Here is a 72,089-nt window from a genome sequence, read left to right on the forward strand (position 1 = left end):
GATATATGTTTTCTGTGGGTGTAAAAATAAAGAATATACACTGCAATTACACACTGCTTTATTTGTTGTAAAGTATATTCTTATTGTGGTGTGTATTTCACACTATACTAAATCTTTCTTTACTTACACGTAAATATTTTATTAATGCGATCATTTGGTTGCAAACAAATATTTTAAATGTCTTTCTCGTATTCATTCAAATCCGGTGGATAGGAACCGGTTCTCATCCATACGAAAAAACTATGTCTAGCATCGTATTATATCCAGCTTTCTTCGAATATAAAAATGTACAATCATAAGATTAAAACCAGTTTTTTAGCCGGTGCCTTCGGCACCTCGGGGCTAAAAAAACTAGTTTTAATCTCATAATTGTACATTCTATATCCGCGGAAAGCCGTTAATAATACGATGCAAGAAATAACTATTCTTTAATGGGGGGTAGTAACACCAATACTTATGAATGTAAGGCATATTAGAATTTGGCGCAACTCATTACCATGCACATTACAATCATAACTTATAAACAAAATCGTACAATAAAATGATTTTTTAATTATCAATAAAATTGTAAACAATCATATACTGACACTCCAATATATTGTAGAGTCTTGTAGAGCAGCTTCGCAACCCATAAATGACCTACCTGTAAAACTCCCTGCCATTTTTATACCATCTAACAGAGTAGATACTGTGGGCAGGTGTAAATAGACAAGATAAGGCCGCGTTTCCTCCAATTACTCCGTACTCCGGCACTAATACCTCCTACAGAAGTTAGATTTCATTTAAAAATACATCAAAGATTTTTGTTTTAAAAGCGAAGATTTTCAATAATTAGGGTCGGTCCGTCCGTCCTGGAGATTTAGCGCTTTTCTTTAATTTAATTAGGTTAGAATTATCCTTTTGATTTCAAACCTTGCATGATGACTCCTATAACAATTAGGTACAATTTAGGAAACGTATCAACTCTATAATCGTTACAAAAAAGTCCGTACGTTCATTTTAAACATGCTGATTTTTACTATTTTGACAAAAAGATTTTTAATGTTATAATAATCCTAATCATCTGTTTTTGAAATACTGATTCTTATTTTAACCAGGTACTATATCTAAGAAATTTTGCAACAAATTTACTTACAATTTTGTTTAGACTTCTGCAATAATATTCTGCTTATTCAGTTCTGACACTCTACGAGTATTAATAATCATTTGTCCTCCCGTTTCAGAGCTATGCATTCTTAAGATGTTGTCATCCTTTTTATGTCATGTATTTGCCACCTCATTTTTCAACAGCATACCGCATTTGTGTTCGTTTGATATTTGCGTTCAAAGATTTAATGTTAACTACTTTATTTTTCATTTAAATATATTAAAATGCAAGAGGTTAAGCCCTTTAATATATAGTCAGTCACACACACAAAGAAAAACATCCTATTACTTTAATTACTTTCACCTATATGTACTTGCCTATTCAAATACAAAACACGACAAAATTAACCTTATATTGTACTTAAATACCAGTAAAGTGCATATTATTCCTTTATAATTATAACAAACTTTTTTTTATAATCTCCTACATTTCCAAAGTTTTGATATATGTAATTAAGTTATTAATTTCTAAAACTAATTTCTTCTTATTCAATACATATTCTAACATTCTAGACATCTTTGTTAAAATATAATAAGATTAGGATTTCCCGAAACGTTTTGTTTATTCGTAGGTCTCACTGATCGCTAAACTTTTGCTAACCAAATAACCTGTTAAGTTGTCCTTTACAGGAAAGTTTCATATAGACTTTGAGCATGATATTTTTCATCCTGCTTTAAGGAGGAGGGAGGGAAGATGTAGAATATAAGTCTAAAAAGTCATTTTTAAACTAATCTTTTGCCAACCAAAGAACCTGTTAAGTTGTCCTTTACAGGAAAGTTTCATATATGCTTTGTGCAGGATATTTTTCATCTTTTTTTAAGGAGGAAGGGGAGGCCGGAGGGAATGTAGGATAAAAGTCTAAAATATCTTATTTTTTTTTCATTTCTACTATATGAATCTTAGTTTCTGGGGTTATTCAACGCTACCCCCTCACCCCCAATCCTTTCTATAAGATGCAACTAGACAAAGTCGTTTGCTTTTGTGATTATCCAGGAAAGAGGGGACTATTTTACACTTGAAAACGAACTTGTACCCGAAATTTGTAAAAACAAGGATGACAACATCCATAAAATCGAAGCTCTGAAACGGTAAGACAAACAAACATTAATACTTGAAGAGTATCAGAACTGAATAATCAGAATGTAATGTATAAAAGTAGAACAAAATTGTAAGTAAATTTGTTGAAAAACTACGTAAATACAGGATATTGTTTAAGGACATACTTACATTTTGAGGACTTGATTATAGACATGCTTCGCTTATAACATTGTACTTTGTTGTCCTGGGAATCAGTATTCCAAAAATCAGATCAATCGAATAATTTTATCACATAACTATTTGTTGTTAAAAAGTTAAAATCAACATGTTTAAAATGGACGTACGGACATTCTGGTAACGTTTATAGAGTCATGTGCTTTCTAAATCGTACCTAAGTACTACAGGAATCACCATACAAAGTTTGGAATCGATAGGACAATTCTAACCTATTTAAATTGACGAAAAGAGCTATCTGTCTGTGACCCTACTAATAGAAAAGCTTCGCTTTAAAAAAACACATTATCTTATTCGTCCATTTGAAATAGTTGGGTACTTTATTGGTTGGTTCCAAAGTCTAATCGTTTCACTCAAACTTTTGATCTACTGAAGGGGTAATTTTGTTTTTCATGATTGGGTAAGTTCATTATTGCATTGTCTGGTATTATTATTATTATTATCGTGGTATTACCTGAATTCTAACATGGGCTGCTTCATCATTCACAAAATACAATTCTAAACAAAATATTACGTTTTAATTATAAAAGCTTTTAGTGACGAATCTACTCAATAATTAATTTTGTCTTTCCGTTCATCAATCGTAAAAGCATGAGGACAATATGATTTGATCGGCTTCTGTTTAAGATTCAGACGACAGGAAATTTTTGTGAGAGTTCCATAATATATGCCAAACCATTATATATTTTACTTGTTCCTTCAGTCTGTCAATTGCCTTAAAAATGCAAAGATCGTATGCTAAGATTTATTTGTGATGTATGATCACTGAACTGACCTTTAAATAATTATGTCCGTATTTCTATCCATGAACATTTTTAACTCTGCTTCTTATGGATGTCGTTTTGTTAAAAAAAGCATTAGCTACATATTCTAACACTAGCGGCTTCGCCCCTAGCATCTAGGGGCTTTGCCCTAAGAGACAATTTAAAAAAAAAATAAATAAAGTACTACTGGTGCTTGGTCTAATGTGTTCCCAAGAAAATTATTTTTTGGGGGGAGGGGGGGAATTTTCATTTTTTGGGGGGGTTGGGGGTTCCCCCCCCCCCCTTCAAGAAAATAGCTTAAAACCACCACAGGACCAATAGGTATATACCCTGAGGAGTAGAATCTGATCGGTTCAGTGGTTACCGAGATCTTAAGGGACGGACAGACAGACATCATTCTACTTTGTATTATAGATATAGGTAACACATTGGCTGCTTTACTTTAAATATTTTTTTTATTTTTACAACCCAATTTTTTTTGAAATTACAATATTCTGAGACATGAAAATATATTTCAATTTTAGATATTAATTTCATTTTGTCTCTTGTGCTATGATTTTAAAAGTATATATAATACAAAATTAAATAAATTATATACATTTCCTTTAGAATTAAACCTAATACATCCAGCAAAATAATTGTAAAAGAATTTGTTCAAATTCGTCTATCCAACTGAAAAATATTTTTGTCCGCCTGTCAGGGATTAATGGATAAATAAGTCCAGTGTATTGTCAATGAACTATTTTTTGTGAAGATTCCACTGTTCAATCTATCCTGTTTATATCTACGTCTGCCCCTAGATTACGCAAGGGGAATGTCTTACCTCTATCTTACCTACAAAAATGACATTGAAAAACTCTGATCTGTAAGGATTAACATCATGTCATAAATGAAATTATCATAGCATAACACCACCAATGTAAAATTTTTACAACGTCTATCTTTTAAAGAAACCGAGTAAATTATATTTAAACTCTTTTCTCGTATTCATTCGAATCTGGTGGATAGGAACCGGTTCTCATCCATAAGAAAAAACTATGTCTAGCATCTTATTATATCCAGCTTTCTACGAATATAGAAATGTACAATCATAAGATTAAAACCAGTTTTTTTAGCCGGTGCCTACGGCACCTCGGGGCTAAAAAAACTAGTTTTAATCTCATAATTTTACTTTCTATATCCGCGGAAAGCCGTTTATAATACGATGCGAGAAATAACTATTATCCAATAGTGTTGTGAACTCATAGACGATGGTGTATTAGTTATAGAGTAAGGGGCTTATTGTTCTCTAAAATAAATAGTTTAATGTTACTACTTAAGCAATGAAATAAAGTTTTTGAATTTAATTTAATTAGAATCTATGGTGGTTATTTATCAATTTTGTGTCCATAATATTATCCATTTACTCTAGACATGTGAAGCAAAATACAAATGAAGGCAATACAATACACCAAAGATAAAACTTTGTTTTACTAGATTCTTCCCCTGTCAAGTCCTGTCTAGAAAAAATCTTTAATCCGGGACTATTAACTATTAACATTAAAAGAATTACAGCAGAGTTCAAGTATTAAAAAGGTAAATAAACCGCTGTGATATTAAGTATAAAAAACGAACAACCACTTTTTATAGTAGTATTGATCTGAATTGTATAAAGAATGTGTATGTTAGTGGCTTAAAGAATTCCAACGGCAATAAAAACATTGATCTATGAAGTAGATTTGCGAGTTGGTTGCCAAGACAAGAAGAACATAAACTTAAGATTTTGTTACAAGCATAGGAACACACGAAATTTTATATTTTTTGTAGCGAAGCATGTATAGATTTATTACCCTAGATATATACAATATATACATTCCTCAAATAATATTTAATTTAATCACGTTAAATCTTGTCATATAAGAAATTCAGGAAATCGAAGCTGACTTATCACGTGAGTAAATAAAATATTTCTTACGAATATATCAGGCCAATAATTTGGTCGGATTGTTCACAAACTCTTTATATTGGTCCAATTAAGTTATGGGAATCTAGAATTTTATACTTATTTCTACAAATTTTATCCATTTTAGATATGATAATGTAGTCTGTCCGTTTTTAAAACAATTGCACCTTACCAATAGTCTATTAAAGATAGTAAGTAATTCAATTGACTTGAGTTATTTCTATATTTTAGCTTATTACAGTGTCAATTTCATTGGTATACTGAGATTATCCTATTTAAAAATATGCCTTGGTTTTTGCAAAAAGATGCGCCAAACGCTTTGTTGCGTCCTTGTTTCTATCACAGATTAAGATGTTATTGAACCTCTCATAGACTTACACTCTTTTAAGCAAAAGATAGAAAAATATTACATTGAAAAATATACAACCAAAAGGAACATTAACCACCCAGCGCCAGACGTAAACATGCTGCTATGTCAGGTGAGCGAAATTAAAAGTTAGAGAATGGGGAATGTCTCGGTCCAAAACAGGTGCGTCTCCTTACAATGCACAGTTAGGACTTGCATAGTTCGTGTAAACAAAGGGTTGATTATATAGATGTTAAGATTTGGTTCAGAAATGTACCAAAAAAGACCTAGAGATTATCCCGCAGGGAAAAAAATCTCTTTTAATTAGAGCCCTTAAAGGTCGGGGTAATTTAAAGATCCACTTATAGTTATGATTGATTCTACCGAATCATTTTCTAAATTTCATCACATTTTAAAATTTTAATTAGAAATATGAGAGCATATATGCATTTATTTTCTAAAATAAAATAAGAATAGTAAGTTTTTGATAATCTAATTTTTTAATAAGTTTGCGAATTTTTATCAAATTTCTTATTTTCAAATTCATTTGACTTTTTCATTAAATGTACAAATTTGATTCAAAATAAGTTGGGCCAATTTAAACAATTTAGACTTCAAATAGTGTTTTTATATTATGTATCAATTAATGAAAAACATTTATTATATAATGTGATATTAAAAGACGAAGATACAAAACCAAAAGCCTTTGAGGGGGAGTTTAAATTGTCGCTCGATGATTGTTAAAAAACTGTTAGTCAAACCGGGTATAGTCCCTTTCGTGGATTCTTCGTTTTTTTTCAAAGTAGCTTTTTTACCTATTTCTAGCCCCTGCGGGGCTAATTGCCTAACCCAATAAAACCTAACCTAAAATAACCTATAAAAAGCCATTTTAAAAATACAATGAATCGCCCCTTAAGGTGCGTTGCCTCAAAAGGGACTATTCCCAAAACATGTATTATATAATGTTATATCTTTTATATAAACTCCTTTAAGGGGGAGTTTAAATTGTCGCTCCATGAAGTCAAAATATTTTTTTTTAAACTGATAGTCACACCCACTTGAACATCTTTTTTACGCACTAAAAAAATTTACCTGAAGTGCCAACAAAACTAAAGCAGGTTATTAAAACTAAACCAGTCACTCCAAACATTTTTCACATTTCCTTTAATAAATCTATAAAAAAAAATATTACTAATTATAATATTCAGCAGCATTCCTGTTACATTAAATATATAGTATATTTATCCTGATAATTTAAAAATTGCAAATCCAAACAAAAAGAAAATGACTAAAAAAAATAAAAAACCTTCCGTGACTTACAAAATGCTTCACTGAAAGGAATTTCTTTCGGACAAACAGAAAGACATTCTCTTACTTTAGTATTTAAGATTTCTACCCTTGTATCTTCCAAAGATATATCAGTGCAACATTAAGCTTAAATTACACTGGTAACCAAAGTTTATAACCACGTTATCTCATTCCTTGGATCAAAAACTTTGGGTACCCTATTGCATTTTGATTGTTAAGTTTCATTCTAGTAGTGTCCAAACTTTTCAACTAACAACCTAAATCTGTGCAAGGCATAATTTTGTTTATATCCTCATTGGGAATAATTTTATTGTTCATTGTCTCATCCCTGTGTGTGTGTAGCCATAGTTTCTTAGCGTTTGGACCTAAGTAGTCATGGAGCAGGACAAGACACTTTTGTATGTTAGCAACAGGGCCAGCTCAAGGTCCACGCTCAAGTAAAAGTACTTAACAAGCTGTCTCAAGGGACCTACTCTTTATTACCTCACCCTAGCCGAGTATGGCAGGTGTCCCAAATTAAGTCACCGTAATGAATGACGCTCTCCACAGAGGAGCTTGGGTAAGGGTTGCACTGATATTATGTACTTGATTATTGAGTTTCCAAACTACCCAATTATCACCCTTCTTACACAACCAAGGGGAAGTTGCGTGAATGAATTTCGACTGAGAAATTCGAGTTGCCACATGGGGACTTGAACTCGAACTCTCACCACCGTAACTTAGTGCGTTACCACTGAGCTACGACGCCCTTTTATTGTCTTTTCCCTTAAGATCCCTAGTATCTGTGATTTCTGCAGAAGTATTAATTGAAAGTGTGGGAATGTTGATTTTATCTGAAAGTTGATTTCTTGGTGACACCTTAAATTCTTGGATCAACAAGTTACAAAATTAGATAGTCCTATAAAACTGCAGAAAGGAGATAAATAACAGCCTAACATGTTATATTCAGCAACCATATAAAACTGTAGAAAAGGCCCAAATTGGATTATTAAGAGCCAAACAAGTTAATTAGAATCCACTTAGTAAACTAGAAACTTGATCTAATTTATAGAAACGGAGATTGGTCAAATAAGGATGAATTAATAAAAAATGACTTAAAGGTTATTTTGTGTTTATCAAAGATTATTTTTAAATGAAGTAAAATAAAAGATTTAAAGTGGAAAATACTGAGTATAACAAAAAAAACTTGATAGTTTTTTTTAACATATTAAAAACATACTTATATTTGAAATTGCCTGAAAACTTATCTATTATTAGTGGTATTGTTTGACTAACAAAAGTTTGTAACTAGATACAGCGTTTATACGTTTTAACAAAAATAATTATTAATTAAAAAAAATATCACTTTTACAAATAAGTATATAGTTACATAGTTAAAACCAAATTGATGTCAATTGTCTATACCCTGTTTTATTTTGTACTTAGCCATTAAACTTTTAAAGAATTGTCTTAAAAGGAACATTTTTGGATCATTCCTATCCATATCTAAATTATAAAAGCTGAAAAGAATTTCTGTATTAGTTTCTCCTATATTTTAAAAGCTTTTTTAAAAGCGAAGCTTTTCTATAATTAGGGTCTGTCCGTCCGTCCGTCCGTAACAGATAGCTTTTTTCGTTAATTTAGGCATGTTAGAATTGTCCTATCGATTTCAAATTTTGCATGGTGATTCCTTTAATAGTTAGGTACGATTTAGAAAGCGTAGCAACTCTATAATCATCACCAAAATGTCCGTACGTCCATTTTAAACATGTTGATTTTTTACTTTTTTAACAACAAATTTTTATGTGATCTAATCATCCGATTGATCTGATTTTTGATATATTGATTCCTGGGACAACAAAGTATAATGTAATAAGCGAAGCCACTCTATAATCAAGTCCTAAAAATGTAAGTAAGTCCATAAACCTTATCCTGAATCAAGCAGTTTTTCAACAAATTTACTTACAATTTTGCTTTGACTCTTATATATTTATATTATGATTATTCAGTTCTGACACTATAAAAGTGTTAATGTCCGTTTGTCCTACCGTTTCAGTGCTTCGCTTTTATGGATGTTGTCATCCTTGTTTTAACCAATAAACAGGGATGCCTTTTCTATCCGTAACACCAAAAGGTCGGATCATAAATTAAAGCTTGCTAGAATTGAGTTTAAGTTGGTTTTGAAGCACAGTTTTTACATTAGAGATATATACTCTTAACTTAATTGTTTAAATTGTGATTCCTCGGAAGAATAGGCACAATATTATAAACGAGCGTAAGTCCTGTATTTCAAGCAATTTTACGACAGATCTAAATTGAACGTTTCTATCTTTATTATCTAAACAACTCTTCATTTACGCGACTATGTTAAGCGTTGCTTTAATTGATGTGTTGACATTTTTCTGTTATAAAACTTGTATGTTATACCTTTTTTAGACCATCGAACCCTAGACATAAACCTTCCTTCAGGAGCTCAAGACAACTTATGATACATTCTCACAAAAAAAGATCTTAAAGTCTCATTTTAATATTTGTACTGCATGGCAATCTTAGAAACAATCTTTAAACTTTGGACTGGACATTTTTGTTGAAAAAAAACATTAAAAGGCAAAAATTTTGTATGATACAATAAAGTTACACAAAAAGCTGTACAAATGTCAAAGATAATATTGGCGGTCAAACTTGAAGAATTTGCATCCTATATGAAATATTTTGCATACTTATCTGAAAAATTTGATTGAGAAACCCTGTTTTTGCCTTTTGAATAACCACATTCCTCAATACATTTAGGCGTAGAGTTTCTATACTATGTATTTTTCAGGGGTAATGAATAGGTATACAGGCTACAACAAACGCCGATAAAGAGATAAGACTCTATTTTATAGTGAAGCTTCTTAAACATTATAGGTCATACAAAGGTTTTTATCCTCTATCCTAACATAAAGTAGTAAGGTTTTTATTAAAAAAAAAACTCGAAAAATACTAGTCAATTGTGACTTGCTTTCCAGGAAAGCCTAATAAATGTATTAAGCCATAGTCCCACCAATTTCTTTTTGAGCAAAGCCCCTTAGAAAGTCTGTATTTTATTTATAATCTTAACCTTTTGATTATTGCCACTTTAAAGCATTGTGACTGTTTTAGGAACACAGTAATAGTGTCTGACTTATTATGACGTAACAAAAAAAAATTAGCCAATGAGAGGCCGTTATTGACCAATGGTAAAATTTATAGTGGCCTCTCATTGGCTAATTTTTTTGTTACGTCATAATCAGTCAGACACTATTACTGTGTTCCTGTTTTAGTTATTTATAGGGATTGGCAGCCGCCCCTTAGCCGTAAATAAGCCCTAGTAAAATCAACGTTTTATAATCCAAGAAATCCTCTGGATGTCCCCTGGTTCTTCTGGCAAGCTGCCTATTCAATGATAACCTATAAGCACAAGTTAGGTTTTAAAGTTGAGGTGTACGCGCGGCTGAGGCGCGGCTGGCGAGCTCTGGTTATTTTGACGAGATAGTTTTTATATTTACAATATGTTTTGGATCTACTGCAGTTCACGGTAAAATATTGCTGGTAAGCAATATTTCCAAGAATCTAAGAATTTTAAAGGCTGCTAGCTGCCAAATGGCTGAACGTACAGATCATACCCGCACGCCATTTTAAGCAACATAAGAAGGTCTACAAATAATATGGAATAGCCAAGATCCAATTATGCACAGGGAAAGCTTCACTGAAGAAAAAACGCGTAAAATAGGTCTTTTTCGCGCATTTCTCTGCACTGTGAGATAATTATGCATTATGTATTTATGGCTATTCCAGATAATTTGTAGGCCTTCTTATGCCGCTTAAAACAGTGTGCGGGCATGATCTGTACGTTCAGCCGTTTGGCAGCTAGCAGCCTTTAAAATTCTTAGATTTTTGGAAATATTGCTTACTAGCAATATTTTACCGTGAACTGCAGTAGATCCTATGTTTTTTTAAATCTTTATATTAAAAGCATTTTTTTAGCAAAAAATTAGAATAACTACATTGACTTAACCTAAAACAATTTCAAGAATCACTATTACAAAAAGCGAAAATACACTTAATAAAACTATATTTCAAAAATATTTAAATCTAAAGTTTTATATAACAATGGTTATCAAGTTTCAGAATCCAAACTTTGTGATATTTTTGGACGGATTAGAGTGTATTAGGGATAGATCATCAGAGATTATAATAGATTGGAAAATATTATTTGTTAAAAATATTATTATTTTAAGTTATTAGTATCATCTTTCTCTGGTTTAGGGAGATAATGAAATGATATTTAGATAGAGCAGAGTAATTTCTTTTAAATATTTTTATAAAATTATTTCTTTCCTGTGATTTTTAGATAAAATTTTCAAAAGGAAAATGTAAAATAATAATGTCTTAGAGTTTGAATACTTCTTTTTTGCAATTGGCTCAAAAATTCAGTTAGTTTAATTAATCTTAAATCTTCAGTTTATTTTGATTGGGGAAAAATTATTTTAGTTATCATTTTTAAAATGAACTAGAAATTCAAGAGGGGGGTACAGCAATTTATTAATTTTTTCTTTAATTTTTTTTATGGGTAGATTCTCTTTGGAAGCTAGCCTCCCTCAAATAGAAAAAAATCTAATAAGCCTCACTGGAAAAATCAGCCTTATAAGTCGAGAGTTTAGCAAGATCTTTCTGTAAAACAAGCAGACACATCTTGTTATTTATATATGTATATGAATGAAAAGTAATATCTCTTCATTTTAAGTTTTTAAAGAAAAAGAAATATGTAAAGAGAGTTTTCGTTTTTAAATTAAAAGAAAATCAGCAAATCAATAATCATAATTAAATATCTCTCTCACCCTTATTTTCAAAAGTAATTTGATGATTATAAAATTGTTTTGAAAATATTGTTCACTGAACATTTATTCCCTAAAGATAAAATTTATAGCATTCATTCAATATATCATTTCATATAATTTACAGGGTGCCAAAGTTAAAGATCTTCCAGTTTGGCTTCGAAACCGATTGATATCCACTGGATTTGGTACGGTATTTAGCTTAACTGAAAAATCATGTCGGTATAGCATTGTATTACTGCTTTTTATTGCGAACATTAAAATAAAAATTATAATGGAAAAATACAAATATAACCTAATAAATATTTTACATCTAAAAAAAATTATACTGAAAATAAAAATTCGTGGTTACTTTCGCCCATTGAAAGTGTTAATTATTTAAAAATACCCCCCCAATATCGAAAAGATTCTAACAAGCAAAGAAAACATCGATAATTGACACTAGATAAAAACACCAAGTATAGTTTTGTATACAAACCAGAGAAGGACAGAGAAGGGCTAGAAAAATAGTTTAACACCATCCCAAGACTTAAATTTAAAAAATTAGCCTAAAACCATCACATGACCTATAAGAAGCCTATCTAAAATAGAGAACCCAGTCGGTTCAGTAGTTATTGAAATCTTAAGCTACAGACAAAAAAAAACCTTACCACTTTTAATAATAGAGAATCCTTATTGCTATTGAATAACAGATAATATTCCATAGTATAGACAACACCCAGTACAAATATAGATAATATACCCTAGCTAGCCCATGGAAACCAGGGAACTTAAGGGATAAGACAATGGAGGACAAATTGATGTACTATCCCCAACAAAGATCGAAATTATTGATTGAAAAGTTTGGACACTACTTGTTTGGAACCAACGATCCACAATTTAATGAAATAAGTTTTTGAGTCAATAAATGTTGTTATAAAATTTTTGACACCAGTGAAATTTGCAGTCCATTATCCCCACCCTCCCTGATGGAAATATTATATGATTCAGACTAGATACACATCTTCTTACCAAATTCATTGACCAAGCCGCAATTTAAGCCAAGATTTTATCACAAATTTTGGTTTCTAGATATTGAAGAATAATATAAAAACTTAGGAGTATGAATAGTTATTCAATCGAATGCACTATATTTTAAAACACTAGCGAATACACCCCTAAAGGCCTCTTATGGCACTTGAGGAATTGAGGGGTGGGGTGAAGTCGACCCATCACTTCAAATTTTATTTTTATAGGAAGAAGAAAAGATGCTGTGAGTATTGGTGCAAAAAATATGACGTAACAAAAAAAATTAGCCAATGAGAGGCCGTTATTGACCAATGGTAAAATTTATAGTGGACTCTCATTGGCTAATTTTTTTTGTTACGTCATATTTTTTGCACCAATACTCACAGCATCAGAAGAAAAGTTTTTGGATGAAATTTTTTCTTCTATGGGCGCTTTCTCTTGAGGGTTGGAGATATTCCTCCCCAAAATAGCTATAAATATCCCTTGGACCTATAAGAAGCTTCACTGTGAAGGGAAATTATATTGGTTTAGTGTTTGGCAAGATCCCTCGCTACAGACAAAATAGCAAAAAGCATAGCACTTTTTAAAATAGGATAGTATTAAAATTTTAAAGACAAAATATCTTATATACTTACACCTAGGAAAACTTAATAAATTTCCTAATAAGTAAACAAGATTATTTCGCTAGGTGCTGGACGACTCCTCCCTTATGGGGAAGCATTTAAAAGTTCTTTTAAATCTGTTTTGAAAGATGGCACCTCAACCCTTACATTAGAATACACCCATTTGAAAAATACCCCCCAAAAATGTTTCTTATAATTTCTACATATCCAAACCTAAACTTTGAGGTTGAAGGTTACCCTGTCACTTTTATTCTCTTACATTTGTCCCTGGAACTTTTAGGGGCGTAGCCGCAAGAGATTATAAAACCTGATCATAACACTACTTGATAATCTTTTTCATAATTAGTCTTTTTTTAATATCCAAAATTATTGTACTCAAACGTTTAATGCTAGAGGTGTTTCATAATCTTATACTGCAGTCGGTGCGCCTCTACCATCTAGGGGCTCTGTATACGAATAATAAGAAAAAGACAAAAAAAAGCCTAAAACCATCTTTACACCTATATGAAGCTTCCTAAAATGGAGAACTCAATCGGTCCACAAGGTTATTAGGATCTTAAGCTACAGACAAAATACCTTGCGACCATATAAAATAGGATATCTTATTCTCCATATCACCTTTAACTTTTAATTGTGAAAGTCAATTATCCGTAAACACACATACACAAACATTAAATATGTTGTGTTGATAAGTATAATTGTTAAAGTTTGTAAGTTGACTCACTGTTTAGTTAAGTTCTCACCCCTGTTCGTATATATATCTATCTATCTATGTATCGGATAGAAGGGCGCCAAGTAACCATAATATCTACTCCGTGAAGCCCACACAGATTTTCTCTCGGAGAAGATTTTGCCTCCGCGACGTTCATATGCTTATATTGCCCTTTGTAACCCTCTTTAAACGGGCATTGAGAATGGTTTCCGAGTAGAGTATAGTGGGGGGGGGGGGATGAGAAAAGGGGGAAAAGAGAAGGGTGCCCAAAATCTGGGATTGTGCTAGATATTATCCCCCAAAATAGCTGCCCATATACCCATCATTTTACAAATACTTCCATAAATACAATAGATATATCAAAATATAGAAGTATACACATGTTTTCTAGACATGATGTTAAGAAATATTTTTGTTCTTTTTTAAATCCAATGATTGCTTGACAGAATATAATGTACTTCCAAAGCAAACTTAATTTTATTCTTATTTTTTTTGTTTTTAAAGTAAGTCTTCTTATTATGTAAAGTTAGAAGTTTCTGATTGTTTGTTCCCTAAGACAGCTTATACCAACAACGAAATTAATTCGAGAAAAAAAACGAAACCTATACGTTATTTCAACTGTCGTTGGGGGTCAACGCATCGTAGAATTGACGACCTATACATGTGCCCCACTTATATTATTTTAGATTTATTTCGCTTGTTGGTCATACCATATTCCTACCTTAAGATAACGTTATTCAATGAACCGATTGAGTTTTCCATTTTAGGTAGATTCAAATAGATCTAAGGTTTGTTACAGGATTTTTTAACTTTGATATTCAATTCTCGGGTTGCAGTGCGGAATGAATTTTATTCACCTACTTATTTAGAATACAGAAATTGACTTTTATTGACTTTTTTTAGGTTCTTTTATTAATAATATTAAATAGTTATCTCTTTAAATTATTATGTTTTGTATTTAGCTTTCTATCTCTCTATCACCGTATATTTCTATGATTTGCATCTATATATTTTGTGTGGTCATTTCAACCATCGCAGCAGCGCCTCTCCACTCAGGGCTGCTAGAACATAGCCGGCTATAAATATAATTCTCGTGGAAACAGGGAATATTAAACTAGAGAGAGAGAGAGAGCTATGGTGGTTGCATTGAGAGAAGCCTAATCTTATGGGAGTGTAAGATAATGGTGGGGACAACGGGGGGGGGGGAGGAAGCGACTGTTATGGGTTTTGGTTTTAGTGCTTGGAACGGAAGACCGACTGATGTCGAAATAGTTATGCTAACAAAACAACTGATTTTCTTTCAGTTTTAATATTGCTCTTAAAACTCAATTATTATTTAATATTTTCCTCACTAGAATAGTACCTTCGCCCCTAGATGCATAAAAGCCCAAAAGTACTGGGTGTGTAGTGTATTCGACCCACCTTCAAAAGAACTTATATAAAGCTCCTGCACTGTAAGCAATCATCATGTCGATAAAGCAGATACGAGATCATTATATACAAAACACACACACGCACAAAGACAGCGAGACATCCGATTACTCAAATGTGAGGGAAAACAACCTCTAATTGTAAAAATTTTTTGGTGGTTGAATACCTAGATTTTTAATAATTATTACTACATACGAAGTTATCCTTTCCAAACGTTACTGTTTCATTCTCAATAAAAGATTTTTTCAAATCTATATTATTTTATTGAACAATTCTAACTCCAACTCATAAAAATCTTTTTGTCATATTTAGAAAACACCGAAAAGATGTAAAACCCTATCAACCCTCTTTTCCCGTAAAACCCCTTTTACATCCCATTTTCTATGCAATCCTCTCTCTCACACCCTCTAGACAACCAGCCCGACTATTTTACGTTAATATTTGCTAGGGGACGGGGGCGATGAAATTTGGCCCAAAACAAAGGGGCTATTGCATGAGGGTGGGTGTCTTAACCCTCTCCTCCCCGGAAGGAAGGAAGCTGTGTAATGGTGAACCAATCTTTGGTATAGAATGAAAATGGGCACCCTACTTACTACCCATATTATGGCACAGTGTCATTTAGTGGGAATTTAGAAAATATCCCTGTCAAATCTTGTAGATTTCTTAAAGTTTTGTGTTGAATATATGTTGTTAAGATAAAGGAGGTAATGGCTGATATAACATAGACACAAAGTTATTTACTTAGAAGCATTTGCTTACACCTCCTATTATATACAGAAAGCTTTTATGTCTGTAGTGAAGGATCTCCCATATGGTTCTCCTTTACGGTGAAGCTTCTTATATGTTCAGGTAAGGTTTTTACCTTTTTTGGAGGGATGGTATCTCCACCCTCCCAATAAAAATTACCCCCGCAATAAAATCGAAAATGGGGGGTCGACTTTTCCCCTCTTACTTCAGGTGCAGCTAGAGGCTAATAGAGGCGTAGCCACTTTTATACTAAAATGTATCATTGATTAATAAACATTGATAAATATGTATATATTGATAATCAACTTTTATTTGCACTTCTTAAAAATTAAATTGTAGTTTTATATCGTATGTTCTAAAGTTTCAAATATTTTTCACTGTGTTTTCTCTTTTGATATTCCAGATACGACCCCAGAGGTGTCGGAAGAAAGAGAGAGAAAGGGGAGAAAATACGATAAAGCCCAAAAATTGTACGGGTTGGAAGGAATATTTTCTTAGAAAAACAGAGAAAAATGGGGTTTCACAAAGGAATCATCGTATTTTCAGAAAGACAAGGATAAACTACATTACAGTTTGGAAATAAGTAGTTTTAGGTAATAAGAAAAAAAATTTAAAAAGGCATCTAATAGTGTATATCAAGTTATGAGAAAGATAATTCCTAATATAATCGCATGTTACTGATTGTTATACTGTCTGTCTGTTTGTGCCGAGGGATATGGCTAACCGCTGAACCGATATGGTTCCCATTTACAATGTAGCTTCTCGTAGATCCTGGGAAGGTTTATAACTATTTTCGGAAAGGGTACCAGCAGTATTAAGTGAATAAAAAAAGAAAAGAAAAAAAATCCTGGAAAATTATTGACGATTAAAAAGGCAAAACGATTCCACTTATTATTTTTATATTATGTTGTTTATTTATCCTTCTTTAAGTGATTCATCTTCTAAGAAAGAAAAGATACGTACCGAGGAGATAGAAGAGTATTGGAAGGAGGATATAAAACGGGTATCAATATCTGGAATTTATAAATTACTTGGTGCAAACAATTTTGAGCGCACTAGGAATTGGGGAATTTACCATTACTATTATTTTATAGGGAAAACGTGAAAAAGCTTAGATCTGAATATCTGATAAAAAAAGTCAGATTTTTGTTTGTTAGAAGCTTAAGATCTCGGAAATTGCTGGTTCAAGCTTTATAAATGACTTGGTGTGTTAACTTATCGTACCTTCTCTTAACCATTTGATATATCTGCATATTTATTTAGCCTTTTATCCACATTACATATTATTAAAGCTTCAGGGAGAGAGGGGACATTGGGCTGTTTGTTATACTGGTCCCCAAAATATTATGAAACGTTTTTTTTCGTTGGTTTAACAACTTTATGAACTTTAATTGAATATTATTGGTTGGTTCAGATTAAGTTGGGTGTCCAAATGATTCAACCTCTAATTGAGTATCATCATTGGGGATGTACATAAATTTATCGGCAATCTTCTTATCCCTTCAGATCCCTGGAAAAGCTTACTAGAAGAAATTTGGGCCAAATATATCACTTTAAACTTTACGAGTCCAAACAATGGAAGACAAAGCTTTGAAAAACAGAGAAAAAGGAAGGATTTAAACATAGATAAACTAAATAAAAATCTGTATGAAACTAAATTATAAATTTCCTCAAAAAAGAAAACCTGGGTCAAAACAGAAGTTATCGTATTTTTTTTTTTAGGCGAAACACATAATTTCTTTTTTTCAGTCATACATCCTGTTTGAGAACTCCATTTACAACTAGCGGCTGGAAAGAACCCTCCCCATAAAATAGATGAAACCCTGACATATAAGATGTTTCACAGAAAATATAAGTCATATCGGTCAAGCGGATAGCAAGATACTTTGGTACAAAGACTGACAACAATCCTGCCTCTTTTTATATACAACTACTAGTTGCTTCGCCCCTAGCCTCTAAGGGGGTGAATAAGAGGAAAAGTACAACTTATTCGGACCAGCAATTTCCGAGATCTTATTCTTCAGACAACAAACCACCTTTCTTCTTTATATAATAGGATATTATTTGTAAAATTTTTACGGCAGACTATACTATAAACTAGAGCATGCTATGTCGTAAAACTCATTGGCGTGAAATGTGTATAAAATCTGTCAAAATATATTTATATTTTATCATATTTATCTTTTTGCTTTCTTAAAGTAATGCATTTTTTGATGCCAAGATAATGCATAGTTCTATAAGATCTAAATGAAATTATATTTGGAGATTGCACAAGTTTAACATAAACCATGCTAAAAAAATTTCAATGATCTGACTCTTAGATATTTTTTTTATGCCTGGATTTTATATGAAACTCTATGTAACTCTGTCCACAAGGTGGGGACCTTGTTAGGACCGAATTAGCTAATAGCGTCGGAAATATCAACAAGTTTCTAAAAACACAAATCAATTTGATAGCAGACACGAAAAGGGTCTCCAACACTTCGGCCAGGTAGTTGTCTGGATTATATGTCTGTACTATACATTTATTGGTTAGGTTAAAGCCCGTTAAGGGATCTCTGCAAGGGCCAGGAAAATGGTTTTACCAAGATAAAAGAGGTAGATAATATGTTTTCACACTGTTACTGCCTAATTTCAATTGTTTCTTTCAAAAGAAATATGTTTCATTTCCTCTGAATGAAATTTTTAAACGCTTTGTTAATATCAAACTGTCATAAATATACAACAATTTAGAAATAGCAATTTTATTTATCTAATAGTGAAGCCACTCTACGATTTTTTTTACATGTAACATTTTTTTATAAAGATAAGAGCCTAATTACAAAGCATACAAGTTTGTAAACAAAGGAAAGGGTGGAGTTTCAATAAAGAATTTATTTCATAACAATAGACAATGTAGAAATTAGACAAATGACTTAATAACATCTGCCTAAACTTGTTATAAAAAGAAGTTCACATAAGGAAATGAAGTCAGCGATTTAATGTTTTTTTTTAAGTTTTAAAATATCATATTCAACTAATAAGAACCTTTAATAGTCGGGTTACCTTATCTAATCTATTTCTATTACTAAAGCCCAACCTAAATCTTGGGATAAAGAAGTTGTTGTATTACCCCCCTCCCCCTGTTAAAATTCCCTTAATTTAACCCCTTCTAGTCCCATACTTCATTAGTGTGATACATATTAAGTTGTATGCATGGATGTGGACATTTGTTATCCAACTTGTTTTTTTTTTATTTTGAAAGTTAACTGTAAAAACTGTTCATTCATAAGATTGATCAAATCTCATAGAATTGTTTAAATATATATTACAGTTCTCCGCTGAACGGTAAATAAAATAAAAAAAAAACAAGGATGACAACATCCATAAAAGCGAAGCACTAAAACGGTAGGACAAACGGACATTAACACTTGTATGGTATCTGAACTGAATAATCAGAATTTAAAAGTATTAGAGACGAAGCAAAATTGTAAGTAAATTTGTTGAAAAAACTGCTTGAAGCAGGATAATGTTTATGGACATACTTACATTTTTAGGACTTGATTATAGAGTTGCTTCGCTTATAAAATTGTTCGTTGTTGTCCCAGGAATCAATATACCAAAAATCAGATCAAACGGATAATTAGAACACTTGAAAATTTGTTGTTAAAAAAGTAGAAAAGTCAACATTTTAAAATGGACGTACGGACATTCTGGTAATGATTATAGAGTTGCTACGCTTTCTAAATCGTGCCCAACTACTACAGGAATCATCATGCAAAGTTTGAAATTGATAGGACAATTCTAACATGCCTAAATTAACGAATAAAAGCTATCTATCTCGGACGGACGGACGTACGGACGGACGGACGGACCGACCCTAATTATAGAAAAGCTTCGCTTTTAAAAATGTAGAGAATAGGTTTTTGTGTTGTTGGCTGAAAGCACCGACAAACAAGAAGCATTAATATTAAGATTTTTTTGTGTGGAAAATTTGAAAGAAAGCTATTTAACTTTACAACAATTAATAGACCATTAAAACAGATGCCTAAAAAATCTATGCTTGAAGATATATATATGATATTTTTTTCCTATTCATGTCTTACTTCTTAGTTTTCTTGTTAACAATAATTTTTTGGTTCAGTATTATTCTTTGTCTGTTCTGTACTTATACTATGGATTATAGAAAGAAAACAAAGTAGCGGGTTTTGTCTTTTTTTCTCAGTAACTTTTGATAGGTTAGGTTAGGTAAAGGTTAATGATTGCCCCGCAGTGGGTAGTAATAGGAGAAAAATACTGTGAAAATACGACAAAACCCTCTACTTCGTTTTCTTTCCATGATCGAAACATTTAAAGGTTTTTTATTATGTTTTTATTCCTAGAATTATCATTTCTTTTAATAGATAAACATATTTTATATTATTTATTACTTTTATTTATTAACAGTCAACATTACTGTGTATATCTACTTTAAATCATAATCTGTTCTGTTCTAGTCAACCAATCCCTTTCCTAGATAAAGTGTTATATGCTTCTAAACTGTCTGTGTACACCTGACAATTTCCCGGATTTAATAAACTTTAAATCCGTTTAGATGCATCAAAAGTAAATCTAGAAACTTTTTACAACAAATTATAGCTTCCACTTTAGCCGAGCTATTCAAATTTATGAAAAATTAAGTTTTTCATAGCTGTGTGTGTGTGTGGGTTGTAAATGTGTGTGTGTGTTTTTGGTGGGGAAAAAGTTATTTGATTTTGCAACAGTATACATAAACATATATATAAAGTTTAATATTTTAACATTATGATGAAATGACGATGAGTTATTAAACACTTTATTCTAAAACTTTCAAATTTTAAAAGTTTTGGTATTTTAACCTAGAAAGTAGATATCTTTTTATATATTTTTATTTTAAAGATATTTTTAACTTTATTTCACAGTTTTAAAAAGCGAGGCATTTATATAATTAGGGTTGGTTCGTACGTACGTCTGGAACAGATAGCTTTTTTCGTTAATTTAGGCATGTTAAAATTGACCCATCGATTTTAAACTTTCCATGGTGATTCCTATAGTAGTAAGGTACAATTTAGAAAGCGTAGCAACTCTATAATCGTTACCAGAATGTCCGTATGTCCATTTTAAACATGTTGATTTTTTACTTTTTTAAAAGAAATTTTTATTTGATATGTATAATTATCCGATTGATCTAATTTTTGGAATACTAATCCTGGGGCAACAAAGTACAATTTTATAAGCGAAGCATCTCTATCTCAATCATGTTCTAAAAATGTAAATATGTCCTTTAACATTATTCTTTATGAAGCAGTTATTCAACAAATTTACTAAAAATTTTAAAACGACTGTTATGCATTTCATGTATTCCGATTATTCAGTTCTTATATATTCAGTGTTAAACGTTCGTTTGTCCTAGGGGTAAAATTAGAATATTGTTTTCTAACTATCTATATCTTTATTTGGCTGAAATTTTTATTTTTTTTTTGGATTAAAAATGTAATGGATTTAAAATTTATGAATTTGATTTTGCTTCTGATTCTGTAAAAACTAATCAAATTATCTATCTCAAAATTATTTCAAACAAAAGACATATCATGCAAAGCGAGTTCTATTAAGCTTAGGATATCTAACTGTCTTATTTGTTATCAGACGGATTGTTAGGATTTTTATAGTGAATCTAAATCTTAGGTTCATCAAAAAAATCAAATGTGCGTGTAAGGTTCGAAATCAGTAAAATTGTAAAAACCTGGAGTGTTTCTGACAAATATACTTTACATATACTATAAACTTTCCATATTAACCCTTTTTTAAAACCCCCTTTCTGTCCTTACTCTAGATATAAAACATTTTAATTTATGTGTGCTACGACTGTTTTCGCTCGTTTTACTTTATTATTCAACCAAAATACGTAATAATTAATGTTATATCTTTATCAAAATAAAGAGTATTTCGATAGAAAATTATTTACTGAACTAAAATTTAGTTGTAGTTTTAATTCTAAAAAAATATTATATTTAAAATGTACAATTTTGTTTTTAGATTTATAAATAGATCATACATGTCTTAAGACAGTTTTTCTTTTCTTGTAATTTTTGAAAGTTAATCAAAATATTGAAAAGAAAAGAGAGAGAAAATGAAAACTGTGTGTTTAGTGAATAACAAGCATAAATATTTCCATTAAAAGCCTAACTTCATAACAAATATTATAAAGATTAAACTTAAAATTTAGCATCAAAGAAATAGCATTTTCTCTATTTAATTTTTAATCTGCTATTTTTATTCCTTTATGATTGACATAGTATATAAAATAAAACCTTGCATTAGATGCAATGATAGGCCAATTGTATTTTTAAAAAAATTCTTTTGCAGTTTAAAAATGATTAACTTCTGTCTTTTTTTGGGGAGGTTATCGATCCTAACCAATCATCCGTCAAAACGACCTTGTAAAATATGTTGGCATTTTGTAGATTGGCAATTTCAAGGGTTTTGTAGACTAGGCTAGGTTTTTGAAATTATTTTAGAGACTATTTATGACTCTAATAATTGGATGATATAATATCGTAGTCTAATGTCATTATAACCTATACTTGTGTTGACATAAAAACTACAAAATATTTTGACAATTGTAGAGCAGCTACTCTATTATAAATGTGAAAGCTCATCTCTTCCTTTGTTCTATACGCGCAGCTTAAACCATATTTACATAAAAATCAAAAGAAAATCGTGTCTCTCAGAAGAATACATATTCTAAATTTGATTTTTAGCAAAATTCAATTTAGAAATATGTCAAAACCATTTCCAGAATGCCCGTAGATATTTGATGTTGTCTATAAATTGAAAATTGTGCATGGTAAAAGAATTTTGTTGGGGGGCACACCTGGATTAAAGTAAAAATAAGTTTTTTTTAGACAAAAAATATCTAGGGTAAAACTGTAAACATAATGATGTGTTCCAATTCAAATTAATGATATTATAATTTTCTTTTGCATATTAACACTTATATTTGAATTAGAAGTAAATTTTTAATTTTTTTTGTAATTTTAATGTTCTAGCTTTAACTTTTTAAACTATTCGATGTCATTGTTCTTTATCTTCACTTAAAAGAAAAATTTCATTTAAATGAAAACTATATCTAAATAAAAACTAATTTGAACTATGAATTTATTAATTAGAAATTAGAAAAGACTAGCCCTTTAGTTGAAGCCAGGTGTGAGTAAAGAAAAAGAAATATTTGGTATGATATGTAGAATAATGGAATACATATAATCCTGAGCAAAGTTGTTGTCCTGAATTTCAAAATCCAATTAGTGTTTTTGTCATTGTGGAACTCAAGGGAGCATATACACATTACAGTGTAGCCTATGAAAAATACAATAATAAACTCATATTTAAGGTAATACAGGAAGTTCGGTCACAGACAAGTCTATTTATTAAACTCTATGTAAATTTTTATCTAATTTAGACCTATAGACCAATTAAGGCTACCTATTAAAGGTTTGTATAGTTTACCTTTTTTTTTAGTAGCGAAGCAACTCTATAATTCAAAATGTTCGTCCGTCTGTCCGTAAGAGACAAGATGGGGGGAAACGTGATTTTCTCGGGTCCTATAAAAGATAGAAAGCTGAAACTCTTGTCAACATTCCATTAATATGGAGCATAATTAAGAATAAAATATCCAAAGCGGTCGGACTGCTTTTTGGAAGCTTTTATTTTTCACAACTGATTTTCTCAGCTCCTGTAAAAGAAAGAAGGCTGAAACTGTTTGTCAACATTCCCATCAGTATGGAGCATAATTAAGTAAGAAACATCCGTAGCGGTCGGACTGCTTTTAAGCCGCTTTTACTTTTTAGAACAGATTTTTCCGGCTCCTACAAAAATACACGGCTGAAACTTCTTGCTAATATTCCATTCATTATGCACCATAATTAGGTATAAAATATCTATGGTAGTTTTTCAGCTGTTTTTCTTTTAAAGATATAACCTTAATTTTTTATGTTTTTAATGTTTTTTTTTTGCATATTCTCTCTCTTATCTTTGTTAGGATAACAGATAATCTGCTCTAGAACTCCCTTTGTCCGGATGTCTATTTTATAATAGATTTTGTGCTTCGCTATGGATGTTGTCATCCTTGTCATAATATAAATGAGGGTCGTTTTCCTAAAACACAAATACCTATTTAAAACAAAACACTTTTATCTTTCATTAAATTACAACTTTCATTAGCAATACTGAAATATTTAGAAAATATTTCATACACAATTTTAACAATAAACAATATTCAATTTTCTTTTTATAAAATATTTAATTCAGCAATTTACTTTTCAACTTAAAAAAAGATTTTCTTAAAACTTTTAGAAGTAAAATATAAAGTTGTGTTTTTTTCAATTAAGATCTCGTAAAAGTCTGAACCTATCACACCACAAAGATAGATGTAGAATATACGAGGATATTATTACAGGGCAAAAAATGTCGTCAATTAAGGTTGCTATATACCCTGTCATTTCTTAGAAAGTTCGTTCATCCAGTAGGAGAAGTGGGTGGGTCGTTATTTTAAACCGCTACAAGTTTCACTTTATCAAAGTACATGATAATCTGGTGTAAGATCAAAGTAATAATAAATTCATTATTGCAATCTTCGGGGAAGCGCAGTATTAGTCCTATAATTCATGCTAAGAAATGGCTACGCCATATCATGTTACGTACTACATATATACTTATTATCCTAAATTGATATAAAATGGAAAGACATTACCCCACTACTATTTGACCGATTTTTGACCTGACAGTAAAACTAACCCGTAAACCTAAAATGAGAGGATTAAAATAAAAGCAAGGGATATGGATTTAAACAAACAAGAATGTTTACGTTCAAAAGTAGCGAAACAGTTAAAAAATAGTTAAAACAGCGAAAAGTTAGCATATACCCGCGTAATATTCCAGGTATAAGGTATAACCAAAAAGCGAAATAAATATAAAATAATATATGGGGGCAAATGAAGAGGTCGTCAATTTTACGATGTGTTGCCCTCAACGACAGCTGAAAAACACGTAATTTTAATTTTATTGTTGGTATAAGCTGGTTATATTCTCCTTTTTATAATTTATAGGTTGAAAAATTAGTATTGACGGTTGTTTTACCAGAGAGAGAGAGAGAGGAGGGACAATGGACTGTTTATCAGTTTTATAATAACGTTTTCTTGCTTAACAACTTTGGGGGAATTTTGATTGGTTGGGTCATCAGTTTCAGTGTTCAAACGTTTCACCCCCTAAATTTTAATCTACAGAAGGGGTAATAATCAATGGGATATATATCAATTTTACACTAACATTACAGACAATAGAGCAGACCTACAGGAACACCTATAGAATAAATCCAATACTTTAAAAGGTGATAAGTAATAAAATGACGTTACTCTAAGTCGTACGCTTTCATACGCATTGTTAGAAGGATGACGCAAATTTCAGATTTCAGTTTTCGCGATTTTATTTAATTATTTTCTCTATAAGATAAAATCTATGCCTGCAAGATTATCTATTTCGCTATGATATAGAAATTAATTTTTCTCAAATTACTGATAATCCTAAAAATCCTTGACAACCTCTTTAACAGACAGACCTATTTTATTTATCTAATCTTAAGAAATTGAAATCAATGTTCAGTTCAGTGAAGTGGAGTAGAAAGCCACTCTGGCCAAATTTTTATGTCGAAATAGAAGAAACAATTTTTTGAACAAAGATCAGAGTTTGTAATTAGACCAACTGTTGAAATTGTTTGTAGTAGAGCAGCTACAGTATTTCCATATGATAATGATAGAAGTAAAGAAATGGGGAAAATGGTTAGTGAAATCCACACTAGAAATATCAAATCTTTCTGTTTCATAGCCTCTAAGATTTAGTTAACTTACTCAGACGGAGAGACCGATCCTTGTTATAGAAAAGCTTACGCTTCTAAAAAAGGGCATTTTTCACGCCCAAGTAACCTGTAATCACAAAGATTAAGACTTCTTAAATCTGTTATTCTGAACAGGATAAGTAAAAATTATCTAAATGATATGCTGAATAATACCAGAACATAAGAAAATAAATGGTTTGAATTCTAAGTTTATTCTATTAAAAATATGAAGAAGATAAAAAGATATGGAAAGAGGCAGGGATGAAAGGACCATTAGACTGTAAATTACAGTAGTACCCAAAGTATCATAACAACGTTATCTAATTTGATGGATAAAAACTTCGGGTACTTTCTTTGAATTTTGTTTGGTTTGTTCCAAACACACTTTTCAACCAAATATCTACAGAAGGTTTATTTATTTGTCATCATTGGGGGTTTTATATTAAATTATCATCCTTTATCTTATCCCTTGAGATCCCTGGGAGAGAGAGAGGGGTTTCGAAGGAAGCAAGTACCTATATGTGAAATGGTCTGAAACAGATTTGGATAACCATACAACCAAATATCCAACAAAACATATCTACACACACAGACACATGTAGAAACATTAAAAATATTTCAACTTGCACAGAAAACAGTATTAAAGGAATGAGGCAAAAATTGACTCCATTCAATGGTGTGTACAGGGTTTTGTCAGGGAGGTGTATTCTTTGAGGGGGTAATGTTATCATCAGGCATTTTAATCTACAGGAAAGATGGAGGGCTAGCCATGCTGAGTTATTATCAGCCTAAACAAAGGTTTACTGAAAAGTAATAAACCTTTTAATGCTAAAATTTGAGAGATTCAAACAGAACACCTTGATAAACAGTTGGATTTTTTTCTGTCTAAATTGTACCTATTATCTGCCCTGAATTCGTTCAAACTCTGTAGAAAATAATTTTCATTCAAATAAAATCTTCAGGTTTTCAGTGGCTTATTGGTTTCTTTTTTATTTCTAAGGAAAGAAAAAGGAACACTATTTTCCCCCAAATAGACCCCATGTCTGGAGAAGGCTTATAAAAATTCTATATTTGACAAATATATATAACTCTCGCGACATTTGTTAAATATTGAATGCTCTTTCCACAACGAAGATACAATGGTGCTAGAGGGGCAAAATGTTTCTAAAATTGGAACAAGAATGATTTAGTCAGGTAGAAACTAAAACATTAAAACAGTTTAATGCATTTTTAAACCTGCATTATTTAACATCTGTATTGACTCGGGTGCTGAGCCATTCTATAAAAATCTACCTATACCGTATCGTATTACATTTTCGACAATATTCCTAAAAAATGAAATAAAAAAATCAATACCAGTTCTGTTGGGACGGGTTTTCGGCCCCTCGAGGCCACCAAAACTGGAATTTATCTTTAAAAGTCATAAAACATCAATCTTTTCGTTGTCTAAAAGCAAACAAAAATTGAAATCTATTTTCATTAAATCAATTAGATTTTTATTTTATGTTTTAATAGTAAAAACTTTTAAAAGAAAAAAAAACATTAAGTGAAAATATAAGACAATTTAAATATGTGCTTTTGTTTAAGTGTAGAATTAAAACGAAAACTAAAATCAAGTCCGCCCATCTTTAACCAAAAATCCTCTTTTGTGGTATTGTGATATTACCATTAACATATCATACATATAAATATTTATGGATGATATTTACATTTTATTCCATATAAATCACAGCTAAACAACACAAAGCCTGAGGTCGGCAACCTCATCTGACAAGCATTTTAACTATAATAATAAGACTCACTGTAAAGGAGAACCATATCGGTTAACGAGATCCTTCGCTCAGACATAATAGTTATTTCTCGCATCGTATTATAAACGGCTTTCCGCGGATATAGAATGTACAATTATAAGATTAAAACCAGTTTTTTAGCCCCTATGTGCCGTAGGCACGGGCTAAAAAAAACTGGTTTTAATCTTATGATTGTACATTTTTATATTCGTAGAAAGCTGGATATAATACGATGCTAGACATAGTTTTTTCGTATGGATGAGAACCGGTTCCTATCCACCGGATTCGAATGAATACGAGAAAAAAGCTTACTACTTTTTTTATTATAAAATTCCACTATGACTCCGAATCTGATTAATCTAAGATGGATCAAAACTGGTTCTGTGCAGGGATTTTAAGGGGATAAGACAATGGCCGATAAATTCATGTACATCTCCAAAGTTGATACACAAAATTACTAACTTGCTATTACTAGTAGATTACAATTAGTGGTAGAACGTTTGGGCACTCAACTTAATGAACCAAATTTGTTAATTCCCCAAAGTTTAAGTCAAAAATAAGAATACGTTAATATAACTTCGGAGACTACTTTAATAAACAGCCCAATTCCCCCTCTCTCCATGGGTTCTGTACCATAAAATTGAATCAGAACCAACATTGAAATATTAAATAACATAAGAACGCTTGTAAATAGCTTTTATTTCTTTCATGATTAGATTAAACAATAACTCATTCAAATGCATTATACAAAATAATTTTTAATAATAATAAATCTTTAAACAATATCATATTCAATAATATAAAATAAGCATCCAATTTAATTAATCTTTTTTATTTGTGAGGCAAAATTGTTTTTATTTTGAAAGATGCCCTTTAAAATAAAAAAAAATATAATTCAACTTTTGTTTGCAAGGGAAGTCCAGTAAGTCATACAGAGGCGCTGTCTAGCGTCACTTTTTTATGTTTTCCTATTCTAGGGGCGATTTCTCTTTAAGGGTGATGGTAACCACCCCCAAACCCTTTCCAGGCCATATGAGAAGTTACATTATAATGGAGAACCTAATCAGTTCAGCTGTAGCGAGATCCCTCGGTACAGACAGACACACAAACAGAGTGTGAGACAAACAAATCTTTATAAGATCATTGTTTTGGAAGTCCTAAGGACCAAACAGTTGACGAGAAAGCATAAAATAATTTAATTGGTGGAAGAAGTAGAAACTTTAGGTCTCACTCTCATATCATTATTTTTACAAAATGGTATTTAAAAAATAATCGTACCAAAAAATTTTTGCCTTACAAAATATTTTACTTAACAAAAATATTGTATACGCAAATCACAAATAAGATTTTTAGAGAACTAACTTCAATTGTTTTAATTAAGACTTGAGTTTTGGCATTTGCATAATTGTAGTTCGTTTTGTTTCCTAAGGGAATGTGCCAATTGTTAAGGATTAAGTTTAATTGAAAAGCCATAAGCCCTTTAGCCATACATAACATCGTTTTTTGAAGAACATAATTACTCTTCACATAGCAGAGGTGGAACCAGCACAGCTTCGAAACCGATTACAACCGGTTCTTGGCCATACAGAAAAGTTATGTCTAGCATCGTTTTATATCCAGTTTTCTGTGAATATAAAAATGTACAATCATAAGATTAAAACCAGTTTTTTTTAGCTCCGAGATGCCGAAAGCTGTTTATAATACGATGCGACAAAAAACTTTTATCTATTCTCGATCAGGCAATATTTCTGCCATTAAAATAAAATTTGTTTTCTCATCATTTTAATATTTTTTTTTTTAAATTCCAGTACATATTATATCCCTTTAGGTAGGCATATTTACAAACAAAATAAACATTACTACTATTAGATTTTGATTTCTATTCTTTGAACTTTATATTTGAACTCTTCTACAATACAGTTGCATCCTGAAATAGAAAAAGCTAATTGCCTAGACAGAAAAAAAGCAGGTAGGTAGGTAGCAAATTACAAAAAACTAATGCCACCCCCCCCCCTCCCCCCCCTCCCTGTCCCTATAGGTACCCTTAACACTTACTCAAAACTTAAATACATTTTGTATTTTTTAATGTGAAATAATAATAAAACTTATTTAACCTGTAAAAATGGGTGGCTTAAAGCTTCATCAGCCGTTATCCTGAAGAAAAGAATATCTAAATTTTATGGGAGTTAATCAATTTCAATTTTTATTGTTCAACCAATAAAACTTAAAATAAATGCAATATTTTGGATAACATTTGAAATTTTTTTTTGCATAAAATAACCTAGGGTAAGGTATAAAGTTTTCTAGATATGAAAGGTTAATTTGAAGATAAGATACATTTTATTTTCAAGATATGTAATGTTAACTGTTAAGTTGCTTGATTTTATAATATAAATAATAGTGCTGCCAAAATCATCAAATTCCGCTCACCTATTAGTATGATCAACAGCAAGTAGTAGATGAATCAACTCAATACCATCCTTAGTAACATTATGTTTCCTAGCATTGTCCTTGGGAGCATCTCCACCACCATTCTCCTGGTCCTCCGTCTTATCACAAATATTTGAATCCTTTCTTTCTCTGAGAGCCAGGGCTTTACATAAACTTTCCAGATCTTGTGGCTCAGAATCTTTACTTATTGTTAACAGCCTAAACAAAACAAATAAAACTTTATTGAAACAGTGAATGATCTATCCTTTAGTATAAAGTAGTACGTTTTTAAAAAAGATGTTGAGATCTTCTACTGAATCGAATGAGTTAATCATTTATGGGACTCTTTATAATGGTTGTGAGCAATTTTTTTAACCTATTTTCCACAAAAATTATATGCAGGCTATAGGCTAGGAGCGCTGCCACTAGAGTCTAAATATATTGAGAAAAAAAAGTCAATAGAAGCAGATACATTTTTTAAAAAGCTCCCTAATTGTTAATTGTTTCTAATCTTTTTTATTTAAAAACTCTGCATGCATCTTACATAGATACAGTATACTATCATTACCTGCCAAACTGTTTGGCCAGTGCTTTAATTTGTTGACTACCAAATAGAACAGTTAGTTCTGCCAGAGCGGTCATATCGTCAGGTGCTCGGAAGAAAGGATAGGACCGGGACAATATTGATATCATTATCACGCCTAAATAATGTTAATTTTAATGAAGTTTGATATGGTAGTTGTTATTAAAAAAGTAATCCTATTAAAAGTTGGATATAAATCCACTTAATATGATAAACAAATCACCCCCAAGCCCCTCCCCCCAGAGTTTCTAAGCTAACGACTTGTAAAAAAGAATTTTGTTACGTAATTCCATGATGTGAGGAATTACACAATGAAATAGACTACTAACCTACAGCCCAAATGTCAATGGCAGTCGTTTGATTTGGGTGTTTGAGAAGTACTTCCGGGGGGCGGAAGCCAGGAGTTCCAGCCCTAGGGGCGTGCATGTGCTGCAGTGAGAGACAGTCGGTGCATACCTTTGGTAGCCCGATACAACGACATTGGACCTAAAAACATATAAATCAATACTAGATAGATGTAAAGGTTAAATATTTCTTGGATGTTAGACCAGATTTTCATGTTCTCTAATAAAGAACAACTTGCAGCGAGCTAAATCAACATTTCTTATTTTTACCTCTTTACCCCACCCCCTTCACCAAATCCCCTCCAATCCCACTGGATGAACGAGCTTGCCAATGACTGAGTTCAATATTAGCAACCTAAATTGACGACAATTTTGTCATGATATCCACGTATATTAAAATCCACGTGGTTATTATATCCTCTAAAGACTAATTTTAAGTTTCACCTTCCCTAATCAATAAAAATTTACCTTAGTTAAATCAGTTTTTGGTTTAGGAAGTGGAAGAGAACTACAGGTTGAAGTTACAGAAGCTCGCAGGATTGGGGTTCGTCCAAAGATCTGATCTGTTGCTTGGCTGAATTAAGAAATTCTTATCATATCATACATAACATTAGAAGATAAGAAAGCAAGAGAGTTTAATTTTTCTTTAAATAGAAGAAAATGTATGAAAAAGAAAAACTATTTACCTACCTACCATCTTCTTTATAAAATTCCAGTTTAAATCCTAGGTACTAATTTCTTATTTATCTACTACAACATAAATTGTTTCAAGTAAAGTGTACCTACCTTCTCAAGGAATTTTGCCATCAAAAAATATTTCTCTTTTTGAAATAGTCCTGTCCTTGATGTTCTTACCTAGTTTGGCTGGCAATATAGCTGGCAGGTTCCAACATGGTAAAGCTTGGAGTTCTGGACAGTGACGGGGTTGAGGCACCACTACTACCTGTAATACGATATTCACTTATTATGATTGCAAGATTTTCTTTTATTTTAAAAAAGAAACACTATCAAAACATCTTTAAAGTGTTTTGATAGTCAAAATATTTCAAATATTTACCTACAATTTTTAAGTGTTTAACTTTATTACCTATATTATTGTATAAAACAAATCTTACCTACAATAGTATTGCCCGTGATAGTGAGCTTACTAAACCCTGCGGGCCTCGTCAGAGTAGTATGCTTGCGCGGAGACTGTCGCCTTATGGCAATAGGGTTTGGAGATGCTAGGTCAGGGGTTAGGCGTTTTCTTGGGGACATGCGGAGCTTTAGAGCCGATGAATCATGGAATTGGTTATTCTTATCATCAGTTTCCATGTTGGAGGGTGTCAGGTACGGAGATTTCTGGCCAGCTGTAGACAGCCGCAATCTTTTTCTAGATTTAATTAAGTGTTAATAATTCATGCTTCGTTGTCATGCTTGGAAATCTTTCGTTTCGGTAATTTAAATCCCCGTAGATATTGTGCTATCTTTTTCTTTTCTTTTCAAGCAGGAATTTTAAAGGACAGGACAATGAAAGATAAATGAATGTACATTACCCAAAATAAGCAAAACTACCCCTTATGTAGATTAAAATTATTGTTGCATTGTTTGTAACAAACATCATAAAATTAAATTAAATTTTTTGAGGAAACGAATAAGATAATGTCTATAAATACTAGGTAATATATTGGCTACCAGTGTAATTTATAGTCCGATATCCCCTTTCTACCTGTCTTTCAGCTGAAGGAGATGTCAGAGATGGGTTTTAAACAAGCCATGTATCCTTATTCTTTTTCCCATTATCAAATTAACTTAACCCAACACAACAATTTTAGTCAATTTTCAAATTATCTATCCGATTAATCTCATCCATACGATTTTGTTTTGTTTACTTTTCTCCTTACCTTGGAGTCAACAAAGGGGAGCCGGGCGAATCTTGTTCCCGTTTAACTGGACTTAATACAATTGAATTCTGTGCAGGGCTCATTACACCAGAATCTCTCTTACAGATGCCTGTTAAACTACTTTCTTCTCCTAGTCAGGGATGTACAATTAAAACTTTATTTACAGTCAAAAAGTTAATTGAAAAATTTGGTAGGTAACAAATTAAAGAGAGAATCCATAACATATAAATTCAAAAACCAGTTAGTTTAGTTCCAATTTTTAGTTTAAAACTTTCTAAAAACATGCATACCCGCGACCGTGGCTCAACACGTAGCGCATCCGCTCGTCGTCGGGAAGGTGTTAGGTTCGAATCTCGGTCCGACACCGCGTCAACACTAAAGACGTTAAAAATGGTTCCCACTGCTACTATGTCAGATGCGCGACGTAAATAGTTAGAGTGGGGGGAATGCCTTGGCCCAAAACAGGCGCAACTCGTTACCATGCACAGTTAGGACTTCTCTGACAAAGGTCGTACATCACAGAGAGTTGGTTGTCTGTAATCTACTGTACCACGGGTATGAGGTGAAGGACCAAGAGTCTGGCCTTAAGTTGACAAGTTGACTGTTCAGTCCAGGTGCAACTCACCCATACGACATTAGAATTAGCATTCTAAATACATGCATACTAAAAGGTAGAAAAACCACTTAGATATATTGAATGGAAATAAATCAATTTCCAGTACGTAGGTATGGCTTTAAATGTTTGTAGAAAATTGTCTGCAATAAGATGCGTTAAATAACTATTATGGCTAATTAAGGAACTAAATGTACATCCCTCCTCCAGGGCTCATCAATTTTCTTGGACTCCTTCGTACCTAATTAAAATAAATAAAAATTAGAAACATAGAAATAGAATATAATAATAAAAGGGTTAGATTATTATAATACCTAATAGTTAACTAGGTTCAAAGTACAATCCATACATTTCTGTGTTGTTTTAAACATTTAAAAAGGATAAACGGCAATAAAGAGAAAATTAGTGCTTTGCTTACCCCTTTATTATCTCTAAGGGCTCTGATAGTGGGGCTGCCAGCAACTGTTAGTCTGTTCTCAATGTTATCCAGAACCTGGCGGTCATCCTCCAGCTTGATTCTGGAATTTGATTCAGGAGCCTCCTCACTGATAACAAAAAAGTTAATAAATATTAAAAGAATGTAAAGCAAATATTTTAGTATACTAGCGGCTACGACCCTACGGCCTCTAGGAATCCCCCCCCCCCCCATTATTTATTTCAGTTTTAAAGTGAAAAATAGGAGAGGGGAGGTGGATTTTTTTCTTTGGGCGATTTACCGCGGGAGGGTGGTGGTACCATCCCCCAAAATAGTTAAAAACCTTTCCAGGACCTATGAAAAGCTATATTGTAAAAGAGAACCATATCGGTTCAGAGGTTAGCAAGATCCTTTGGTACACACAGACAAACACCGATCCTGTTACTTTATTACAAGGATAGTTAAAATAACTTTAGAAGGTCGTCTTGTGCTATTAAACTACTTGAATTTAGGAAGCATGAATTGAATACCTACTGAAGTGTATTTGATAAATATTACCTGGGTTTACGTTTTCTACCGCGACCAGTGTCAAGTTGACCACCTGCAATTAAAACATGGCTTAAGATTCTGTTCAATATATTATCACAAAGATTTGAGGATAAATTTTTTGTTGTCAGAATGAAAACATTAAATGTCAATATTTTTTTCATGAAATAAGTATTGAAAAAATAAGATAGGTAGGATGTAATAAAATGATATTTTTGTAACACAAAAGGTTCATTAAACGTGTCGGTTCATTTTATAGATAAATACTACTTTACCTACAGTTTTAAGCTATTTGACCCTTCATTAATATTATACCTAAAGTTACCTGGCTTAAGGTCAGCCTGAAATTGTGCCAAACCAAAATCCACCAGGGCATACTTTTTATTTGTTCTATCATACAGAAAATTACTTGGCTTGATATCCCTACATAGAATAATAAACTTAGCTATTAGACATAAAATAGCTAGTTTTGTAAGTTTATAAAGCGAAGCTTTGTTATATTTATGACCGATCCGTCCGTACGTCAGTAAGCATTCAGTAATTGTGAGATAGATGAGGAGTTATAACATTGAATATGAAATGCGTTTTCACTCTATTTTTTTATGACCGTATGATTATTTGAGCTTCGCTTTTATGGATGAAAACTTTTCTTTTCAAAAGTTAAATGCGACAAGAGATAAATAGAACATAAGTTTTAAAGATGGTTAAATTAAAAACCTTTTTTGGTCTGCATGTCGTTTTCCTATGATATCCATCTTCCTTATCCTTCACTGTAAATGAGAACTATATAAGTTCAGCTATTAGAAAGATCCTTTGCTTCAGACAAAAAAGCTTACCGACTACTTTATATAATAGGATGGTTACCTATGAATTATTCCTAGTTTATGAATGTGTCTGAGAGCGGACAAAAGATTTCCAATGTAATTCTTTATTTCTTTTACATCCATGCTAAATATCAAGTCTGAAAACCTGAAATTAAAGGAATTTATCATTATGATTATTTTAGTCATACATACTCAATGCATTCAAATTGTGTAAATAGGTATGCAAGAAAAAAACAAAGATAGTTCAATTACTTTTATCGTGAATTTCTCAAAATAAATGTTGGAGTATGAAAGTATGTTAGGTTTTCCTAATTACACTGCTCAAAATCCCCCCCCCCCTCAAAAAAAAAGGTTGAAGTTCTACCTAGAATGTTTGAGATAAGGCATAACCAGAACAATATCTCCATCCACCCTCCACATGCCAAGTAGCTGGATGATATTGGGATGACCGCTAGCGGCACGCATACAACCTAAAAAAAACAATTGAATGAAGATGGTTTAATTAGAATTTAACCATACCAGCATTTGTTAATGTGTACTGTGTAGGTACCTAAAGTTATTTTCTCTCAATATTAAAAAAAAGTTTAGCCAAAAAAACTCCACAAATCATAATAATACAGTTTTACTTACTAATGCATATTTTTAGAAGAAAAAATAAAGATCCCGGAAAATAACCGTATAATATACCTACCTAAATTTAAAAACATCCATTTGAGCTTCATAATATCTGTTTATATGAAGCGAAAATGATAATTTTCAGATTTCTAGGATGTTTTTAACACTTTATTTACGTAATCTTCTGTCGTAGCTCAGTGGTAACGCACTGAGATACGGTGGTGAGAGTTCGAGTTCAAGTCCCTATGTGGCAACTCGAATTTCTCAGTCGTTATACATTCACGCAGCTTCCCCTGGTTGTGTAAGAAGGGAGATTATTGAGTGGTTTGGATACTTAATAGTCAAGTACATAACATCTGTAAAACCCTTATCCCAAGCTCCTCTGCGGAGAGTGTCATTCATTACGGTGACTTAATTTGGGACACCTGCCATACTCGGCGAGGGTGAGGTAATAACGAGTAGCTTCCTTGAGACAGTGGGTCAAGTCATAATGTACTTGAGCGTGGAGCTTGAGCTGGCCCTAGTGGCTATACAAAAGTGTCTCGTCCTTCTCCATGACTACTTAGGTCCAAACACTTAGAAACAATGGCTACACACACACACACACACGTAATCTCCATATTAACCCTGTCTAGTGCTTTTTTCATACTATACAGTATACACAGTCTCACCATGATTAGGATTTAAGGTAGGTACCTGTTTCCATGAGAATCCGTCCAGGTTTACTTGTAGGTACTAAATGTTTCAAGGCAATCTGAAACAGTTACATTTAAATTTCTAATAAAATAAGAAGAATAGGTATTGAATACCTACCTAATGAGGACCAGAAATATTGACTTTAAGGCTTAATTTTTATGATATTTTGTACCTTAAGTAAGTATATACCAGAACAAGTTCATTAAGATTTTTTTTCCATTTAAATAAGAAAAATTACCTTAATATCTTTCTCCTTTTTACTTGCAAGATACACGGTACTAAATGTTCCTTCTCCAATTTTTTCTTTTAATGTGAAATTTTTGGCAAAGGGCAAGGCATCAAAAACCTAGACAAATAAATGTATAAGTATAGAGCGACTCGGACTATTGTTTGATACAGACAACTTCCTGCCCCAAGTGAAGCAGACCTGAGTTTATAAAGATAAACCGGGCGCAAGCCTTGGTGAAACTCAGCCGCTCAGAGTTCGAGACATACCTTCTTGTGAAGTCTATGCATAGCACTAACAAGACGCTATTAGCTGATTTCAGAGACCCAATGAAAAATATTGGACAGGGTCTCCGCCCTCTGTGGGCAGATAAACCTCCATTCCTATACCTAAATTCAAGACAAAAGAAAACAAATATTGACTTTCTTGACACATAAAATTTTTAGTTTTTACTTCAGCTCAAAAGGAACTAAACAGTAAACATGCAGTCTCTGTGAATAATAATATCAAAACATTTTTTAAATAAATCCAATAATCTTTCACAAATTCATTATGCTAGTTTCAATAGGTTATAAAAGCTTACTTTAGTCATCCTTCCATTCACAGGGGACTTTGAACTATCTAACACTGATGTGGGCTTATGAGATTTAGGGGTTTGATTTGTAGAGTTGTTGTGGTGCCTGGGTGTGCCCGCAGGAGACACTAGGATGCTACCACCAGGTGTTCCACATCTTTCCACAGCTCCTGAGTATTGAGGACCATCTTTCATGCTTGGTGTCTGCATCAAGTCACCTGGAAGGTATTATCAAATGATTTTTGTTTTCCTTTTATACAACTTTTTATTTTCCAAAAGTAAAAACCAAACATCAGATTGATTTGATATAAAAACTACAACCTTCTAGAAAAAATAGCACTATGAATAATATCGATATATTTCTTTTAAAATGTGTTAAAATCTTCAAACTAAAAAACTTACCATTAACGCCATTTCTATGTGAATTCGGGGTATGATTTACAGAGCAATGTTGATTGTAGTTCTTTATTCGACTCTGAACAGGAGTTGTTCGACCTAAACACAAATATACATTTAAATTGAAGAATAATGTTGTTAGTTCGCAATGATAAATAAGTTAAGTGTTTTTTTGGTAATGATATATATATTATGATTTTTATGCTACGGTTTTGCATTAATTTTGGATAGGTACGTACATAGATAATTTAACAATACTTGAAAATTTTAAAACCTATTATATGTGATTTTAATGAAGTGTCAAACCCAACTCCCCTTCAAGAAAATAGCTTAATACTTCTACGGGGTCCGTATGCATGCTTCCTGAAAAGCCAAACCTATTGATGCAGCGTTTAGAGAGATCTTACCTACTCATTATTTACATAGCAGAATATAATTCAAAAAAACACATTTCCCGGGCTCATAAAGAAAAAAAACGAGAACAAACCTGTAGCAGGGGTTGATCTATTACTAGGAGTTGAAGGGGCGAGGTCTTCTGATCTTCTGGACCCTCGTGTCCTTCTGTAATATAAAAGATCTTGAAAAGTAACCCAAAATAAAAGTATTATCGTCTTCAATGAATATTTTTTGATCTACAGCAATACCCTTCATTTTACACGGTGTAGGGGCGTCGTAGCTCAGTGGTTACAGTGGTGAGAGTTAAAGTTCAAGTCCCCATGTGGCAACTCGAATTTCTCAGTCGTAAACATTCACGCAGCTTCCCCTGGTTGTGTAAGAAGGGAAATTATTGAGTGGTTTGGATAATTAATACTCATGTACATGGCATCTGTACAACACTAAGGCCAAGCTCCTCTGCGGAGAGCGCCATTCATAATGGTGACTTTATTTTGGACACCTGCCATACTCGGCGAGGGTGAGGTAAAAACGAGTAGTTCCCTTGAGACAGCGGGTCAAGATATTATGTTCTTGAGTGTGTGTGGAGCTTGAGCTGGCCCTAGTTGCTATACAAAAGTGTCTCGTTCTTCTCCATGACTACTTAAGTCCAATCAATAGGAAAACAATGGCTACACACACACATTTTACACGACTGTATAATATATTTCAAACATAATTATAAAGATAAACTCTATAGGTACTTTGTTTATCAAGATATCAAGTACATGATTTAGATTCCCTCAACCAAAGATGTTAAGACTGGTATATTAAACACAGGGATGGCAATCCGAATTTTTCAATAATAATTAGAAGTTTTGCTCAGATTCATTAAACAGGACACCTGCCATACTTAGATCAGAGTATAACAGTTTGAAATTTCTAATTAACTTACCTCAATCTAGTGGAAGGAGTCCCAAACTCCATTTTCTAACATTTATTCACCTGAAATCATTTGGTTCAATTGGAAAAATGCGCCAAAAGACGCACTTGTGTTACATGCATAATAACAAATATAAATTACATAGAGAGTACAAGAAATATGTGTCAATATTAAACAAGTGGACATAATCACAATAATATAAAAGTCAAGTGGTAAATCAACAATTTAAAAAAAAGACACAATTGTAAATTCATTGGTTATTGAGATTTTTTCTTTGAAGGTACAGCAAAAGTTAAATATTACATAATAAAGTCAATATACCTAATCATTAAAACAAAAGCAAATGACAAATCTTTTTTTTGATGGTATGACTGCGTTTTAATATCTTTTAAATCGTAAAGTCATCTGAAGCAAAATTGAAATGTCTAGTTATCTTGCTAAGGGCAATCACAATAAATAAGTTCATCATACACTTAGCTACATTTTTTTTACAATTAAGCTTATTAAGGCTTTAACTAGTATAGAGATAAAAAATCATTAAATGGAATTGTATTATAAGGTTAAATACTGAAATATAATTTTTTCAGGGGTGTATATTCTACATGGGATCCCCTGCTCAGGGGGGGGGGGGGAATAAAAAATAAGTGGTTGGAGGGGAAAAAAATGTAAAAATTAAGAAAACTGAAAACATTTTTTCCATTTCCCCCCCCCCCCCCCTTGGTGAAATTTTTTTTTAAAAATGTGTTGTAAGAGGGATAAAATAAATAAAATATAGAGTTCTTTAAATATTTTTCCATTTTCCCCATACTTTGTGAGAAAAAATAGGGGGGAAGAAAAATAAATCTTGTGCAGAATATACACCCCTAATTTTTTTTTTGGAATAAAGTATTACTTTCATTTTAAAATACTGGCAGTTTGAAAATAAAAAAAAAGCATCATTGTATAAATAAAAGTTATGGACAATGTAATTTACCTAATGTTTTCTTTTAACCAACAGTTAGAGTATATGTATAATATAACTTACTACCTAGGTATTTATAGTTATAGGTATGTAACAGTCAAAATTTGGATGTTGTAAAATATTATGGATGTCAACATCCTTGTTTATTCTTGTTCATATTCCTCCCCCACTTGAGAATATCCCTGATACTTGCCCTGTCTGCCCCCCTCTTCCTCTCCCTCAACCCCCTCATATTGTTCGCCCTGATAATCCACCTCCTCCCCCTCATAACCCTCTTCCTCTGGGAAATCCTGGAAACATAGATAATTATAGATTTATCACTAGGTAGCTTATAAATATTGAGGTTTAGTTATTATAATGTCACTACTTAGTTAGAAAATGAATGCAGCGTTAATAAAAGCGAAACCTAACATTTTTAACATAGATATTCAATTCATGCAAAGTTTAATTTGACAGGACACTTTAATCATGTCATAAAATGAAAGATCAAACTATCCGTTACGGACAGACAGACTGATCCTAATTGTAGAAAAGCTTCGGACTTAATAATAAATCTTTAGTTATATAATAACAATACCATTTACCCTAACATGATTTTATAAAAGTAGACAAAATCTATGTTACAATAATGATCTCCAAATCAGGTAGGTATGTACAAAAGTTAATATAAATCTAAATTTTAAGTTGAAATTAGATAGGAATAGGTTTCTTCATCTATGATTGCAAATTTCAAATTAACAAGTAGGTAATCTATGATTATCTATGCCTGAAATTCATCATCTTGTCCCTGGCTGTCACCTACCTCGTCCCCGTCGAAATCTTTGGGCTCCTCTTTGACCGCTGAGCTAGGTTCTGATTTGACATTGCTACTAGCTCCGCTTCCTTCCTCCACATTCTGTTGTACTACACTGTTACCTGATGTAGAAAAAATATTAAATGTTCCCAAATATAATACTTGTTCTTTCGTCTAGAGACAAACAAACCCCTTAAAGAACGTCTAGAATTTAATTTTCTGATACTTAGGACCAAAAAAAAAATCAAATTCGATGAATTAAAGACAAACTTTTTGGAGATCATTGTTCTAGAGGTCCTTGGAACAATGCAAATGACGAGAAAACATAAAAAATTTTTAAAATTTTTTAGATAAAGTAAAACTATTTATAAGTAACTTTTCCTTGAAATACATACAGGGGTGTATATTCTACAAAATTGACCCTGCTATTGGGGGGCAGGGGGGGGGGGGGGTGGGGAGGAAATAAAAATATGTTGGTTGGAGAAAAAAAGAAAAATGAAAACATTTTTTTCCTTTTTTCTCCCCTCCTTAGTAAAAAAAAACTAAAATAATGTGTGGAAGGGGCATAATATAAATAGAATGAAGAGTTCCGCAATTTCTTTCACTTTTCCCCCTTCCTGGCATGAAAAAAAAAGACGAGGGGAAAAAATAAAAGAAGGGGAAAAAAATAAATATTGTGCAGAATATACACCCCTGTAGGCATATTCCAAAACGAGTTACATATTTGTAGATAGAAAGTCAGAAAAAAAGTATATGTATAAAAGTATTTTTTAGGAGACAAGCAGAATAATAAGACCAATCGTGGAATTAATGAAATTACATATAGGTATTATAATTACCTTGAGATTGTTGTTGATGATCTGAAGAGCTGGAAGAAGTTGTGGGAGCTGCCTGCTGGACCTGTTTACTGTTTACAGGTACACCCGTCCCTGACTCCCGGATGTTCATGGGCGCTCCAACAGGCACATCACCTTTAAGCTTTTGTATACTAACACCTGTACCATCACCGGGTGCTTTCTTACCACCTGGCCGATTATTACCAGTGTCTATAACTCCAATGGATATTGATCCACCGAATTTTTGTCCAAGTTTTAGTAAATCTGGTCTAGCATCTGAATGGTGGGTTGATGGGCCGGGGTGGGGAATGTTTCTAGGCCGGGGCATTCCCCCGGGACCCAGCATACCTCTACCACGTCCACGCATGCTTGGCTGGGGGCGTTTTTCGTCAGGTGTTGCAATTCTGGGTCCCTAAAATGATTTCTATATAAATAAACATGTCTAAATAATCTCTAAGATAGTGTCACTTTTATTTCCATTTAATGTCCATACATTTTGTAAAACGCGCTTTTGATAGTTTTCAAATCAACAAATATTACAATACGGACCTGATCATGCTCTGATTTAGGTGTTGCAGATCTTTGAGCAGGCGCCACTTGACCAACAGGTCGTGGAGTTTCTTTACCACTGCTCTGCGGGATGCTGGACTCAGAGGACGGTCCGAGAGATGTGCCAGGACCAGCCGACCAACCATCACCGGTGTCAATCATTTGTTGGTGGTGCACAGCCTGTTGTTGATGGTGAGGATCTATCCGTCGACCACGCCCCATTTGGCCTTTGGGTACGATAACTCGTGGGGCGGGGCCGCTTTGCATGCCTCCTATGCCGATACCGTGAATTCTTTTCATGTGGTTATCCTTGGTTCTGGCAGTTTTGAATGATTTGTCGCATATATGACAAAAGAATTGTCCTACTTCGTCTGGTTGTTGTGTTGGGTATTGTGGTGTTGGCTGGGGACCTGCATTTTGATGGGCCTACAAAAATAATATTTTCCGTGCTTTCCCTTGAAGTTCCTGGTGACCACATGAAAAACTATTTTCCTCCCTCTCCCCTATTTATAATAAAGGGGGGAGGCGGATGTGCCACTTTTTAAAACCAAATGTAAAACGTGCATGATCTCAGCCTATAAAAGAGTTACAGCACTAAAATTTGGCCGGCAGTTGCTATTGTAAAGAACAATATGGAAATGTGAAGAAACGCCGCTCCCGCCGAAAACCGCCGTTTCCGCCGAATTTTTTTTTTGCCTTTTCTTCATAAAAATTTCACTTTTTTTATATTGACATGTTTGAAATATTACAAGTGTCACGTGAAAATATAAGGGAAATTTTTATGAGAAAAAAAGTTTATTTCTGATGATTGAGAACTGTCTAATTTGGCGAAAAAAGGCAAACTAAATTTCGGCGGGAAACGGCGGTTTTCGGCGGGAGCGGCGGTTCCACCGCCGTTTCTTAAAAGTTCCATATTGTTCTCCACAAAAGCAACTGCTATGCCGAATTTTAGAGCTGTAACTCTTTTATAGGCTGAAGTCATGCACGTTTTACTTTTGGTTTCAAAAAGTGGCACATCCGCCTCCCCCCTTTTTAAAGATAAGAGATGGGCGGAGGTGGCAAAGTGCAAAAAGTAGGTACAAACTTAATAAGAGGAAAAGTACATATATAATATAATATATATCAATTATGTTTCTATTACTGTTCTTAGATAGTTTATGACGGTCTAATTGAAATAGGTTCAAGCTTGGTAAATATTAAAAATTGCCTTTCTTAACCTATTATTTTAAGCTAGAAATTGAATGATGTTAAATCAATAACAACCTGTGAATTTCTAGGACACATGGATATATGTTCTTTCAGGGCCTGTACATTGTTGCACATAGTTTTACAGTGTGGACACAACAGCCCCATCAGCGTTGGCCCTCGTACTGCTGGTTGTTGTGGCTGCTGTTGTTGTACCGGAGCAGCTGTGGTCATAGGGCTGGTTGTACTACCACTTGTACCATCCCATTCTGGCTCCTCAAATTCCTCGTCGTATCCGTAATATTCTTCTTCGCCCTCTTCGTCACCTGAAAACAATGATGTTCTACAGTAATCCTGAGATTTCACCCTACATGCTAATATTAACAGTGGTAATAAATGTATGTCACATGCCATACTTACTCAGTATGGTGTCCCTGAAAAGCCATTTTTTTTAATTTTTACAAGCACAATATCTAAACCCAGCACTCTTATGAAATGATGACGATTGAACCCAATATTGAAGTTCTAGGTTAATTTTTTCAGCTTTATGTAAATTTAGATTTTTTACTTTATTTCTTTTTGGGACACCCTTATACTTAGACATGTAAAAATATGACACAAGTTTAGAATTAAACTAGGACATATGATGTCAAAGGATAGAGCTATCACTTCAAATCCTTTGTACAAATGAGTATCTCTATGAGAACACTTTAAGTACCTAGTCAGCACAACAATGATATATTCTTCAAATTTCCACCTTAGGTAAACATTTAACTTTTTCTTGGGGGTAGATGCGAGGTAAGATGGTCCAAACCTCAACAATATTTACTACATTATAAACTAGCGGCTATGCCCCTAGAGGCCTACATCCCCCAAAAATAATTATAAACCTTCACGGGACCTTTGATAAGCTACCCTGTAGAGGAGAAAATATTGGTTTAGCGGTTACCGAGATCCTTCGGTACAAACAAATTTCCAGTTACTTTAATTTAAGGATTTACCTGGTATTTCTTCAATGTCATCTTGTTCCTCGTGTAAGCTGTGATCTAGCCTGGCTCGTTTCATGGGAGATCCCCCAATACTCATTGGAGCTCCACCCACACTTTTCATTACAATACCTAAATACATCAATCTTAAGGACTTTGAAATTTAATTCTAATATTCAATTGCTTATGTACACTACAATTATTTTGTCTGTAAAAACTAATAAAAGCAGACTCTAGAATGGTCATAAATTATTTTATTATTAAAGGCATACAAGAAGGACTAGGTGTGCAATTAAGTAGCCTTTAGACACCAAACAGCATAAATTCAACAAGCCTCCCTGAAAAGCCCAAGCCAATTGATCCAGACATTTTAGAAAATTTTGGTTTACCTTTTCTACAATTTTTATTAAGATTTGTATCTTTACCTGGGGGTAACCTATTTCTAATATCTGGAGGCACCATGGCTGGTTGTGGTCTGGGCGGGGGGTGTTGCCTCCCCGGCCCTGGCATTCCTCCATGCCTGTACTGTTGAATTTGCCGAGGAATCTTCCGCTGCGGCTGTTCATTATACAATCCGCGGATTTTGAACTGTTCGGCAACGGCAAGAAAATCGTCCATATTGTCGCGTGGTATTGATATCTCTCCGTTGTACATGAAATCTACCAGATACACAATATCCTATCAGGTTAAGTTTTGAAACGAGTGCTTTCCATTTAGATCTCTACTTTTTAGTATGTATAACAAGCGGCTGCTAGGGCCTAGTATATACAATAGTGTGATATCTTAACATTTTTTAACAGATTTTACTTGAAAATATGAAAATGTTAAAATAACCTATAAATGACATTGAACATGTATGAGAAAAGAAAAGTCTTTTTTTATTAAGGTTCTAAAGTCAAACGACAATGGCCGATAAATTGATGTATATCCCCAATGATGATAGACAAAATTACCCTTTCTGTAAATTAAAATTAGAGGTTGCAACGTTTAAACACTCAACTAACAATTCAAAATTCATTCAAGTCCCTAAAGTTGTTAAGCCAACGAATAAGAAAGCGTTATAATAAAACTTTAGGGACTAGTGTAATAAACAACCCATTGTCTCCTCTCTCTCTGGCATTTATTACTCTTTATAATAGCATTTTAAGTAGGTATATAATTTATTATTTGAAAACTTTCCTCAAATCTGACATTTGCAGGCATTATTAACACAGGATTGTTGTCTTTCATCTAAATAAACATAATCATTGTTATTACTATTTCTTTCCATTAAAAATGTAAAAATAGATTACCTTTAGGTATATAGGTAAGAAAGATTCATTTGAAAAGTTAAGTAAGTTTATACAAAGATAAAGTGAACAAGAATAATTTCACTTCGTCTTAGTTAATGTCACTCTTGAAAAACAATATTATTGCTTAATAACTACTTAGACTTTATGCCTAATAATTAGGTAGTAACTTTCTAGATCGTAAGATTTATACTTGATTTTTTTTTCAACAGAAATGTTTTTAAAAATGTTCACCTTTCTGAGGAGATTTCTAAAATATGGAGAGTATGATGCTAGAACAACTTTATGTGCTGGGACCATAGAGTTCTCATCACAGTATAAATAACAATCAAGAAACTCCTCGTCATCGCGAAGGGTCTAAAATATTAAAAATTGATTGATTATTGTATTCCGCAGTTATCACTTAATGTTATATACACCAGATATACAACATACTCCCAATAAGAATATCCATTATACTCTTACCTTACATCCGTATCTGTTACATGTATATTTTTTGTTTTATCAGATATCATATAAAGGATGCATTGGGGGGGGGGGGGGGGGGGGTAATGCAACCATCTCGTAATCAAAGCGCAAATGGCACTTAAAATCCGAATTTCAATATGAAACTTGGCATGAGTAATCCTGAGTAGGTCTATTTTCCCTACATTGAACAAAAAGTTGAAATTGGGGAAATTAGAACTACTAAGGATTACTCATGCAAAGTTTCATAACAAAATTCGGGTTCTGAGTGCAATTTGCGCATTGACTACGAGATGTTTATTAACTCCCCACCACCCCCCACCCCCCTTCTTCATAGACAAAATATATCTGCACGGATTTGATCGAACAAGGGTTTAGAAATAAGTCTAATTCAGATTCATGAAAAGGTGTATTAGCAATTTTAGACTGAACCTTTTCAAATATTAAAAAAGTTACCTAAAATGTGTCTTTACAAACTTGAATAATTTTAAAAGTACCTGAAGTTGTGATATAAATTCTGTATTAAATTCGTCCCATCTAAAAACGATAAACTCAAAAATTAAAAGAATTTAGATAATTTATATTTCATTCTTATAAAGAAGGCACTTTGTAAAGCCCTATAGGTTATAAAAAAAAAGTAAAAATATAGATCAAAATTAAAAATACATAGGTAGGTACGTAAAGTTGAAATATCTACCCTTAAATTTAAACTTGCACCACAGAGGCGCGCGTGCACATATACATGTGTCAGGGGGGGGGGGGGGGTTACATAGCTGAAAAAAGGGAAGCAAGTCCATATCTATTTCATATCTTATATGTGGGTATGTGAACAACACCGCGCCCCCCCCCCCCCCCCCTGCTACGGCTATAGTCACAAATCATTAAATCAAAGTGCAATAATCAGGTTTAAGTTTTTAACATATACATCAAATTAAACACATTTATATTGTCAAAATCCTGTGTAAAAATAATTACCTTAGGACAATACATTCCGGTCCCATGTTAATATAGTCTGTAATTTAAAAGATTAATCGACAAAATGAAATTTGTGTTTTATTTGAACCCTTATTTGCATTAAATTAAACCGGCCGGCTATCATTTTAAATTCTAGTGTTTTATAAAATGTCTTCAAAAATTTTAGAAATTAAAAAGGATTAGTCATATCTTTAAATACTATTGATTTTGAGGCAAAATATCTAAAGATTCTCCATTTGTTTGATGCTTTAAACAAATTAATTTAGCGCTCGAAAAAGTTTACAAGCGCAAAACAAACTTTAGAATGCCGCGACAATTTCATATTTTGATTATTTGATAAGTTACGACGACATTTACAATTTCATATTACTTTTTGTTACAGTTTAAATTTCATTTCAAATAAAATAATAAAATTGTTGACATATAAGTTTTTTTACATTTTATTTAACGTTATATTGATTTCTAATATATATAGACTATGTATGCATATTTTATCATTATAGATATATTATTGTTTTATTTAATTCATTTAAATCTATTGTAATGGATGATCTAATAGACAGTAATTTAATTACTGTCTATTGTAATTTGTCGGTTTGGCATTAAATATGAGGTCTAATAATATATATATTGTTACATCCTCAAAACATATATCTACCATATTATGCTATTGTAACAACATAAAACCATACTTTAAACATTTAGAATTACTGTACTCTACTATACTGTAGTTTTGTGGAAAATCTATGCTAGTTTTTGTAACAATCTATGCCCCCCCCCCCTCTCTTATATACACTGTGCAGAGTGTCTACCTCAACACCAACCTTTACCACTCCTACACACACAGGGCAGGGGTGCCCCTCAACACAATCACCGTTTGGAAGAAGTAGCAGTTCTTTGCGAGCTCCGGTGCTAGCACATCCAATTATATTTTCAATAGTTTTTCAAATAAATTTGCATCCACGGTCCTCGAAAGAGGGCTTTGGGAATAAATTCAGCTCACAAAAAATAAATAAATGAATTTTCTTTTAAGTAGCATTTGATGTTTTTATATCTATTATTTCTGACACCCAGAGGGTTGGCTCTGTCGTAAAAAATAAAGTCCAAATAGTAGTATGAAATTATGTTAAAGTGTTGTTTAAAAGTTTAATAAAAGTTTACCCTTTCACGTGACATATTCTTAAATTTTAAGAGATTAAAGATGAATTATACATTTTTGGGTACATTCTGGATTCTACCATTATTCTATTCTTTCCCCTCTTTATTCTCTTAAGATAACAAATTTTTTATTAATACTGCATATACTTGTGGTGCCCAAAGACGGGTTATCTGTAAAGGTATTAAAATGGTATGCCACAAAGTTAAATGTAAATGCTTATTTTAAATCTGTTATCTTAACAATATGTATAAGGTTAAATTTGAAAATTATTCCAAAATCAATCTTTTATTCTATAAGTAAGAGTTTGTACTCTACAAAATACAAATAGAAATAATTTTCATGGATTGAATTGGAATAATCTATATTTCTGTCTCCATCCTCCAACTTTGAATGCAGGTCCCCTAGATGTTAGGGTCAAAGTCACTTGTATAGAGTATATTCTTAATTATTTTGTTAAATCTACAGCGTCTACGCCTCTAGAGGTTTCTAAAGGCACTTTAGGAAAAGTCGACCCCCCAACTTTCAATTTGAAATGAAAACAAAAAATAATTGGGTTAGGATATGAATTCAATTAACGATTTCCTTTGAAAGAAGTAGGTACCCTACCCTAAGACAGTTACATACCTTCCATGGATTTATAAAAAGCTTGAATAAAAAGAAGAATTGTATTGGTTCAGCAGTTGGCAAGACCCCAAGCTTCAAACAAACAGTCATGTCAGAATAATAAAAATAATCTTCTCTTTTTTCTTATTACGAAAATTATTGTAATCCTAACTAACCAAAATTCTAAATTTTTTCCACAAATTCCATCATTTATCTTGAGTTCATGTATTCTTTCTTGCTCCAAAGCCAAAAAACCTGGTGTGAAAGGCATAAAAGAGAAACAAATTTTGCAATACATGTAGCAGAGAAAGATTAATAACATGCCATTTCCTGAATTTCAGAGTTATGGCAGAAATTCTAAATCTGTAGTTGTCCAAGTTACCACCCCTAAATTGTAGAAAAACAAGGAAGATTTTGTCCATTAGTAGAAAAGAGTAAGAAAAAAAGCTACCACGAAAATAAAAAGAAAAAAACATATCCTATAATACAAAATAGTAAACTTTTTGTCTGCAGTTAAGTATAACGCTGAACAGTTATGGATCTTATTTACAAACAGCTTCTTATAGGTCTAGAGAAGGTTTTAAACTATTTTCAGGAGGGAATTTCCATCTTCTCAACCTCTCCCCCCCACTCCTTTAAATTTTGTGTTCCTTTTAAAACTGAAATTTAAATTGGAAGACTGGACTCCCTCCCTAAGTGCCCCTAGAGGCTTCTAGGGACAAACCTAGAAAAAATGCACATAGCTTGTACTTTTTCAAAAAAAATATAATTGGACTATAGACCTCCTTATATCTAAATTTCCAAGACAGAGTAGGGTGAAATTGTGGTCCTAATGCATCGTATGGGATACTGACTTGTTGTATTATAGAGGGCTGGAGGGACAACCAATAATTTCTGGTATCTCTGACTGCGTGCCCAGAATAAAACAGTCACTTCCTACTCCACAGTGGTTGTATATGTAGAAACAAGATGATTACGTCTAAATTTAAAATTGTCTGAATAAAAGAGAAAATATATTTGTAAAACTTACTTTATTATTTTTACCTAATTGGGGCGGGATTCTCCTTTGATTTCAAGTCATCATCTAGGGAACCCCAGGGCATCATCCGCTTGTGTTAGGATGCAATACTCTAAAGCCAACTGTTGGATATTAGGTTAAGTAACATCCAACAGACAACCAACCATAGACGTCCAAGGTTTTTTTTTTTTTGGGGGGGGGTAAACAATTTTTAAGGGGGGTTGGTAAAATGGAGCGCGAAGCGCGCCGCAAACTTTTTTTACCCCCCCAAAATTTTTACCCCGGGGGTAAAATTTGCTTGGGGGGGGTAAATACCCCCTCCTAACTGGTTGGGGGTAACTGCGGCATCCCCAGGGTAGGGGTAAATTTTAAATGGGGGGGGGGGTAATCGCCCCATTACCCCCCCCCCCTTGGACGTCTATGCAACCAACCCTTTGCTTGCACGATCTTTGCCTAATAAGTTCTATCTTTGCTTGCATGGTAATGCGTTGCGCCTGTTTCTAGGCCAAGGTAATCTCCCTACTTTAACTATTTATGACGCGTACCTGACACAGCAGCAGTACGAACCATTTTTAACATCTTTAGTCATGAAATCTTCACAATGGACGTGAAAATGAAGGGATATTCATCACCACTGACCCTAATAGTGTGCATGCTTTTAATCTACAAGTTTCAAATCCATAGGTGGATTCTAACGTTTGCATTGAGATATTTATTACGTTACGAAAGTATGGACATAAACAGCTATTTTCGTATTATTAAAAAGCATATCTGCAAGAAAATTTTTTCATAGTGATTTTTTTGCGTGTTTCTGATATATAAGAGATGAAATTTTACACCACAAACAAGGATAGCAACATGCACTAAAACAAAGTTTTATTTTTCAATTTTCAAATATTCAATACGAGTAAAGAAGTAGCAAGAGATAATTCAAACAAGGTGTTATTAGATTTTTATTGAAAATGAAGCATGGTTGCTATTCTAGCAGTAAAATGCTTTGTTGTATAAAGATAACCGCTTAAAGATTTGGGTTTGAGGAGGAACACTTTTCCTTGTTTGAAACTTAAAAACTAAACCGCATTTATAATTGTATATATGTTTTTCTTTCAATCATTTCAAACTTTACATCATTTCCACGGTCCACTTCCTTTCCTTACTGTTGTATGTGCTTGAACATGCACTGAAACTGTAGAGTTGCTTTGCTGAAATTTAATTTTTTTTCAAATAAAAATATGTGTAACCTGCAGAACAGATATAAAGCACATCAAAATTTGAAATTTAGTTTGCACAGTTGAAAAGCAAAGTTTCAAAGTTAAATCCAACAACTTGAAACAAAATTTTGAACAAAGATAAAGAGAGGCAAAAGATTGAGAGAGTTGTTGTTGAAGTTTTCAAATTGTTTGGACATACTTTTGTTTACTAGCTTTTCCAACAACAAGCAGACAATATTTCAGGTAAGTAACAAATTTTGATTTTATATAAGTTATTACATTAAGATAAAATACCAGTATTTTACTTATTGAAGGTTATTTTCAAAAAAAAAATTCAATAGATAAAAAGCCGCAAAATGACACAAAAACACCAATAAGCTGCAATATTTTTGTCTTATAGCTATTATGTTAAAGCAGTCTGGCCGAAAAAATGTAGTTTATGCACTGCTACTAATTCCTGTTAATTCTATTAGATTATTTTTTTTTTAAATGTATTTTAGCATACTTCCAATTTTATGGTGTTTTTGTGACCGTTTAAAAAATAATCCAATTATACATCTTAAAAATGTTGTTCAAATTCATATTATTTAAACTTCAAAGATGTAGTGTAGTTTCAAGAAAGGTACTTTAAATTGCTAAAAAGCTGTATTAAATGATTTATCAAGGCAATTAAGAGCAAAAGTGTTCTGCTACAATTTAATTTTATTCATAATGGGCTGAAATACTTTAATATTACTACATTGCCAATGAAAGCTGAAATAAAGGAATAGTTCTATGCATCTATATTTTGACAGAGAAATAGTGCAAACTGTATTCAGCATCTTCAGTCTATTTTGAGCGAAGTTACTCTATAAATCTGGATGTCTGACAATCAGAATCAGGATTTACTCGACAACTATTTAAGATATATATTTTTTGTGAAGATATCAATGATTGGCCAATGCAATAGATTGAAAGATTTTAACCAGAAGATAAACTTAAAAACATATTTTTACATATTTTTGCAGTGATGAATCACAATTTATTTTACGTTTTTACCATATACTTTATCCGTGAATTGAAAAAAAATTCAGACATTTCTGTAGAATTAATGGATTTGGCTAAAAGCTTTCTCTCTAGATTTGAATATTTCCCCCCAAACATATTTACATGTTCAACTACATGCGCAATATTAACTTAAACACTTTTCAGTGTTGTATTACTGTGACGAAGATTCAAGATCTGATATTATACCTGACTAGACGCAGTCCTGCTCAAGATAATCAGGGGATACAAATATAACATGTACATTGTACTTTCTCTTACAAATGTTCATTGTGTACATATATATTTGTATTTCAGATAGATAGTCCACCTCTGGATATATTTACCTCACTCAGTGATAATAGAGTGACTGTGATAAAATGACCATCACCAGAATCAGTAGCTGAATCCTGTCCGCGATCTGACTGTTGTACCTTCTGCGTCTACCATCCTGGCAGAAGGCCAGGTCATCACCCAGTGTTGATCTGACCTGTCATTGCAACACGATCAGGTAGTGACTTTATTTGACGTGGTGGCAGCCTGAAAGAACTCAGCCCCCGACATCATTTAAAAGCACCAACTAAATCTTGTGCAATGGACAGTTCACATCTCAAAGTTCCTTTTCCTAGACAACTGTCTAAGAAGGAAACTTTGGAATCACTTTCCCACTGGAAATCCAGTGTTAGAAATTACTTCCGCCGGTCTACCAACTATTCTATCTTCTTCAGCTGTGGCACCAAATGGAATCATAGCTTACCATGTTATGGTTTCACAGAAGAAAATAAAGAAACTCTTGCTGACAATTTAGAGTGTCTTTTGGATACTATTGCATCCTTCCTACCAAGCCCATACATAACACACAAGATTGTTGAGAACTCAACATCAATACAATCTGTATGGGACATAATCTGGGAACACTATGGAGTAAGACCTACACAACATAGTTTCCTAGACTTCAATAACTTGAAAATTGAACAAGATGAAAGATATATAGATCTATATGACAAAATGATCTATCACACAGTGAACCACCTGTGTCCTGCTGGTACACCTCTAGCAGAGTCAAGCCCCAGTCCATCAAAGTTAGAAAAGACTGACATTCTAACTACCAGCCATAAAAATCTCATCGCATTAAACTGGCTGAATGCTATCAATCCGAAACTAATTGATATTGTAAAATTGGAGTACTCCAAGGACCTCAAGGCAGGTATACCCTTATCCTCCCTTGTCAAAACTATTGCAGAGAATATTGATTCTCTTATGATGAGATTCACTTCCAAAGTGAATAAGATTGACAGTACTGAGAATCCTGATTGTCAAGCTAATGTGTTGAGAATAGCCAATCAACGCTTCCCTGCTTCCTCCAGTTCCAGAGGTGGCAGAGGTCAGGTAAGCAACTACCAACATACAAGAAATCAGAACCAAAACAATTGCAATAGTTGCTATTCTCTAGGAAAGCGCTTATCTCTTTATGTCAATTTTAGACACAATCCCTCCCAGTGCCCACAACGATCCTCAATACGCTCAGTGCAAGAGTGTACTGCTGAAACTATTACAGAGGATCAGGATCAAGAAAAAGATCCTGCTAGTGATGAATCTCCTGAAGAAAATACAGGTAACATTACCATATTACCACCCTCTGATCTGATAAGTAAAATAAGAAATATTGAAACTAGATTAGGTAATACTTCTATTCTAAAAGCTTCTTCTCCATCTTTACAAGCATATTTTAAAACTAAAAGAACATTTTGTCTAATTGACGAAGGTAGTGAATTATGCTGTATTGATTTTAGATTTGCTAACAGCTCTAACATAAAATTTTCTAGGACAAATGAATCTGCTGTCTCAGCTGGATCACACTCAATGAAACTCATGGGTCAAACTGATGATCCAATTATCATCCAATTGGAACACAACAACAACAAGATCGAATGGAATTTGGGACATTGTATTGTTGTTATGAATCTGGGATGCCCAATTCTCATTGGAGAACCTGGAAAATCTTATAATACTATTTTAACTGATCCTGTTAAAAGAAAAATAACAACTCTTGATGTTAATAAATGTCCTGTTTCCCTCCCCTATATAAATAAAAAACAATTTTATCCGAATGATTTTATTTGCAGAATAAATCAAAATGAGACAGTCTATTCTGGTGAAGAAGTTGAACTTGATGTCCCAGCCCACTTCAAAGAATCAGAACAGGTATTCTTTTCTCCAAGACAACTAACATCAGGCAATTTCTTTTCACACCAAATTTGTTCAGTGAAGAATGGCAAGGTAAGTATTAAGAACAACAACAAAACTTCTATTTTTGTCAAAAAGAACAGCCATTTTGGTGATTTAACACCTTCTAGTCCATCATCTTCTTTGCAATTAAGTTCATTGCAACCTTTACAAGCTTCAAATCTACAACTCAGTAATGACTGCTCTACTTTAGCAAAGGTATCTATAGATCCTGACAATATCTTAAAAGACAAGGACAAATGTCTTTTTCAAGAACTTATACATGAATATTCTGACACCATCTCATCTCTTCCTGGTTGTTATAATGGGTATTTTGGAGATGTAGATTGTTCCATCAATTTCATTAAAGATCCACCTGCATCTCTGAAAGCAAGACTACCCAGCTATTCAAATGACAAACTTGTGACTATGGCAAATCTCATGGATGAAATGGAATCCATGGGGGTTTTATCTAAGCCAGAAGATGTTGGAGTGATTCCAAGAAATGTTCACACCAGTTATCTTGTTCCGAAGACAGATGGAACATTTAGATTTGTCACTGACTTCACTAGCTTGTTACCCTTCATAGGAAAGTTGGAAGTGGTTGCACCATCTATTGCTAATGCAAAAAGAATGATATCATCTTTTGCATTTCTTGCTGAACTTGATTTGACCCATTGTTTTTGGCAAGGTAAAATGTCTCCCCAAGACAGTCAATACTTGGCTACTCCACATCCCTTTGGAGGCATCAGAGTTTACACTAGAGAACCTCAAGGTATTAGAAATGCCTCAGAACATAATTCTGAAAGACTTGCCAGAATCTTTGGGGACCTTGAACAACAAGGAAAGATGAGTAGAATGGCAGATGGACTCTATGTTGGAGGATCATCTCCAAAGGATTTGTTAGAAAATCTAAGATCTGTATTTCACAGAGCCAGACTATGTGGTCTCACATTCAAACCTTCAAAGATTGTTATCTGCCCTTTAAAAACAATTTTGTTTGGGTGGGAGAAGAATGGAAATCTATGGTCTCCCACTCCACATGTAGTAACCCCACTATCTCAAGCTCCACGGCCTAAGACTGTCAAACAACTGAGGGGTTTTATTGGAGCTTTCAGACAGCTTAGCTCTACAATTCCCAATTATTCAATGAAATTGGGAAAATTGGAAAAATATACTGGAGGCAAAGGCTCACGTGAATATGTAACTTGGAATCAAGACATGGTTTCTGAGTTTGAAGATGCCAAAGCCTCTTTGAATGACCTGAAAAGCATTGCCATCCCCACACCTGAGGACACATTACATATCTATCCAGATTTTAGTGAAAATGCTAATGCCATAGGTTCACACCTTATAATTCACAAACCTGGTAAGGAAATAACCAGGTTAAATGGTGGTTACTTCTCTGTTAGGTTGGAAGACTGCCAAACTAGATGGACCCCCTGTGAAAAGGAATGCTTAGGTATAAAACTTACCATTCAACATTTCAAGCCATACATTCAAAACTCCAAGAACAGGACCTATATCCATACTGACAACCTTATTTGTGTACAAGCTTGGAACAGACTTAAACAAGGACATATTTCCACATCATCCAAGGTTGCTTCATTTTTGTCGTCTATATCTGAAAACAATATAGAAATAGTACACTTTCCAGGGACCCAGACTAAGGTTGCTGACTTCAGCTCAAGAAATCCATTGCCATGCAACATATCAAGATGCCAGATATGTAATTATGCATTTGAACAGACCTCTATTGGGGACATTGCTTCAATTATGGCTATAACTGTTAACGACATTGAAGATGGAAATTACAAAATTCCACTTACTGAAAAACCAACATGGCTTAAACTACAGAAACAGGATGAAACACACAGGTTACTTTACAGACTCATAACATCAGGAGGACTTCAACCTGAACCTAAACTTAGAGGACACACAGATTTAAAAAGAATGTATAATCTCTACAAAAAAGGTTTATTGTCTATTGATCAATCAGGATTAATAACTGTGAAATACATTGATGGTTCATCAGGAGTGGAATATGATGCTATTTCAGTACCTAAGCAGCTTTATCCTGGCCTTGTTCAAAGTATTCACATTAAACTTTCACATCCATCTAAAAATCAGATGCATAAATTTCTCCACCGCTATTTCTTTTGTATTGGAGTCAATGAAACAGTGGACTCAATACATAATGCCTGTCAAATTTGTTCATCACTAGCAAAACTCCCTAAATTTGAAAACACATATACAACATCACATAGACCAACATTTGGATCATATTTCAGTGCTGATATTTTAGTTGATAATAATCAAAAAATCTTTGTCTGCAGAGAAAATCTTTCTCAATTTACAACAACAAAGATTATTGAGGATGAAACTTCTGTCTCAATCAGAGATGCTATCCTTTCGTGTGTCATGGAGTTCATCCCTCCAACTGGGACTGTGATTAGAGTGGACCCTGCTCCAGCTCACAAACTCCTATCTGTTGTAAAGAATGATGATGTACTCAGAAAATTCAATATTCAATTAGAATTAGGGAGAGTGCATAATCCTAATAAGAATCCAATTGGGGAAAATGCAATTAAGGAGTTTCGTAAGGAACAACTAAAGTTAAACAAGAATGGTGGCCCTATAACTGAATCAGACAGAGCAATTATTACCTACAATATGAACCAAAGAATTAGATATAGAGGATTGTCTGCCAAAGAAATTTTACTAAGAAGGGAACTAATGACTAATGAAACAATACAACTTCAAGATGATGAACTTGCAGAAATACAATTTAAAGCAAGAAAAAGCTATAATGACAAACATAATAGTAAGGTTAATGCAGAAACTAATCTTGACTTTCATATTGGCGACAGAGTTTTTATAAAAAATGACAAGTCCAAATCAAGAGGGAGAGAAGAACATGTGATTACTAAATTATTTGAGAAAGATAACATCAAATGGGCAAAAATTCAAAAAATTGAAAAAGGTCTTAGATCAATTGATTATGATGTTCAATTAAACAACTTAGTACTTGTCTCAAATTGTTTTTCCAACACAGATGTAAAAAATGATGAAATAGATGAAGAAAATGAAATGCATGGATATAGTTCACAGGATATAGGTGTTGATGATAAACTGAAAAATATTATCACCAACCTTGAAAAGGAGATTCCGAAACAAAAAGGAAGACCCCCCAAACCTAAATATCCTGATTATATTGTAGATGATGCTATACCTGGTCCTTCTTGCATCAGAACTTTGAACAGTAAGTTAAAAACTGTTTCTAAACCTCCAACTCATGGCTGGGACCAAGAACAATGGTCCCAAATGCTGGATTTTGAGGATGATTTAGATTATACAGCAGGTATATCATCTATTGTTAATTTTGAATGTGCACATTTAGATCTGTCCTGGGACTTTGAGGAAATGCCCAAATTGGATGATCAGACTATTGCTGATTCAATTTCATTGAAAGACCTGTCAATGATTATTCCTGAATGGCCTACAAAATCTGATATAGATATCCACAGTGCTGCTGTTAAGATTCAACAGTCTTGGAGAAACTATAAGCGCAGGTCATCAACTAATCCTTTTCATCTAGAGACTGATCTTTCTTCAAATTCATCAGAGGATGACATATTTTGCTCCTTACAAAGCACTTTAAATGATCCCGATCTATTTGACTTCATGTCAAGCACTGTTGTTGAATGTGATGATTCTAAAAATGAGTCTCTGCAAATGGCATTTGAGAACCATGAACAAGACATAGTGAATGGTTTCCTAAACAATATTTCTTCTCCTGCATTTCAAGATTACCAATTTCCCACTCACACTAAAATTGATGAGAAAGAACCTACTCATACTAATAGTGATGAGAAAGAACAAACTTATACTAATAGTGATGAGAAAGAACAAACTCACACTAATAGTGATGAGAAAGAACAATCTCATACTAATAGTGATACAAAAGAACAAACTTGTACTAATAATGATGAGAAAGAACAAACTCATACGTATAGTTATGAGAAAGAACAAACTCATGCTAATAGTTATGAGAAAGAACAAACTCATACTTATAATGATGAGAAAGAACAAACTCATACTAATAGTGATGTAAAAGAACAAACTCATCAACATCTTTCCTTGAATATGTTAAATCAGAACATACAATACAGAAACACAGACTATCTATCCCAAAATACTCATGAGACTGACTGTTCTCATGTGAACCCTTGTAAAAATAGGATTGAAGAAAACCATATATATCCTATTGCCACTATAAATGATCCCAATTCTTCAATCTCTGTCAATGTTGTATGTGATGTCTCACCAGCTCTCAACCAATTAAACTTGCCAACAGACACAAACAAAGTTCAAGATGTTTCCAAAACTCTTGACCTCCTTAATAATTGTCCTAAAAGGAAATCACTTAGGCAAACTCAAAGACCTGATTACTATCACATGAATAAATATGGTAAGCAGGATCCAACAGAGAAAAATTGAAGAGGGAAGAAAGGAGGAACAGGACTGCGCAATATTAACTTAAACACTTTTCAGTGTTGTATTACTGTGACGAAGATTCAAGATCTGATATTATACCTGACTAGACGCAGTCCTGCTCAAGATAATCAGGGGATACAAATATAACATGTACATTGTACTTTCTCTTACAAATGTTCATTGTGTACATATATATTTGTATTTCAGATAGATAGTCCACCTCTGGATATATTTACCTCACTCAGTGATAATAGAGTGACTGTGATAAAATGACCATCACCAGAATCAGTAGCTGAATCCTGTCCGCGATCTGACTGTTGTACCTTCTGCGTCTACCATCCTGGCAGAAGGCCAGGTCATCACCCAGTGTTGATCTGACCTGTCATTGCAACACGATCAGGTAGTGACTTTATTTGACGATGGAATAGTAAATTATTTTATGTTACCTAGCTAGAACGTTAGGTAGGTATACAACGTGAGTTATCATGTTTACTCTTTGAATTTCATCCACTATTTTGCTTTACTAATAATATTCTTACATTGATTATTCTTTGACTTTAAACTCATTTATTGACTTTAAACTACAATTAATTAATTGTAAGGTAGTAGATGCATTTAATTTCATGTATTTGATAAACAAAAAATATTTATTTTTAGGAAATTGCATCCAGAGTGTTTTCTATTCGGTTTTAAAATCTATACAATCAGAAAATCTCCTCTATGACCTCCATGTTGTATTTATGTTAATTCTGACTCGAACATGGAATTAAAGGATTACAGATTTACCCCTATAGATTCATTTGAAATGTATGTCAACAAATTTATCTTAATTCTTTGTAAAGTTTGCATATAAAGTTAAACTGTTTTAACTATTTCAACATTCTAATCTTTTGGTATCAATTACAGAATGTCTATCTTTCTTATTTCTATAAGGTCTGAAATCGATATGGCAATTCTAACATGTCCATACATTTTATAAATTAAGAATCAGAGCTATACTATACTCTGAACGTATGGACAAACTTACCGGATGCATGATTTTAAAGTAAAGGGTAATATAATGCAAAGTAGATATGAGTTGTTGATCAGAGACAATTTATGGTGGTTTCCTAGAATTTGACAACTCCCCCCCCCCCCCCTTCTCCTGGAAATTAAATTGAAAATGAGGTGGGGGGGGGGGGGGGTATTTTTACTTTTTCATTTGTTTGTTATTCCTTTAGGTCAGGCATATTATATGATGTACTGGTTATCAAAACATTGTTAGGGTCTCCAAATGGGGTTGAGCATAGGGGGAAAAATTCCCCCCCCCCCCTTGTTTTAAATTTCTTTTAAAAATAAGGGGGAATGGCTTTCAGGGCTCCAGAGGAAAGCACTATTTATCTTTTCTACGATCGCTGAAGTAATTTTTACACTACTTAACATTGGAAAAAAAAAGGATTACGTTGAAAAACATTGGAAAAAACATTAGGAGCTGAAAATATCCAATAATGTTAAAGCAAATCTTTATAGTGCTCCGTGTAAAAATGTTCATCGATATCTATCTATTTATGAATGATTTGTTTAAATTTGAATGAAACCAGGGACAAGGAATGTTCATCTAAAAGGAAAACTGTTTACCTCAACTTTACATAACAAGTTTTTCGCCAGCCAATTATAAATGATAAAAACAAATTTGATTAATTGTCAGCATATCGTACTATTGCATGCTGTTATCGTTTACTAAAGAAGAATTCAATAATCAAAAGATAGTGCTAAATTTGTCAAGCGAAAATTTTGTGCAATGTCTTCAGTAAAATAGTTTTTCTTTAAATGAACTATCCCTTATCCCTAAATGGAACTATTTGATTAATGTTTAGTTTCCAATGATAACCAAATTTACAATGTTTGTCTTGTATTTTCAATTCATCATTCAAATTATCTATTGGGATGAAATCTATTCTATAATTTTGTAAGGTTGTCTTTTTGGATGCTGTGAGTATTGGTGCAAAAAATATGACGTAACAAAAAAAATTTGCCAATGAGAGTCCACTATAAATTTTACCATTGGTCAATAACGGCCTCTCATTGGCTTATTTTTTTTTGTTACGTCATATTTTTTGCACCAATACTCACAGCATCTCTTTTTGTAACAAAATAACATGGAACATGCAGGATGGTAAGATATTGGGCTTACAGTTGCATCAGAGTTTGTTATATGCCTGATCAAGCTCCGATGGGGATTGTAGAATATTTAGGGAAAAAAACATTAAGATACAAAATATAGTTCCCGTAATGCTTCGAAACCGATTAATATCCGGTGGATAAGAACCCATTCTCAGCCATACTGAAAAATCATGTAAAGCATCATATTAAAGACAATTTTCACGAATAAATAGATAAAAATCATAAAACTAATACTATTTTTGTTATTTCGGGGCTTCGGACCCTCGGGGTTAGTAAATCTAGTTTTAATCTTATTTTTTTTTCATTTTAATATCCGCGGAAAGCTGTTTATAATACTATGCGATAAATAACTATTCTATATAACAAAATGTATACTTTGGACATGATCATCCTTGTTTAATCTAAACTTATAATTGAATTATATTATGTATGTGCTGTGTTTGTTTATTGTCAGAACCAAAATATTTAGACCAAGTAAAATATATAGCAAACAAGGATGACAACATCCATAAAAGTAAAGCCCTGAAACGGTAAGACAAACGAACATTAATTCTTGTAGAGTGTCAGAACTGATAAAGCAGAATATAAATGTTTAAGTATAAACAAATTGTAAGTATATTTGTTGCAAAATTGCATAAATACAGAATACTGTTTAGGGATATACTTCCATTTTTAGGACTTAGAGATGCTTTGCTTATAATATTGCAATTAATTGTCCTAGAAATCAGAATTCCAAAATTAGATAAATAAGATAATAACATCAAATGAAAAATCATTGTCAAAAAAGTTAAAAATCTACACATTATGAATGGACGTACGAACATTCTGATAAAGATTATAGAGTTGTTATGCTTTCCAAATCGAACCTAAATACTACAGGAATCACCATGCAAAGTTTGAAATCGGTAGGACAATTCTAACATGCCTAAATTAATGAAAAGAGCAAAACTTCACAGACAGACGGACCGACTCTAATTATAGAGAAGCTTTGTTTTAAAACAAGGATGACAACATCCATAAAAGCGAAGCTCTGAAACGGTAGGACAAACGGCCATTAACGCTTGTTTAATGTCAGAACTGAATAATCAGAATGCGAATGTATAAGAGTCAAAGCAAAATTGTAAGTAAATTTGTTAAAAAACTGCTTGATACATGATAATGATTATGGACATACTTACATTTTTAGGACTTGATTATAGAGTTGCTTCGCTTATAATATTGTACTTTGTTGTCCCAGGAATCAGTATACCAAAAATCAGACCAATCGGATAAGTAGGTCACATACAAATTTGTTGTTAAAAATGTAAAAAAATCAACATGTTTAAAATGGACGTACGGACATTCTGGTAATGATTATAGAGTTGCTACGCTTTCTAACTCGTACCTAACTATTATAGGAATCACCATGCAAAATTTGAAATCGATAGGACAATTCTAACATGCCTAAATTAACGAAAAAAGCTATTTAAAAAAGTAAAAAAATCAACATGTTTAAAATGGACGTACGGACATTTTGGTAATGATTATAGAGTTGCTACGCTTTCTAAATCGTACCTAACTACTAAAGGAATCACCATGCAAAATTTAAAATCGAAAGGACAATTCTAACATGTCTAAATTAACGAAAAAAGCTATCCGTGACGGACGGACGTACGGACGGACGGACGGACCGACCCTAATTATAGAAAAGCTTCGCTTTTAAAAAAACAAGAGTCCAAAGAAAGCGAAAAGGTTTTATTTCTTTTTGATACACGATGAATTTAAACAATCTAATTGAAGAGCATAGTATACATATTAAAGCAAAAACTGAGCATTGAAATAATTTGAAATATTTTATATTAAACTACAACTAGCGGCTACTCCCCTAGCCTCTACGGGATATTTATTTGATGAGACAGATGGGGTTTGGGAAAATAGCTTAAAACCAACACAAGACTTAAATCTGAAAATAGAATGGTCTAAACTATTATGAGCTATGCGAAGCTTGCTTAAAAAAGATTTTTAAGAAAGTAAACAAGGTAACCAAACCCCCACAAAAGTATTTATAAATAGTTTGTAGATGGGTATTATAAACTAAAAAAGCTTTAAATCTCTTTTTATAATTGATAGCTACATTCATGGCGACTTATTAGTTTATTGGCATCTTCGAAGCCACGAGACCTATGCATCTTGAATAATATCTTTAAAATCCTCAGGAACCCTAAAGTAGATATAGTTTCTGCAAGAGGCTTTTAAATCTTCCACCATGCTGATGATCAAATCTTTGTCAAGATCCACATAGTCAACAAAGTCCTTATCCAATGGATGTATTATTACTTACACCAGATTTTCATGTTCTATAAAAAAGTGAACTCTGTAGCGGGCTAAAAAAACGATCTGCCCCATACGACCCATTTACCCCATCATCTTCCTTCCTACCTACTGGATATCGGCCCGACCAATAAATGCGGAGGGAAATGGCAACCTAAATTGGCGACAATTTTTCTCCTGTTATATCATCCATGTATATTCTACATCCATTCCTTATCCATGTAGTCACTCAGCTCAGCTAGCTTAGACTTCCAATCAGTGATAAGAGTCATGTCCTGTTTAGAAAAAATCTAATTTCTGCATAGAAGTGTACATATATAAGGGGGGAGGTGGTTCTAATACTCTTACTTAAAATTTAAAGAGGTTAAAGACTATATAAAGATAAAGCATGTTTATAGTTAATGGTATCGTTTATGTTTATCTAAAAAAAATCAATTAAACCTACACAACGGTGCATATTGAAGGGAAGGGGTGTCGACTCTTCCTGACTACCCACCCCATATAAAATTCATCCCCTTAAGCCCATTCGGTTGCAAGTCCTTGCTAATCAACAAACTAAATAGGCAGAATAGTAAGTTTATTTTGCTTTAATTTATTTTTTTAAAGCTAGATTTTCTTCCCTTGATTATATCAGTGAGTTTAACTTGTGCTTGTTTGTAGAAGTACACGACTGCTTTGTGCACATTGTGCAACAGAAAGTTTCGCCGCCACTGAAATATAAGTTTAAATTTTGCATGACTTAGCAGAGTTAAGTAAATTAAGGTCAATTACAACCAATTGTGGCTAAACTGTTTTAGATTATAAGCCTGAAAGCAGGGTGTGGCAGCTGCAGAAACAGTCGCACAGCTTAGAGATGCCTCAAAATGATTCCCGCTGCTTTATCAGCCCTCTATTTAGCCTCAGCCTCAGTGACATCCGCAGGGCTGAAAGAAATAATAAGTCACTCGATGACTCAGCCACACTCAGCTACTAGACAACTCAAGTCAGACACTCGAAGCCTTAAATTTAAATTCAGCAACTCTGAGCCGCAGCCAAACCCTTGCATTCAGCCTCAGCCACTGTCAGACGCAGCCGCGCAACAAAAGACGCTGCTGCCGATCACTGCTTAAGTGAAATACATACATTGATAAGTGAAGAGTAAGAAAAAGAGAGAAAGAGATAAAAAAAAGTAAAAGAAAACAAGAAAGGAAGAGACAAATAAATGTGGTTTAATGTATTCTACAGGTGTAGAGAGAGAGAGAGAGAGAGAGAGAGAGAGAGAGAGAGAGAGAGAGAGAGAGAGAGAGAGAGAGAGAGAGAAGGAGAGAGAGAAAGAGAGAGAGAGAGGGAGGGAGATTGAGAGAGTCGTACCACCGTACCACAGGCTAACAAAGAACCCAGTAAAAGTGTCTGACTATGACGTCAGAAAAAATTAAGAATTAACCAATGAGAGACCGCTATATATTTTACCATTGGTCAATTACAGTTAATACTGGCTTCTCATTGGTTAATTGTTATTTTTTTTCTGACGTCATAGTTCGACACTTTTACGAGGTTCGCTAACAAAACTGGTGTTAATTTTATGATTAATATTTTAATATTCGTGGGAAATTGAATTTAATATGATGCTATACATGATTTTTTAGTTTGGCTGCGGATATTGATCGGTGTCGAAGCAATATTGGAAATAATTTCCATAGTCTGACCTGAATTGTAATTGTCAACTCCTTTCTTCTTCGTAGTTTAGTCTCCAACGTTTTTGACCTCTCCTCAACACTTTTCTCTATCTCCTTGAAACTTTCATATAATCTATTGGCTCTGTTATATGCTCTGTGTACGTCATCTGACAGATCTCGTTTTTTCCTCCCAGAAGAATTTCCCTCCCCACCAATCCTGGCCAACTCCCGTTCTGTGTGAGCTTCCAATTTATCGATAAAAACATGCAAATTTGCATGGAGCTCACTGATCCTTTCTAGAGCATTTCTATAGTAATCTTTGGCCTGGGTAAGGATGCTTTCACTCTTGTTGATCAGGTTCTCCATCATTTTTGCAGCTTGTTGTAGGTTTCTCTTTTGTCTGTAGTGAAAGATGTAGTTGGGATGTATAATCAAAACAAATATGTGAGAATAAAAAGTTGAAAAAGAAACTAAAATTTACCACCCTTTTCATACAACTTTTTCTTTGCCTTCATGTATCCTAAAGAGTAACCGCCTGTAGAAAAATTTGTTAATTTTTTCTATATCTTACATAAATAAGAAATGGGTAAGACAAATTCAACCCCACTACGACAAATGCCCCTATAGGCATCAAGGAGCGTAGCCTCAAATGAAATGAACAGACAATCAACACCAATTTGAAAAAGAAAAGTTAGTCAAATGCTTTGCACAGATCATAGAATTTAATAAATGATAGTTCTGAAAAAATATGTTTTGACAAATGAAATGTTTATCAAAATTCAATAAAGAAAAAATATAGACAAAACTTAAGATTTTTAAAAGTAGCTCATTGAAAGCAAGCAACCTTACACTTTAGTTAAATAATCCTTACTACATCATTGCCTTTGTGAACTGATATTTGATATGTTTATTACTTTAATTAGATTGTCAGCCTATTTATTAAAGTGCTCAACTTTCAAATAAAAACTTCTTTAAATTTGAATTTTTGTTTTCCCAGCCGAAATTCCCTTAAACATGCAAGTTTTGAAATTGTATTAAAACTGTAGTTTAACCTAAAATATCCACAAATAGTATTGATGACAACATTTATAAAAGCGAAGTCAGAAAAACAGATTAACAATTATGAATAAATGACTAATAACAATAACTCTTACGAAATAAAATCAGGTTGTATTATTATTATATTCTTTTAAATTTATAAGTTGAGCATTATTCCTGTTTGATAGTTTCACGCGCCAGACCCTTGAGAACAACCCTGACAGATATGAGCTTACTCCTTATATTGGTAAAGTCTTCAAGACTTTTGTAATACTCATTCAGCTTTGAGGCAGGAATATTTGATGCTTCTATGTTCATAGCCTACAAAAGAATTTTGTTAGAAACCTATTTTGTATCTTTATAGTCTCATAGTTTTGGTACTATTAGTTCTATTTTTGACATCAATCAATAACCTTCTTTTGTGAAAATTTTAAAATCAATCTCTATTTAAAGTATGTGCTAAAAATTCTCAATATCTTTGTAAAATAAAAACAAGGACAATTACGTCCAATAGGAGACAAAGCAGATGCTAGAGCCATCTTATTACAAAGAATAATTAACCCTGTAACATTATTTTGCTCGTCATATCCCAGTCATTACATGTTTATTTCATTTACTGTGCAGAGATTGAACAATCCACTTAACTTTTCCCCTTATTTTATAAATATTTTTGAGCTGAAGATTTGTTATAAAAAATGAGTGACCCTAGCATTACATACAAACCGGCATTAGAACATATATAGAGTAACTTCTATTTCAAAAATGTTACCTTAATCATTCTATTAAGATCCACTATAGCAGGTGTAACTTCTGCTTTGTTAAATTTGTCCAGAGCATCATTAAGAGCCAGACCAGAGTTTACAATAGCTTCAATTATGCCATTTCCATTCAGCAATGCTTTTTGCCTAACAAATAATCATTTTTCATAACCAAACTAGAGCTAGAATCAAAACATCAGTTAGTAGAAAGGCTTTATTAATTAAGAATATACATGGATATTATGACAGAAGAAAAATTATTGTCTATTTAGGTTGCAATATCCCCTCGCATTTATTGGTTGGGCCGTTTATCCAGTAGGACGGGAGGGGATTGGGGAGATCGTTATTTTTAGCTCACTACAGAGTTAACTTTATTTCATAACATGAAAATCTGGTGTAGATCCAAGTGATAATATCCATTGCTTTATTTAACAAAGATATTACATTTAAAGACTAAACCTCTTCTCATTAATTAAAAGAATTTAATTCCAAAAATATTATTTAAATCAGTCGTCAAAAAGTGTAAATACAGGATACAATACAAGTGTACGTACATTCAAAGACTTGACTATAGAGATGCTACGCTTATCATAATGTGCATATTCGTTCTATGAATCTTGGTTCCATTGGAATTCAGCCCACACGGGATTCAACCCACGGAATTCAGACCAGCGGGATTCAACCCAACAGAATTCAGCCCACACGGGATTCAACCCACGGAATTCAGCCCACACGGGATTCAACCCATGGAATTCAGCCCACACGGGATTCAGCCCACGGTATTCAGCCCATACGGGACTCAGCCCACGGAATTCAGCCCACACGGGACTCAACCCACGGAATTCAGTCCACACGGTATTCAGTCCATACGGGACTCAACCCACGGAATTCAGTCCATACTGGACTCAACCCACAGGATTCAGCCCATACGGGACTCAGCCCACGGTATTCAGCCCATACGGGACTCAACCCACGGAATTCAGCCCACACGGGACTCAACCCACGGAATTCAGCCCACACGGGACTCAACCCACGGAATTCAGCCCACATGGTATTCAGCCCAAACGGGACTCAACCCATGAAATTCAGTCCACATGGGATTCAACCCTATATTAAAATTTTTAAAATAATTCTTAGATTTTGTAATACTTTGTTGGTTATTCCAGCCTGCACCACGAGGAGGTCAAGTATTTAAGCAAGCCATTTAAATTTTTTTTGTAATTTTTTGTTGTTTTTTTTTGTTAAATTTTTATGTAATTTTTTATAATTTTTTTTAAAAAAAATGTTGTAATTTTTTATTTTTTTTTGTTTTAGGTAAAAAAAATATTTCATGTTTTTTTAGCCATTTAAATTTTTTTTGATATTTTTTGTTATGTTTTTTTTTGTAAAATTTTTTTGTAATTTTTTTGAATTTTTTTAAAAAAAAATTTTGTAATTTTTTTGTATTTTTTTATTTTTTCTAAAAAAAAATTTTTAAAGTTTTATGAGCTGAAAATATGAGCCACTGCACTCAAATAAGCCATTTTGTCTGCCTCTTCGTTATAAGAGGCGATTTTTGTGGCAAGTCTCTCTGTTAAAAGGACATATTTCAATCTTGGTGCAGGGTTGTTCACAACCTGGCTGTCAGCCCATGTTTTTCTGTGGAGTGCCATGTCTTTTTTCAGGCCAGATAGCACCTTCCACAATGATGGATGTTTGGCCAGGAAGAGAGAATTCAGGGCATTATGATATCCCTCTACTGCATTGGTTGTTCTTGGCAACTTATTTTCGGGATCTCTGAAGTGATTCCACATTGCAGGAGGAAACCTTGCATCAGCCCTCTCTCTATTCTCACCCATGTCCATACCACGTATATAAGTTAGTTCAAAGTAGTAACACAGTTCATCCACCCTCTCCAACTCTGGAAATCTTGCCATGAGGTCCCTGAATTTAGCTAAAATATCTTGAAACCTTTGAAGAACTTCCTCCTCGGGTACAAAAGACAGTGCAAGCAAAGATTTAACAGCCATATTAAATTCTACATTTGATTCATAGCTCCTCTTTAGTCCAAGTTGATTAACTTTCTTGTTGAGATTTTGACCCTGATGGAATAGACAGCCTTTAATTCTGCACCCTTCAAACACTGATCTAAATGCATTTGATGGAGCAACCTCAAAATCTACTAGTATAGTGATTGGACTGGCCTGGAAGATGAGATTTTTAAGTTCTTCAAATGCTCTAACATATGTAACTTGTTGTTTATCAGGTAATAAAAAATACACACAAGGAGGATAATTTACACCGATTTTACAGTGAATAGTATATAGCTGATAAAACATATCTGGGCTAACATCAAAAGTGCCATCACCAAGCCATAAGTCTGCTCCTTCAAGTACATCCAATAATTCCAGTTTTCCCAAAATGAGAAATCGCTTAGGATCCTCTGAACCAGAATCAAATAATACTATATCCTGAAATTCCTCAGGAATATCAAATACCCTTGTGTGAGGGTTTGGTTCCACTGGATTTGAGGCTCTCCTTTTACCACGGACATTGTCATCCAAGGTTGATCTCTTAGGAAGCCTCAGTAGAACATCCATGGGCACATCTTCCAAGGCAGAAGAAACAATGGACCGTGTTGTGTCCATGCTTGTTGCTGCCTTGGTGCGCACATCAGATTGAATTTTCCTGATCATTGGAATTAAAGGATCACCTGAGTGGGAGTGTCTATCATTTCCTTTTCCCTCCATAACCTGCCCATTGAGGGTTTTAACAGTTGCAGGACATTTGAATTTAACAAACTCTCTGCATCTCCATGTTCTGGACCCATCTCTGCCTCTTCTATCCTTTCTTTCAATATAGTGATGGCCATTAACAAGGATTACATTCCCTCCTCTTTCAGTTGTAGAAGTTTCCATAGTTCAGTAGTTTGAGAAAATAAAGTACATAGAATTTCATATAACACATGAACAACATATAAATGTAAAATACATTAAATATTTATTTTTCAATTTTTTTTGTAAAATGAAAGTTATTCAAAATATTTCATATAAACAAAATCAAGTTTCAGAATTTAAAATTTTTTTTTTTTTATAAACTTAAAGCCTAAATTCTGTTAGTTGAATCCTGTATGGACTGAATTCCATGGGTTGAATTCCGTGGGTTGAATCCCGTGTGGGCTGAATTCCGTGGGTTGAATCCCGTATGGGTTGAATTCCGTGGGTTGAATCCCTTGTGGACTGAATTCCGTGGGTTGAATCCCGTGTGGGCTGAATCCCATGAGGGTTGAATACCGTGTGGGCTGAATTCCGTGGGTTGAATCCCGTGTGGGCTGAATTCCGTGGGTTGAATCCCGTGTGGACTGAATTCCATGGGTTGAATCCCGTGTGGGCTGAATTCCGTGGGTTGAATCCCGTGTGGGCTGAATTCTGTGGGTTGAGTCCCGTGTGGGTTGAGTCCCGTGTGGGCTGAATTCTGTTGGGTTGAATCCCGCTGGTCTGAATTCCGTGGGTTGAATCCCGTGTGGGCTGAATTCCAATGGAACCATGAATCTTCATTAAAAAACAACAATAAAAGGACATCTAAAATTACACTAAAAATCAAAAGATCAAAATATCTATATATTATAATAGAGAAAATGGATGTTAGGATATTTTGGTAATGATTAAAGAAATGCTACACTTTAAAAGTTGTACCAATGTTTAAAGAATAGCTGAAAAATTTTAAAAGCCTAACCTGTTTTCTGTGTAATTTTGACCGTATTTGGAGATAATATCATTTTCATCCCAATTAACACAAATACAAGGAATAGAATCCAGAGTTTTCTCAAGTTTAGAATTTCTACTTGTTTCAACCCGAATCTTTTCGTTCAGCTCGTTTCTTTCAGTGCGGTATTCTTTTATAAACCTTTCAAATCTGTCTATTTGACTGTTGTATACGTTATATTGATCTAGCATTTTCTCACGCCACTTTAAAAATAATACTTTAATTTCCAAAATAAAATTACTCAGTAAATTATTGATTATCATTAAAGGTATGTGTTATTTCTTATTTGTTCTAGGATTATTTCTTTATAGTAACACAATCATCTTTTTGAAGCTTTACAAAGTGTCTAAACAAGCCAGCCATGTGACGTCATTAAAATGAGGGATTATTTATCTCTTTTTGGGGAGATTTTTTTTCCCGATTCTCCTCTCATCCCTCATTTTTATGACGTCAAATGGCTGATTTTTGAGACTCTTTGTAAAGCTTCATCTTTTTCTTGTTGTTTTGTTATAGATTTTTTCCTAAATTGTTTTTAAGTGGATTGGATTACATTTATTATACAGGCATTGGAAAAAGCCTTGATATCCGGGAGGGAGGGGACAATAGATTTAAATTACAATGGAACCAAAAGTTCATTACCGTGTTAGTTTGATATGCTCACTTAAAAAACTATGGGTACCTTTTCTTAATTTGTAATGGTTGGCTTTTAACAATTTGTGTCCAAACTTTTCAACCCTAAATTTTCATCGACAGAAGGAGTAAATTTGTTGGGGTTGTATATAAAATATGTCCATTGTCTTATCCCTTAAGATCCCTGTTTAGTAGGGTAAGAATAAGGAGTTGTGTAAAGAAAATTTTAGTATTTATTCCTTTCTTTCTCTCTCTGCTCGCTCCCTTCTCCTACGCTCACCATCATTTTTACATGACAGAGCAGGTATTGCCAGGTTCAACAACAGGACCACCAGAAGAAAATATCTTGCAGTCCAGGGACTGATATCCGCCATTTTGTAACTTTAATCAATATTATACGTGTTATATAATGTACAACTACAAATTGTATGAACAAAGAAAACACTGGTCATACAAATTTGGGTCCTTTCCCTCAAAGTGCCCAACCTGCGGATTTTCTTATTTTGAAATGAAGATGATTAAAGTCCCTTCACAGATTATGACGTCATACGATAGAATAGCCAATGAGAGGCCAGTATACACTGCAATTGACCAATGGTAAAAATTATACTGGCCTCTCATTGGTTATTTTATTGTACGACGTCATAATCTGTGGAGAGACTTTAATCATCTTCTTTGAAATTGAAAATACGGGAGGAGGATTTTCACATTCCTAAGTATTGATAGCTGACCTTACCCTGTGTG

The 72,089-nt window shown here is 33.2% G+C and overlaps 5 protein-coding genes across 7 annotated transcripts in view; 1 reads left to right on the forward strand and 4 right to left on the reverse strand.

Annotated features, from left to right (window-relative positions):
* Positions 1 to 6,646, reverse strand: part of LOC145306224 (uncharacterized) — a 23,608-nt gene extending 16,962 nt beyond the window's left edge. The window contains exons 1-3 of the mRNA XM_080148612.1: positions 6,564 to 6,646; positions 2,874 to 2,917; positions 644 to 762 (exon numbers count right to left, since the gene is read on the reverse strand). Of these exons, the coding sequence (XP_080004738.1) occupies positions 644 to 762; positions 2,874 to 2,917; positions 6,564 to 6,621 (221 nt within the window). The 5' untranslated portion in view covers positions 6,622 to 6,646. The remainder of the gene's footprint in view (positions 1 to 643; positions 763 to 2,873; positions 2,918 to 6,563) is intronic.
* A 21,846-nt stretch (positions 6,647 to 28,492) lies between these two features.
* Positions 28,493 to 39,357, reverse strand: LOC145322154 (cell division cycle 7-related protein kinase-like). Of its 2 annotated transcripts, XR_013880518.1 has the most exons (22): positions 39,284 to 39,357; positions 38,444 to 38,517; positions 37,963 to 38,055; positions 37,570 to 37,778; positions 36,999 to 37,106; positions 36,761 to 36,818; positions 35,814 to 35,919; positions 35,490 to 35,594; positions 34,951 to 35,048; positions 34,638 to 34,680; positions 34,083 to 34,209; positions 33,865 to 33,905; positions 33,052 to 33,180; positions 32,284 to 32,540; positions 32,024 to 32,111; positions 31,637 to 31,742; positions 31,154 to 31,310; positions 30,810 to 30,942; positions 30,242 to 30,460; positions 29,926 to 29,965; positions 29,109 to 29,738; positions 28,493 to 28,637 (listed from the first exon to the last, which is right to left on the reverse strand). XR_013880518.1 is itself a non-coding variant. In XM_080163965.1 (21 exons), exons 1-21 carry the CDS (start codon positions 39,313 to 39,315, stop codon positions 29,721 to 29,723), a joined length of 2,241 nt encoding a protein of 746 aa, XP_080020091.1. In that variant the 5' UTR covers positions 39,316 to 39,357; the 3' UTR covers positions 28,493 to 29,720. The 2 variants fall into 2 exon arrangements, 1 of the variants encoding a protein (XP_080020091.1); XM_080163965.1 differs by having other exon boundaries at positions 28,493 to 29,738.
* On the reverse strand, positions 39,334 to 47,441 carry LOC145322162 (uncharacterized). 2 transcript variants are annotated; one of them, XM_080163993.1, is made up of 11 exons: positions 47,311 to 47,441; positions 46,833 to 46,872; positions 46,105 to 46,227; positions 45,759 to 45,811; positions 45,007 to 45,257; positions 44,597 to 44,713; positions 43,674 to 43,921; positions 42,411 to 42,836; positions 41,865 to 42,273; positions 41,035 to 41,147; positions 39,334 to 40,522 (listed from the first exon to the last, which is right to left on the reverse strand). In XM_080163993.1, the coding sequence occupies exons 1-11, from the start codon at positions 47,334 to 47,336 to the stop codon at positions 40,376 to 40,378; spliced, it is 1,953 nt and encodes a 650-aa protein (XP_080020119.1). In that variant the 5' UTR covers positions 47,337 to 47,441; the 3' UTR covers positions 39,334 to 40,375. The 2 variants fall into 2 exon arrangements, with proteins under 2 accessions (XP_080020119.1, XP_080020110.1); XM_080163984.1 differs by having other exon boundaries at positions 40,999 to 41,147.
* A 5,098-nt stretch (positions 47,442 to 52,539) lies between these two features.
* LOC145322170 (uncharacterized) lies at positions 52,540 to 54,335 on the forward strand. Its single transcript, XM_080164004.1, has 2 exons — positions 52,540 to 53,939; positions 54,151 to 54,335. Exons 1-2 carry the CDS (start codon positions 52,919 to 52,921, stop codon positions 54,189 to 54,191), a joined length of 1,062 nt encoding a protein of 353 aa, XP_080020130.1. The 5' UTR covers positions 52,540 to 52,918; the 3' UTR covers positions 54,192 to 54,335.
* Positions 54,336 to 63,276: 8,941 nt separating this feature from the next.
* LOC145322178 (uncharacterized) overlaps positions 63,277 to 72,089 on the reverse strand; it is a 9,123-nt gene continuing 310 nt past the window's right edge. Inside the window, exons 2-10 of the mRNA XM_080164013.1 lie at positions 71,585 to 71,726; positions 70,686 to 70,918; positions 66,983 to 67,118; positions 66,390 to 66,534; positions 66,058 to 66,106; positions 65,206 to 65,575; positions 64,140 to 64,230; positions 63,731 to 63,794; positions 63,277 to 63,500 (exon numbers count right to left, since the gene is read on the reverse strand). Coding sequence (XP_080020139.1) covers positions 63,371 to 63,500; positions 63,731 to 63,794; positions 64,140 to 64,230; positions 65,206 to 65,575; positions 66,058 to 66,106; positions 66,390 to 66,534; positions 66,983 to 67,118; positions 70,686 to 70,918; positions 71,585 to 71,719 — 1,353 coding nt within the window. The 5' untranslated portion in view covers positions 71,720 to 71,726 and the 3' untranslated portion in view covers positions 63,277 to 63,370. The remainder of the gene's footprint in view (positions 63,501 to 63,730; positions 63,795 to 64,139; positions 64,231 to 65,205; positions 65,576 to 66,057; positions 66,107 to 66,389; positions 66,535 to 66,982; positions 67,119 to 70,685; positions 70,919 to 71,584; positions 71,727 to 72,089) is intronic.

This window comes from Acartia tonsa, chromosome 1 (assembly GCF_053477335.1).
Source record: "Acartia tonsa isolate MP-2025a chromosome 1, ASM5347733v1, whole genome shotgun sequence".
NCBI lineage: Eukaryota > Metazoa > Arthropoda > Copepoda > Calanoida > Acartiidae > Acartia > Acartia tonsa.

What these genes read in the sequence shown, in the direction of transcription:
- LOC145322162 (XM_080163984.1), bottom strand. Translation starts at nt 47,336, where the DNA reads ATGGGACCGGAATGTATTGTCCTAAG. An exon ending in TTAGAAATCTCCTCAGAAAG is followed by an intron (nt 45,812 to 46,104) that starts GTGAACATTTTT and finishes ATGTTTATTTAG; the next exon opens with ATGAAAGACAACAATCCTGT. An exon ending in GACAAGATGATGAATTTCAG is followed by an intron (nt 40,523 to 40,998) that starts GCATAGATAATC and finishes CTATGTTTCCAG; the next exon opens with GATTTCCCAGAGGAAGAGGG.
- LOC145322170 (XM_080164004.1), top strand. Translation starts at nt 52,919, where the DNA reads ATGGACAGTTCACATCTCAAAGTTCCTTTTCCTAGACAACTGTCTAAG. An exon ending in ATCTCCTGAAGAAAATACAG is followed by an intron (nt 53,940 to 54,150) that starts GTAACATTACCA and finishes AAAATTTTCTAG; the next exon opens with GACAAATGAATCTGCTGTCT.
- LOC145322154 (XM_080163965.1), bottom strand. Translation starts at nt 39,315, where the DNA reads ATGGAGTTTGGGACTCCTTCCACTAGATTGAG. An exon ending in CCTTATCTCAAACATTCTAG is followed by an intron (nt 35,595 to 35,813) that starts GTAGAACTTCAA and finishes CTTTAATTTCAG; the next exon opens with GTTTTCAGACTTGATATTTA. An exon ending in CTGGCCAAACAGTTTGGCAG is followed by an intron (nt 30,461 to 30,809) that starts GTAATGATAGTA and finishes TGTTTTGTTTAG; the next exon opens with GCTGTTAACAATAAGTAAAG.